At 32.2% G+C, this 71,917-nt stretch overlaps 8 protein-coding genes across 9 annotated transcripts; 4 read left to right on the plus strand and 4 right to left on the minus strand.

The window, feature by feature from the left end:
• The first annotated feature begins 10,155 nt into the window (after nt 1-10,155).
• On the plus strand, nt 10,156-12,255 carry LOC25484554 (60S ribosomal protein L6, mitochondrial). The gene is made up of 2 exons (XM_013613401.3): nt 10,156-10,293; nt 11,585-12,255. The coding sequence occupies exon 2, from the start codon at nt 11,608-11,610 to the stop codon at nt 11,914-11,916; it is 309 nt and encodes a 102-aa protein (XP_013468855.1). The 5' UTR covers nt 10,156-10,293; nt 11,585-11,607; the 3' UTR covers nt 11,917-12,255.
• Nucleotides 12,256-15,593: 3,338 nt separating this feature from the next.
• On the plus strand, nt 15,594-16,154 carry LOC25484555 (zinc finger protein ZAT5). Its single transcript, XM_013613402.3, has one exon. It carries the CDS (start codon nt 15,594-15,596, stop codon nt 16,152-16,154), a length of 561 nt encoding a protein of 186 aa, XP_013468856.1.
• A 3,111-nt stretch (nt 16,155-19,265) lies between these two features.
• LOC25484557 (zinc finger protein ZAT5) lies at nt 19,266-19,850 on the plus strand. The gene has a single exon (XM_013613404.1). It carries the CDS (start codon nt 19,266-19,268, stop codon nt 19,848-19,850), a length of 585 nt encoding a protein of 194 aa, XP_013468858.1.
• Nucleotides 19,851-27,538: 7,688 nt separating this feature from the next.
• LOC25484558 (plant UBX domain-containing protein 10) lies at nt 27,539-34,060 on the plus strand. Its single transcript, XM_013613405.3, has 4 exons — nt 27,539-28,644; nt 32,906-33,076; nt 33,244-33,447; nt 33,560-34,060. The coding sequence occupies exons 1-4, from the start codon at nt 27,847-27,849 to the stop codon at nt 33,788-33,790; spliced, it is 1,404 nt and encodes a 467-aa protein (XP_013468859.1). The 5' UTR covers nt 27,539-27,846; the 3' UTR covers nt 33,791-34,060.
• Nucleotides 34,061-35,511: 1,451 nt separating this feature from the next.
• Nucleotides 35,512-37,289, minus strand: LOC25484559 (protein yippee-like At4g27745). 2 transcript variants are annotated; one of them, XM_024781420.2, is made up of 3 exons: nt 37,013-37,289; nt 36,440-36,620; nt 35,512-35,815 (listed from the first exon to the last, which is right to left on the minus strand). In XM_024781420.2, exons 1-3 carry the CDS (start codon nt 37,103-37,105, stop codon nt 35,670-35,672), a joined length of 420 nt encoding a protein of 139 aa, XP_024637188.1. In that variant the 5' UTR covers nt 37,106-37,289; the 3' UTR covers nt 35,512-35,669. The 2 variants fall into 2 exon arrangements, with proteins under 2 accessions (XP_024637188.1, XP_024637191.1); XM_024781423.2 differs by lacking the exon at nt 35,512-35,815 and having other exon boundaries at nt 36,342-36,620; nt 37,013-37,286.
• A 13,826-nt stretch (nt 37,290-51,115) lies between these two features.
• Nucleotides 51,116-52,861, minus strand: LOC25484561 (probable WRKY transcription factor 3). Its single transcript, XM_013613408.3, has 3 exons — nt 52,736-52,861; nt 52,490-52,651; nt 51,116-51,511 (listed from the first exon to the last, which is right to left on the minus strand). Exons 1-3 carry the CDS (start codon nt 52,816-52,818, stop codon nt 51,316-51,318), a joined length of 441 nt encoding a protein of 146 aa, XP_013468862.1. The 5' UTR covers nt 52,819-52,861; the 3' UTR covers nt 51,116-51,315.
• Nucleotides 52,862-58,441: 5,580 nt separating this feature from the next.
• Nucleotides 58,442-59,623, minus strand: LOC25484562 (mavicyanin). The gene is made up of 2 exons (XM_013613409.3): nt 59,159-59,623; nt 58,442-59,035 (listed from the first exon to the last, which is right to left on the minus strand). The coding sequence occupies exons 1-2, from the start codon at nt 59,346-59,348 to the stop codon at nt 58,647-58,649; spliced, it is 579 nt and encodes a 192-aa protein (XP_013468863.1). The 5' UTR covers nt 59,349-59,623; the 3' UTR covers nt 58,442-58,646.
• A 1,346-nt stretch (nt 59,624-60,969) lies between these two features.
• Nucleotides 60,970-70,061, minus strand: LOC25484563 (serine/threonine-protein kinase BLUS1). Its single transcript, XM_013613411.3, has 18 exons — nt 69,308-70,061; nt 68,840-68,966; nt 68,645-68,713; nt 67,261-67,431; nt 67,111-67,176; nt 66,217-66,285; nt 66,062-66,133; nt 65,602-65,906; nt 63,556-63,692; nt 63,352-63,446; nt 63,245-63,283; nt 63,089-63,154; nt 62,826-62,927; nt 62,660-62,711; nt 62,516-62,571; nt 62,279-62,343; nt 62,136-62,187; nt 60,970-61,527 (listed from the first exon to the last, which is right to left on the minus strand). Exons 1-18 carry the CDS (start codon nt 69,850-69,852, stop codon nt 61,462-61,464), a joined length of 2,154 nt encoding a protein of 717 aa, XP_013468865.1. The 5' UTR covers nt 69,853-70,061; the 3' UTR covers nt 60,970-61,461.
• Nucleotides 70,062-71,917: the final 1,856 nt, after the last annotated feature.

Raw genomic sequence — 71,917 nt, forward strand, 5'->3', positions numbered from 1 at the left:
AATCATTAAACACACTTATATGAAGAGATTATCTTTAAAATATTTAAATATTTTTTATCAATTGTCTTTTTATTATTAAAAAAATATTTGTTTATGTGTGTCCAAACACTATTTGTTTGATCTTTTGACCATGTTAAAATTTCTCATCCTGATATAGTTCTACAGAACATTCATGAAGAAAAGAAGGAAAAGAGAAAAAGGCAAGTGATTGAATCACTGATATGTTAAAGAAAAAGTCATGAATTTAAGGTCTACAAACAAATAGTCTTTTGCTAAGATTGCTTTATTCCAAATAATATAAAAAATATCAGAATGAGTAGTCGTAAGTTTAAAAAACATACTTTTCAACCCAACTTTCTATACAAAAAAAAAAATATATATTTTGATTTCTTGACGTGTTTTCTCAAGGCATTTGCCTAACATTATTGCATAAATATTAGTCTCAAGGCTAAAATTGGTGTTAGGGAAGATAATTTCAAATGTTAATGTTTCGTAGACACCCCATAAGTTTATGCCTATTTGACAACCTTTAGAAAATAATTTAATAATTCTTCAAAAAAAAAAAAAAAATTTATATATTAAAAAAAAATCTCAAAAAAATTAAAATTAATTTTTATTATATTTTTAGTTATTATTCATTATTAATAATGGTGGCCGAGAACCAAAGCTCCACTACCGACCAATGTGGACCGCCAAAGCTATGCTGATGATTATCGTGGAGTTGCCAAAATATTAAAATTGGTTTTTTTTTGTTCACACTTTTTAATCAAATCATGTCTAACCTTCATATTTGTTGAATGAAACTTTTCATAAATATGTAAAATATTATGACAACCTCTTCCAAAAAAAATCAAGTTTGTATAAAACATAAATTAAATATGAATTTTGAACATCAAAAACATAATATGAAGTTTGTAATAAAAAAAGTGGCATTTTTGCGTCAATATAAAATTTTCTTGCACCTAGTTTTAGTCCCTCCTAATTTCAAATTTTAGTTACTCTTAAAATTTTGAATGGTTTCGGCAAGCATATTTAAGACATTATAAAAAATTTTTTTACAAAAAGTCTAAATGTTTTAATTAAATAGGAATTTTTTAAAATGCCAAAGTTCAAAATAAAAATGGTAAAAACCTAGGCCCAGAAATTAAATTTTGAACTTATATTTTGGGAGGAATTTTTTTATAATGTTCTATACATGTTTAAAAAAAATAAATTAAGAATGGCTAATAATTGAATTTAGCAACGACTAAAATTGCAGGCTAAATTTTTTTTATAGATGCAAGCATGTAACTTTTTTTTATGAAGACGAAAAACAAATTTTAGTAAAAACTTCATATATATATATATAAATGGAGATCTTGTCAAAAATATATATAGGGAGATAGATAATTGGATTTTTAATGGGGGTACTTTGTTTTTTCGTTTTTTTATGCTTAAAATAAAACCGCATTTTTTTATTTTAAAATATTATATACATGGATTGGACATATATAATGGTGGATTTTTTTTTTTATTTTTAAATAAAGGTGCTTATATCATATCATTAATAATCAAAGTTTCAATACAATGGGGTATATGAAAATAAACAACGAGACTAGCTAGAAACGTGGTCTCTCCTTCGAGAGTATGAGCAACCACATTTTCTTGTCTCCTAGCAAACTCCACCCGAGAGTTGTTGAACTTGGAAGAGAGAAGAATCCGGGAAGCCGTGATAATATTACATAATAAAGAGATGTCTTCCCTATTTTAGTAAAAATTGATTCATGAGTATAAGTGCATTTTGCAATGCATGCTATGTCAAAATTGCCTAAATTAATTAGTTAATAATGTACGAACAATGAATGAGCTCAGGTTGCAAGGGATTTAGACTCTTTAAGGATGTGATTAGAGATTCGAGTCTAAATTCTTGCATATGTGAAAAGTTCGATTGAAAGAGGAGAACCTTTTTATACGTGCCACATGTTTCTCGATAAAGATTAATCATCGTTAAACGATAATGAAAAATTCACACTAATAAAATGGTAAAAAAAATACTTCATCACTATAACAAGCATTACTCTTTTATACATATGACACTGAAATTCATAATGATACACTCAATACTCGATGAAAATTTTTCATTCAAAAGTACATTGCACACTCCAAGTTATTTCAAACTTACCTAATCAACTATTCCCTCCATCCCTATATCTAAGCATCCATTTGATTTTATTTTTGTTCCTAAATGTAAACCCCTTTTCAAATTACTAGATGTATTTATTATTTTTTTCCTAAACATGTCCCTAATTAATACTACTATTTTGTCTTGAAATAGGAAAAGTCAAATTTCATGCACATACAAACAAATGACAATTTCGTAATATTAACACACAAAACAGACATATTAATTACACTGACAACTTTTCTTAAAAAATGTGAAAAAGACAGTGGATCCCTACATTAAGGGACGGAGGGAGTAGTTAATATTAATGTAATCAAATTTAAATTGCAATTAGAGATCCTATGTGTACAATGACATTAAATTATTACGATCCATTAAAAAAAATTACATTAACTTATTATGACAAGATTAATATGGGAATACTACACGTGTAGTTTTGCATGAAGAAGATAGCAAATGTGTGTATATATTATTTGGACGTTTTGTTACACTTATAAAATTATCATTAGTTAAATTTGCTTATATTTCAAGTAATATACACATCCCCAAACCAAGTTGCTTGGACTTTGGTGGCAAGGAGCTCCTTCCAAAAACGTATTCGGGGAATACCAGGTTCGATTCTTAGGGGGAACAACACTTGGCTAGTGTGCATGCCTCTACGCATGAGCCGGATTAGTCGCCCACTTTTGATGGGTTGGAAACCGATGCGAAAGCCAAAAAAAATATATACACATCCCCATTCTTTCTATATAAATAGAAACTATACTTCTTTAGTTTGGGCAAATCTTCACGTTATAGTTATAGAGCATTTGGCAAGGGAGTACTATATAATAAAAATAATATGGCTCATGATGACAAAGGAGTGGTAAAAGAAGTAGAATGGAGCATCAAGGTAGAAGATGGTCCATGGAAGAGAGCTAGAATTTCTTGCAGCATGTGTGTATTTATTTCAAGTCTTTATTCCAAGTTGTGCAAATTTATGAAGAAAGCTTGGGAGATTGGTGTGAATGACCCAAGAAAATTCATCCATTGTTTGAAAGTAGGAATAGCACTTACTGCTGTGTCACTTTTCTACTACTTGAATCCTTTGTATGATGGAGTTGGAAGAAATGCTATGTGGGCAGTCATGACCGTTGTAGTAGTCTTTGAGTACACTGCTGGTAAGTAGTTCTAACGACATAGTTGACTTTAAACTTACTACAAAAAGTTATATTAATGACAAGGAAAATATGAAATCCGTCTATAATTTCATTACACTATAACTAGGAGTTATACACATCAAAATTAGAGACGAACTTCGAATTTCTAATTTTAGTTGTTAGTTAATGAATTCTTTTGAGTTAATATATTTAGATATCGTCTCCATGATCATAGCTCAGTTGACAGGGACATGCATTATTATATGTAGGGACCCGGGTTCGAACAGACGCCCGTATTAGGGAAAATTGGATGTCCAAACAACATTTCTGATATATATAAGCTATCAAATTGCAGGTTCTACTATATATAAAAGTGTAAATAGAATATGTGGAACTACCCTTGCTGGACTTCTAGCCTTTGGTGTACAATGGGTTGCTAGTAAAGCAGGAAAGCAACTGGAACCGGTAATTGTTGGAGTCCTACTCTTTCTACTAGGTATAATATTTATAACCAACAATAACAATCTATATACACACTATGGATCTTGGTAATTGACCATTTGATCATTACATTGTTTCATCTCTTTTTTTAGGTTCGGCAGCGACATTCTCAAGATTCATCCCAACCATAAAGGCTCGTTTTGATTATGGTGTTCTGATATTTATCCTAACTTTCAGCTTGGTTTCAATATCTGGTTATCGAATTGATGAATTGTTTGATATGGCACAACAAAGGATTTCTACTATTATTATTGGTACTTCATTGTGCATAATAGTTAGCATGATTATTCGACCTGTTTGGGCTGGTCTAGAACTCTATGTTTTAGTCACCGGAAACCTCGACAAACTTGCCAACTCTTTGGAAGGTTAGTTCAAAGACGGTAGACTTATCTTAAAAGTCTTGCTTACAAGTGTCCTTAGGGCACTTGTGCCCTAAAGACGCATGTTGCGTTCAAAAATAAAAAATTTACATTAAAAACAACAATTTTTATAGAAGGCCTCGTTTATTTCATATATATAATTATTGTGTACAAATGTGATTTAGGTTGTGTGGCTCAGTATTTTGAAGCTCAATCAACAAGTGAGGAGTCTAACAAAAAATTGATGGATTACAAGTGTGTGCTAAACTCCAAAGCAACAGAAGTATCAATGGTATAAACCACCTTCCTAGGGTTTCTAATAAATTCAATATATGTATATCCTCATATGAATTTTTTGAGTGTTCCTAAAATAATATCATTGATTAATTTCAGGCTAATTTAGCTAGATGGGAGCCTGCCCACGGTCGCTTCAATTTTCGTCACCCTTGGAAGCAATACCTTGAAATTGGAGCCACAATGCGTAGATGTGCTTCCTGTATTGATGCTCTTGTTGGATGTATAAATTCAGAAAACAAGGTAATAAGATAGCAAGCAATTATGCAAAATAAATTTGGATAGTGATATGAGGTGATCGAGCCTCAGCTCGACCGAACATTGCTCAACTTCGGTCATCCTTCTCGATCGATATAGACACTAACCCTAAGGTACATTTAATTATTTTTTGCAGTCTTCAGATGAAATCAAGAAGATTATGAGCACAACATCAATGAAAGTGGGAGCCAACTCTGCGAGTGTCTTAAGAGAGCTATCAATTACAATCAATAATATGACAAAGTCAAAGAAACTTGATAGTTTGGTCAAAGAGATGAATATTGCTACACAAGAGCTACAAAATTTATTAAAATCATATTCAAACACACACAATGTTAATGCAAAAGAAACATCATCCCTTGGTGATGCAAAAATGGAAATCCCAATAATGGAAGTAATTCAAGTGGTCACGGTAATTTCTTTGCTTATTGAAACTGTAGCACGTGTGGAAGACATTGTGAAAAGTGTTGAAGAACTATCAAAATTAGCTAAATTCAAACCAGAAATGTCAAAGTGTGACAAATCTAAACAACGTTCAACACAAAATAAGATCTTGCCAGACCAGCATGATGAGGAAGCAACAATCAAAACTCTCCAGATTGTGTGAATGGATTCACTCGTGTGTAGTTTACCATCTCACAAGAGGTTAAAGTGTGATCACAATTTACCATCTCATACGTGATAGATCACACTTAACTATCTAATGTGAAAACTATACATGAGTGGATTCAATTTTGAATAATTAATTATATTTATATATAATCTTTGATCAAGGACATATTACATATTTCATGTATAAGAGATCAATCTGTCCAAACAAACAAAATGTAAGAGATCAAAATTATATACACTCTCCGTATAAAAAATAAATGTCGTTTGGCATATATAAAAAAAGCTAATATAAGTGTTATTTTTTAAGCTAATTTTTTTTTTCTTTCAATTCTACCCCTAATTATATTGTCCTTCACTACTTTCAAGCCATTATATTTACTATATATTTATAAAATGACTAAGAATCAAAATAAATTCAACAAAGCTTTATCTTCTTCTCAAAGTCTTTCTTTTCTTTATTTTCTTAAAGTCCTCTCCTCTTCTACTAAACTCCCAAAATGACTCTTAAACAAGACCCACACATTAGATAAGTTTTAACTTCGATTTCATTAAGAAACTTTGAGACTTGGGACTTCTTTTCTTACGCTTGTTCAAAAGAAATACCCAAGTAGAGTCTTACGCTTGTGAATTGTAGTATCAACTATAGACTCTTAATCTTGTAAATCGTGTATTTAATTCTTTTTTTAATAAGGCAAAACAAAATATATTAACACGAATAATGAATTCTACTTGGTAAAATAAGTGACATGTGAGAACACATAAGTTTTAACTGTTAGATACCGTGACAAAACAAGTAAAACACAACCAACAAAATTAACAAACTAAGTAAGAAATCTCAAGCTCAATAAGAAATTAAGCCGCCAATTATGGATCTAAAAATAAAAGTAGCATTTTTTTTGCTTTCAACCTCCAAAAAGACAGAAGCTTAATTTTGCCTAACAAATGCTGCAACGATACCTCCTTATGCTGAAAAATATGGTTGTTTCTTTCTATCCAAATTACCCAAACACACCAAATCAAATCTAAAGAAGACCGTAGAGATTTAAAAGATCCTCCCAACTGACCAAATTAAAAGAGATGATCTGATAACCACGACGGATTAACTGAGAAGATGTGTAACCAATGCCGAACAAAATATCATATACTCCCAACGGACTAACAAACCAAAAAACTGGTGTTCAACGATTTCCTCCATATCACATCCACTTATACAATGTTGAGAATTAGACTAAAGGATGCCTCACCTTATTAAGTTATTTTTAGTAAGAATCCGACATCGAGGAAGACATTGAGCAAACAAATAGACTTTTGCTAAGATTGCTTTATTCCAAATAATATAAAAAATATCAGAATGAGTAGTCGTAAGTTTAAAAAACATACTTTTCGACCCAACTTTCTATACAAAAAAAAAAATAATAATTTCTTTACGTGTTTTCTTAAGGCATTTGCCTAACATTATTGCATAAATATTAGTCTCAAAGCTAAAATTGGTGTTAGGGAAGATAATTTCAAATGTTAATGTTTCGTAGACACCCCATAAGTTTATGCCTATTTGACAACCTTTAGAAAATAATTTAATAATTCTTCAAAAAAAAAAAAATCAAATTAATTTTATTTATATATTAAATTTTTTTTCTCAAAAAATTAAAATTAATTTTTATTATATTTTTAGTTATTATTCATTATTAATAATGGTGGCCGAGAACCAAAGCTCCACTGCCGACCAATGTGGACCGCCAAAGCTATGCTGACGATTATCGTGGAGTTGCCAAAATATTAAAATTGATTTTTTTGGTTCACACTTTTTAATCAAATCATGTCTAACCTTCATATTTGTTTAATGAAACTTTTCATAAATGTGTAAAATATTATGACAACCTCTTCCAAAAAAAATCAAGTTTGTAAAAAACATAGATTAAATATGAATTTTGAAGCATCAGAAACATAAAAATTCATATTTAATTCATATTTTTTTTTTAAAGATATTCTTATATTATTCAAAACATTGATGCAAAATTACATTAAAAAAATATGAACTCTACACATGAGTTAATTTAAAAGTATGGACCAAAATTGGAAATAAAAAACTTTTACGGAATTAAAAGTCAGAAAATTTCCTAAGTTGACTAAAACGAAAAGTTGATACATTTAAAGGGATCAAAAACATATTTAATCATTTTTTTAGGAAAACAAAATTAATTCATTTATTGTCTCCCTCTTCCCTCAATTTCAAATTAACTCAGGACTTTAAAATTGTACTCCATCTGGTCCTTATTATAGGAGAATTTTGAGGAAAACAACTGGTCATATTTATTAGAAAATATCTCAACTTTTAAGTTGTAGTTATTGCTTAAAAGACTTTTCAGCTCCTCAATTAATGTTGTTTTTTTTTTGTCAAGTAGTCTAGTGGCTAAAGAAATTCATCTTAAAGATGAATAAGTGAGGTGTCCGGGGTTCGAACCCCGGCCCCTGCACATATTGTGCATTATCCCTTACCAAATGAGCTAAGCTCATGGGGACTTAATGTTATTTTTTTAACGCTAGTAGATAGGTTTAATGTTTTACATTTTTTTATAAAAGTATATTTGTTAAAAAAAATAGTCTAAAAGTTTAAATAATTCATGATTGTATTGGTTTTGATGAGTTTTTTTTTTTTTTTTTTTTTTTTTTTTTTAATAATGAAGACCGAATGGAGTAAATAGAAGGTTATAGGTTTGAGAAGGAGACTAAAAGATGGATCCCCGTCCTATTCGAACTAGGAGTAGCAGCTAATGCTTGCTTGGTTTGCGCAAAATACATTAAAAGCCTATGTAGGAAAAGTCTCTGCACATTTTTATTCTTATTGAAGTTGGCAACTAAGATTACGAGGACTTTGTTGAGATCCTCTTCATTTACTAAATAAAATAAAAATATTATAGATTTGTGCAATACTTCATTTAGGGTTTTCTCCGTTCCTTTCATTTGAAAAAAAATAAAGACATAAAATTTTTAAAAAATTAATATTATATTTAATTATTGTGAAACCCATTTAATGGTAAGACCTCATCTATTTTTTGTGTCCATCTATTTCTAAATGCCATTTATTTTTAAAAATGATGAAAACAACTTAAAATAACAACTTATTTCCAAAGGCAAAACCACTTTTTATTGGAAACAATAATTTTTTATTAAAAAAATATATATTAATATAAAATGCATAAGTACCAATACAAACTATTTCAAACTTATTAAAATGTGTAAATTTGGACATGATAGAAAAGTTCATCTATTATTATAGTTTAGAAGTAAATAAATGATATAATGTAGATATTTTTTATAATTGGAGATATTAATTGAATATTTATTTTCAGAATTTTGATAATGAAACAAATGAAGAGAGTAAAAAATGAAAAAGATTTTAACTCTCTCGGTTCATCCTATCGGTGTTTTTTTTTAAGAAGTTAAAATGGAATATATAACGAAAAAAGATTCACTTTCCTAGCACAAGGCGTATGAAGAAAGAAACTGCAAAGTGTCAACAATGTTTACAAGGAAACATAGTAAAAAATAAACTAGAATGGAAATAACTATTAGCCTATGTCCAACATGGTGAACGAACTTAGCCACCAACCATGAAAGTTAAAGGGAAGAGTTGCATATTTCGCCTTCAACCACATAAAAGTGAGGGACTTAATCTTATCAACCACCTGAAGAACCGAGCATGTTCTATCTGTGAATAACATGTTATTTCTTTCTTTCCATATTTCCCAGACAGTAGCATACCAGATAACTTGTAAAATTGATCGACAAGTTCTCCATGATCCACGAAAATTACTAAATTGAATCAAATGATCCGGCAAGAACTGAGGTGCAGCCATAGAGATGCCCAACCACCCATAAATTAAATCCCAGACAGACCCAAAAAAGTTACAATGTAAAAACAAATGAGCGGATGATTCAGCTGAACCGTACCTCGCCACACACTCAAAGGAATTTTGATCAAGAACACTGCGCCGAAATAAATTAACCTTAGAAGGCAACCTATTCCGGAACAAACGCCAAGCAAATAAAACAACCTTTAAAGGAACATCTTTATGCCAAAGAGAAGAAACGGGCACCGGTGTAGCCGTAGGAAGCTGAGCTGTTAAAAGATTGTATACGCTACGAACAGAAAAAGCTTTAGAAGTTTCCAATGTCCATAATCATTTATCATCCTTGTTAACCTGCAAAGTAACAATTTGAAGCAGTAAAATGAGCTCCCCCACCAACTCCTCCTCCAAAGCTAACAACCTATGTCTCCACCTCCACGCCCCACCCTCCTCCCCCCAACCCAACTGACTCATATCAAAGACAGACTCCCCCTTAAACACCATCAAGTCATATAACCTACTAAATCTGACACTAAACAACACCTCACCAAGCCAAGCATCCGACCGGAAAAAAGTATGCTTCCCATCACCAACCGAGCTACTAACGTAAACCACTCCTTAACTTAAATTGGCAAAATTAAAATTCTCGTCCTTTAACTTAAATTTATGTATCGATTTTGCACTTTATCTTGTTTTACATTATTTTAGTTTGTTAAATCGATTTACATATGAATTTTCAAGTATCAAATCTAAAATTCATATGAAAACATGAATGAAGAACCATACATTTAAACATTAAAATCTCATCTCAAAATAAAACAATATATTAGAATTTTGAAAATCTATATCTAAATTGATCAAAATGACAAAAATAATGTGAAGAAAAAATAAAAGACAAAATTGTTATTTAAAATTAAGTTAAAAAACTATAAAAAAAATAAAATAAAAAAATAAGCACATTTTAATTTTTAAGAGTCAAAACCCCTTTTGTAAAAAAAGAAAAGTGTGAAAAGCCTTGTTTGTTTGGAGAGGGGAAATATTATCCCTTCCCTTCCCTCCTTGAACGTTGAAGATCGAGTGGGTGATTTGGCGCCGCCAGAAACAGTGATAAACACTTCCAGGTTTTTCTAGTTTTCCAATTTTTTATCGAATAAAGTATACATTTTCCATTCATTTTTTTGCTTCAATCAGCTCATACGTATACCTTCAACAAACTACTACTCAATGTTGTCATTATTTGTAAAAAAAGTTTTTTATTTTTTATTTTTTTATTTCTAAGTGATAGTTCAATGGTTTAGGGTCTAGAGTTTAGGAGTTATGGCGTTGTTTGATCCATATAACCGACCCCACTTAGTGAGATTGAGATTTAGGTGTTTTGGTAACATTCTTTATCATATTCACAACGACTGTGTTTGGAGAGAAAATGCTTGCTGCTGTGAGTGAAGTTACTAACAGGCTCAAAGCTAAAATGTTCATCACTGTTGTTTGTGTTTTATTGTTCTTTTTGTTTTTGTGATGGAACTTTGTTTTTTTTGGTGTCTTTTTAGAATTTTGAGGATTCGTTAATAATGATGGTGTCTTTTCAGAACCAATTTTGTGTTCGGCTTGTCATATTTCTTGGGTATCTCTATTAACTGCTTCTCGGTGTATTTGAACTTCGGAAAGTGATGTAGCTATGGTGAACTTCTTTTAAAGTCCAACATTACAATAGGAATTGAGAGAAGACGGTGTTGGCACTGTAATGCATTGTTATATCTTTTTGAAGTATGTTAGAGTTTGAGGGTACTGTGAAGTTCTGGTTTTTCCATAAGATTAACATATGATTTAATATTAATGAATCAATGCATTGTCAACTAATTAGTCTATTTGTAATGTGGTATTAGCTTATTCAATTGATTTCGATGCTCGATACTGAGCTTTCTCTACAGCGAGTGTAACTTTTATGATGCAGTTGTTATCTTGTAATGCAATTTCTATGTCACTATTTGGACAGTAATAACCGGGTTTGAGAGAATAAACGAATTTTAACCGGGTTTGTAAAAATAACTTGTTATTTAACCGTAACCGGTTTTGAGCAAAAAGTGGATTTGGTTAGAAATCCTACTTCATGTAAGTGGTTTATTAACTGATATGGTTTGGTTAACCATGTACAGCCCCAATTCTGGTATAGCTATAATATACAACATTTTTCTTACTGTAATTATAAACACCTTTGGATATGCAATTCGAGATAATATGTATGCTAGATATTGTGTGGTATTAGCTTATTCAATTGATTTCGATGCGCAATACTGATCTTTCTCCACAGCGAGTGTAACTTTTATGATGCCATTGTTCTCTTTCTTGCATCCAATTTGATTCACTTATCTAAGCATTTTTTTTCCATATTTGTTTATTCCGTGGCAATGTTAGGAAACTGATTTGCTTTGGAATTAATGGAGGCCAAATATTTTCGCTTTCTTAAGATTGTGGGCGTCGGGTACAAAGCTAGAGCTGAATCTGCAGGGCGTCTATTGTATCTCAAGTTGGGGTATAGTCATGAGGTGGAATTATCTGCGCCTCCTGCTGTCCGTGTTTTCTGCTTCAAAAACAATGTAATTTGTTGTACCGGAATAGACAAGCAAAGGGTGCATCAGTTTGCAGCTACTGTTCGCAATTGTAAGCCACCTGAAGTTTACAAAGGCAAGGGCATAATGTATACAGATGAAGTTATCAAGAAAAAACAAGGAAAGAAGTCTAAATGATCATATAGTCTTGGTCCATTTTGTGAAGTCTACGACTCAGGTGCACATTTGCTAGACCCTGCAGATTTTTTTTACCTGTAGCCTTTGGACAATTTCAGTGTTAAAATTCTTAAACAGAGCCTCATGGATAATCAAGTTTCAAATAACAACATTTTTTTCCTTCAATATGATTGATATGTATCGTTTAAAGTTATGACTCGTTTTTTCGGCTACTTTAGAATGTCCCATGTGCAATGGGGATGGGGTGTTTCTGACCTTTCTCCTCTTGTTCCCTTCTACTGACAGTTGAAATATTATTACATGGTTCATTTTGAATTTTACCTCGCATCTTTATTTTCATTCTCTCCATAAGATCTAATTTACTTGATCTAGTTGGGTTTTGCTGATGAATGTTTGTCCTGAGACTATACGTTGAACATTTGTCAATGTAATAAACACACAATTTTCCTATATAAACTTGCCTCTCTTGATCTCGTGATACTTAACTAAAGCATTTGTGTACATCTCTAAAATTTGGAAATTATAACTTGTGCTTCTAAAAGATTCGTACATTTTGATGTTATTGGTCTCTCATTATGCTTTTGTAGTGTTGGACATACATATATGCACTTCTACCACATAAACATATTTTTTAATGAATGTGATTGTATGTTTTATCTAACTCAGAAGTCAACCAAAAATTTGCCGCTAATTTAAGTGCAAAAATCTTATTCCAATTACACATTTAAGTTCAATGAACAAGTAATTTGTTATTGTACTATGATATATGACTTGAGAATTATCTGCTTGTTTAGTAATTTTTGCTTGGTTTTCTTAGTTTAGATAGTGCATTTTTTAGTGTCTAAGAAGTCACTAAAGAATTTTCCAATTGACGACTTGCTGAAGTACAAACAGTGTAATAACAATACTAATATGAAGTATTTGTAAACCAACTACATTAACTGGAGTAGTGCAAACCATTTTCTTCCATTTCAGCTTTGTTTCTCTTTCTCTGGATGTTGGGTTCAAATTGCATTCACTGCGTTTGTTTTGCTGAGATTTTGTGATGTTGAACTTGCCTTCACTGCGTTTGTTTTGCTTCGTTTGTTGTTTTTGTGATGCTGTACTAGCTTTTTTTCACTGCGTTTGTGTTGCTTCGTTTTTGTGATGTTGAACTATGTTGTTTCGCTGTGTTATTATGATGTTGAACTTGTCTTCATTGCATTTGTTACTTTACCATATTGTTGTCATTTTATTTTTACCCATGATCGGTATCTGTGATATGGTATAAGATTGTGGGTGCCTTGGTTTAAGGATTTTTCCAGAAAAGTCTATTTTTTCATTAAAAAAAAATCACTTTTTATCATTTTCAAGTGTTTGTTTTTTTTGGCGGTGGTCTGGATTTGAACCCCTGACCTTACATATTTTATGCATTGTCCTTACCAACTGAGTTATGCTCACGGGGTCATTTTGAAGTGTTTGTTTAGGATTTTTAAACAAACAAATTACTTTTGCCAAAAAAAATCATTGACTCTAAAATGGAAAGCTATAGGATTAGCTTTTCCCAAAATCTATTTTTTAACACATGAACTAGTTTAAAATCTCTAAAAAAAAAATTAACACAAAATCTATCTTTTTTAAAGCTAAAACAACACACCATGTGTCAATTTATTTCTAGAACTGATGTAGTAACTAGTAATGATCATTTGTGTTTTTAACTTGCCTGGTTTCTTAACTTATTTGTGTTTTTATGCATCTTCATGAAATGGTTAAACTTGCTGCAGTCCCCAGAATCATGTATTTTGTGTTTCTTGTTGTTCAGTATTAACTATTAAGAACTCATTTTGCTGTGTGTATATTTTAAAGAATTTTATATAAGGGTATGATGCCAAATCATCCAACAAAACAAGTGCTAGGTACTCTTCAATCGAACATGGAAATGTGATTGACAAGAATAGAAACGACTAAACAACTAAGCAGAAGTTATTTGGAATACATATAAGTCCTTACATTTGTTTGGAAATCAATTATCAATTTGGAATTTTATGCAACAGAAGTTATTTTGAACTTTATTTCTGTTTAATATCATTCAGTTACTTAAAAAAATAAAAAAATAAATAAAAATCATTCAGTTACTTGAAATGTAAAACATTTGAATATGCATTGGTCTATTTAGAACTAGTAACTATGCATTCTATGAGTTGTTGTAGTTGTTTAACAAATTGTGGTTGTTAAGTAATACTCAGGTTGATACCATATTAGGTTTTGGTTCCCTACAAAACCGGGTTGTGAAGTAATAACTCTCTAGGTTTTTTTAGAATAATGTTACACTTTGTTTAGACTAATGTTAGATTAAATGCTAAATTGTAAATAGGTGTTGCACTAACTTCCAATCATATTTCATTATCTTGCATAGTTTTAAAGTTTCAGTTGATTGTTAAAACTGAACATATATTAGAGTTTGAATTAAAATCATACTTCATTATCTTGCATAGCTTTAAATTTTCATTATCTACCAAGAGGTTTTATTTCCTGCATGTGCGAGTAGTCATAGGCTAAAGAATCAGATTGCTTCAAACATTAAAATAGATATTTGCAAATTAATGAATGCAATGTCAAAAAGGTTCTTATCTAAATATGTTCTTCGTTGCATCTTAAAAGCTTCAATTGTTTGCTGTTCGGAAGGTTGGATTTGGATTTATGTTTGGATCCTATCTTATTTTTAAGTCTTATCTCTAGCCAATGTTAACTTTTTTATTTCTGAAAATTAAAATACTAGAGTAAGGCTACAAAGTCTTTTTTTTCAGCTTATTTGACTCCTCTGTGTCTGAGTTCTATGGACTGAACGTAACAACAGGTGTTTCAATAATTCTTTTACTCCTTTGCCTAGGTTGCTCGACAAAGTAAAATATTTGTCTTTAGGTTGGCTGGAAACTAGAAAAGCTACTTTTTTGTTTGGCACTGATAGGTGGTTGTCAAGCCCTTTACAATGTCTGGGCATTGACTAAGTTGGTTTTGTTGTCGTACAGACAATTGGACACTGTTGTTTCCTGAGGAGTCTTTGTGGCACGTCTTGTGCTATTGAGACTCTTGTGTGCTGTTAATATAATTCCATTTTTGATTGTTCAAAAAAAATATTAAATTTTCTATACTTTACGGTTCATTTATTTGTTATATATTGCATTTCAAAACGATATCAATTTTAATAAATTTGTAAATGAGATTGTATATGACTCTTACAATTTTTTTTAAGATTATGCAAATCTTATAATAGTCATATCTTTAATTAGAACATTTATCGTTTTGAGAGTAACTTTCTAACAGTGTATCAGGAATTACGATTGAAAGCCATCCACCACGTGATCCACCTCTAGCATGTGTAGTTTCGTGTTCACCACACATTGTCATCACGAAAAACATTTGAGAATAACTTTCTAACAATGTGTCGGAAATCACGATTAAAACTCATACACCACGTGATCCACCTCTGGCAAGCGGAGTTTTTGTGTTTATCACGCACTATAATCACGAAAAAAACAGACTTTTTGAACGCAGAGTAAAATGAACATCATGCTTTACAACCATCTTAAGTTATATGAAACTGTATGGGAATAAATTTCATATGAAAAAAATTATTAATTAGTTTATTCTTATCTCTATAAATTGCAACTCCTCTCTTAATCCAAATCCAAATCAACATGGAAGCATCTCATGAACAACAACTCTCTTTAGGCTATAGAGAACACATCAATATCACCGAAGGGAATATAACTCAAAAGGTTATAAACCCATCGCAATCTCCTAACCCTTCCTCCACAAGTGCTTATTCTTCTACTAGAGAAGGAGAAACAAGAGAAAGTGCACGTTACAATGTGTATGCATGCAAAACATGCAACAAAACATTCACTTCATCTCAAGCACTTGGAGGCCATAGAAAAGGTTGTCAGAAAAAGCCTAGAGATGGATTCAAAATCAACAATAAATCAATTTCCCTTAAATTGAATAGTATAAATGGCATGGGAAATATATATGCTAGCAGCAGCAGCAGCAACAAATCCAAGGTTTATGGGTGCTCCATTTGTGGTTCTAAATTCACATCTGGCCAGGCACTTGGTGGCCATATGACCTTCCACCATGCACCGGTGGAGGAAACCTCATCGACACCAATGGCTTCGGAACCAGACGAAGAAGATGAAGAACCACCTGCAAAGAAAATGAATGTCCCTTTGGATTTGGATCTCAACCTTCCTGCAGCTTAAGAAGATCAAAGAGAATCCTAGTTTGTCTTATCATCCAAGCATCAACAAACAAGTCTTGTTTTCTGTGCACCTGCTTGGGTGGATTGTCATTACTGACAAGTGACAAAGTTTTAGTTTGGGATTCACCAAACTGGGTTTACATCATTTCTTAAATATATTTGTTGTAGGGTAGTGTTAACTTGTGTCCTTAGGGTACATGTTAAGAATCCTAAAAGAAGAAGTATTTTATAAAATTGTGTGCATTCAACTCATTAAAAAGCTAAAGATTAAATGTAATACACACATTTCAATGAGCTATTTCTATATTTGTTTCATTAACTTGTGTCATAAGGGCACAAGTTAACATTTTCCTTTGTTGTATGATCTTGTATTTTTATCCTTTATCAACTTAAATAAGCATATGTTTATTTAAAAAAAAACTTGAATAAGAACCTGATAATTTTTTGTGATGTCAATTGTTTATTGAACAAAATATTAAAGAATTTTTAATTGAAAAAGGTCTTCTCAACAACTCTTGTATTAGTTTTTTTTTTATTGTCATTGATTTTTTGTTGTTACTATTTTTTCTGTGGCAGAGAATGTGATGAAATATTATGACTACGGAGAGAAAGAGAGGCGTAAGTTTCATTGTTGATATTAAAAAATGATGAAGAAAACCGATTTTGTGAATATTAACATCCAATTTTTTTTTTTACCAACAAAAACTCATTATTTTATTCATCACGATAGAAGAAATACAAGATCGAATTAAATCAAAGATTTGGTGACGAGAATGACACCCTCGCTAGGCTATGGGGCATGGGCGACACAATTTGCCTGTCTTTGGACAAAACTTATGTTTGGAACATGACACAATAGTGATCTACATCGAGACATAATATTACTAAATTCCGACTGATTATTGGACCTATCAACCATTACCTTACAATCTAGCTTCCCATTTGATTCAGCCATAAGATGGCATCACGCAAGCCCATTGCATCTGCTTCTGAAGGAGAAGGAAGGGTGTCATACCATTTCGTTAAAGCTTTTATAAAATGGCCATGATAATCGCTAATACACATACAATACCGAAGCATCGTTGATCACCAAACAAAGCTGCATCCACATTACATTTAACGTAGTCTTCCGATGGTGGTTGCCAAACTGGTACCGGCTGTTGCACTTGCTGGACAGCGACGTTAACTTAACTTCGTTCAGTTCTCCACTCCACACTTTGTCATTTCGTCGTCTCCACATGCATGCACAATATCATCACAATGTCATGGCAAACATTATTAGGCAACCTGCATACTAAAGAGAAAATAGAAGCATCAAAATTTGTAGCTGAAGCAAAAGGCAACCAGAAGCAAAAGGCAACCTGCATAATCTCTGACTACGTCCCACAAACCTGCTGCCCTCCACACTTTCTTCCCCTCTTCGCAGCCAAAAAAGGCATACCAATCATTTTCATAATTTGTTTCACATTGGGGACAACTATCAGTTCATTGCACCCCTCGATCTTGGAGTTGCATACATGTGGGCAGCACACCGCTTAAAGCTCCCCAGAGAAAAACTATGCATCTGTTCGGCACTTTTAGCTTCCACATTCATAACCATCTATGAAGCACGGACACTCCTTGAATTAGACGTGTCCCAGTGTAGGACACGTGTCCGACACGACACTGACACATATAATTACACTAAATTATGTTATTTTCTCAAATTATTAGCAGTGACGGTGTGTTAATGTCCGTGTCTTCCACCTTAACTTTTCAAACGGCAATTCTATTTTTTTTTCCTTTCCTTCTTCCACCCACATTCCTTCCACCTACCTTTTCATTTTAATTTAAATCGCTGTCATGAGATGATGGCAAAATGTTCTATACAAATTGTACCCAAGAGGAAATGTAGTTAAAACAATTTAGATCAAAACGAAAAGGAAGGTGGAAGAAGGAAAGGAAAGGGAAAAAAATAAAAAATTAGAACTGTCGTTAGAAAAGTGAAGCAGGAAGACTACGGTTTATTTTGAGTGGATCAACCGTTTTGTGTAATTAAGTATGAGAGGTTTGTGTATGGTTAAAAAATAGAGGTTGGTGTTAGTGGTATTTTAACAAATCTCAAGGGGAAATCAATGCAATTTACACTTAAATGATTGAATCTTAAGTTTGCTAAGTTCTGGGGTGATGTTTTAGGCACACAAAAGTTCGTGGGGTTTTGCAAGGCGTCTGGTTGGCTTCTACTCGAGGTTGTTGTTTAGATGGTCCAAGAAAAAAAAAATCAAGTGATTGATTTCAATTAGTTAACGATCATAAGAAAAAATTAAACAAGGAAAGAAATCTAAATGATCGTATAATCTTGGTCGATTTCATGAAAGTAGTTAATGATCATAAGAAAAAACAAGGAAATAATTCCTAAACAGAGAACCATGGATAATCAAGTTTCAAATAATTACATTTTTATGCTTCAATATGATTGATGTATATCATTTAAGTATTCTATATAAGAAAGGTATAACCTCAAACCATCCAACAATGAGATTGATAAGAATATAAGGTGTGTGCATCCAATAATGAGATTGATAAGAAAGGTATAACCTCAAACCATCCAATAATTAAATTTTCTATATTTTACTGCTCATTTATTTGTTAAATGTGTGTGCATGACTCTTGCAATCTTTTTAAGTTCATGTGAATCTTATAACAAACACGTCTTTGATTAGAACATTTATCGTTTTGAGAGTAACTTTATAATAATGTATCGGGAATCACAATTGAAAGCCATCCATCACGCGACCCACCTCTGGCAGACGTGGTTTCGTGTACACCACGTACTCTCATCATGAAAAACATTTGAGAGTAACTTTCTAACATTGTGTCGGGAATCACGATTAAAAGTCATACACCATGCGATCCACCTCAGGCAAACAGAGTTTTTTGTGTTCATCACGCACTATAATCACGAAAAAATAAACTTTTCGAACGCAAAGTAAAGTGGACATCATGCTTTACAACCATCTTAAAAGTTATATGGAATTGTATGAGAATAAATTTCATATGAAAAATATTATTAATTAGTTTATTCTCATCTCTATAAATTGCAACTCCTCTCTTAATCCAAATCCAAAACAACATGGAAGCATCTCATGAACAACAACTCTCATTAGGCTCTAGAGAACAACAATCTCCTATCCCTTTCTCCATCAATATTGCTTATTCTTCTACAGAAGGAGGAACAAGAGAAAGTGCACGTTACAATGTGTATGCATGCAAAACATGCAAAAAAACTTTCACTTCATTTCAAGCACTTGGAGGCCATAGAAAAGTTCACAAGAAGCCTAGATATGATCGTCAGGTTCAAGAGTTTCAATTCAAAACCAATAATAAATCAATTTCCCTTAAATTGAATAGTATAAATGGTATGGGAAATATATATGCTAGCAGCAGCAGCAGCAGCAATAACACCAGCACCACCACCACTACCAACAACAACAGCAACACCAACAACAACAAAACCAAGGTTTATGGGTGCTCCATTTGTGGTTCTAAATTCACATCTGGCCAGGCACTTGGTGGCCATATGACCTTCCACCATGCACCTGTGGAGACAACCTCATCGACACCAATGGCTTTGCAACCAGACGAAGAAGATGAAGAACCACCTAGAAAGAAAATGAATGTCTCTTTGGATTTGGATCTCAACCTTCCTGCAGCTTAAGAAGATCAAAGAGAGTTCAAGTTTGCCTTGTCATTCAAGCAACAACAAACAAGTCTTGTTTTCTCTACACCGTCTTTGATGGATTGGCATTAATGATAGGTGACAAGGTTTTAGTTTGGGATTCACAAAACTGGATTTACATTCAGTTCTCAAATATATTTGTTGTACTATCTTGTTCTTGAGGGGTAACCTTGGCGCAACTGGTAAAGTTGTTGTCATGTGATTGAAAGGTCACGGGTTCAAGTCATGGAAACAGTCTGCGTATGCGGGAGCTTTAAGTACACCGGATTGCCTTGTTTTTTTTTTTTTTTATTATCTCGTTCTTTTGATCCTTTATCAACTTGTATAAGCCCTTGTTTATAAAAATAAAACTTGTATAAGCACCTGATAATTATTAATAATTCAATTGTTAATTGAACAAAATATTTAAGAATTTTTAATTGAAAAAGACCTTCTCAACAACTTAAGTATTGTATATATTCCATTTTTTATTGTCATTGGTTTTTTGTTGTTGCTATTTTTTCCTGTGCCAGACAATGTGATGGAATATTATGACCATCGAGAGAAAGAGAGGCGTAAGGGGGTTATTGATATTAGGGGTGGGCAAAAATAACCAAAAACTAATTCGAACTGATTAACCGAACCGTATCAAAATTAACCTCCTTACGCCTATCTTTCTAAACAAAAAATGTTGCTATCTAAGATGTGATTCACGACGGAACAAATTATCCTTTTATGGTAAACTATTGTTAGAAATCAGGAATTAAAGAGGGCAAACTAATTCCTTAAAAAAATTCTTGCATTGAGAATGTTCATGCGGATCTTAAATGATAGGGTAAATACATTGACAACACAAACAATCCCTCTGGCTTTTTAAAATTGTTACCTACATCAAATTAACACCGTTGGTGTAAATAACACGTTTTTCACTTCTAAAATTTTAAAAACTATGTCATGGTTTTGCATTTTTTTCCATCAAATCTTTGAAAGAGATTCTATTGTTTGTCGTTGAGTTCTTTGAATTGTTCTACCTCTAAATCAGCACAAACTAAACCTTTCAGCACAGTCCCCTTACTCACTTTGCAAATAAGTTTTCTTTATTGCTAGTTTGTATAACTGAGTCCACAACATTTTCTATGGCCAAACAAAACAAGATAAAAATAGAGGTTCATCATCTCTATGATTTCCTCCGTGATTTTTAATTCTCTTCTAGTGCCATCAAAACTCTATTCTTCTTCACTGCTTCTTTGTCACAGATCTTCTTATTTCGGTGGCATCAATCAAAAATTGAAAAGTTAGAGACCTATTTTCTGTTATGTCATTATGTTTTAAAAATTTGCTATCAATGTGCTCCTTATATTTATCCATTTACAACCAAATTAGTCCTTAATATTTGCTTAGAACGATTAATGAGTAAAATTTGACACAGTCAATGATCTTTTTGAAATATCATAAAGTTAGAGATATATTCAAAGTGTCTTCTAAAGTCATTGACTAATTTGATAGTTTATTCGATTCTAAAATCCTCTCACTAATTATAATGCATTTTTTACATTTACATTCCTTAGCTTAAGAATTTTTTTGACATGCACTAATCTAAACTACTCTTGTATTAACATGATAATCCAATAATTTACGGTTATTATTTTTTAAATGTCATTATAAAGTTGACTTACATCACATATTATGAGTTCTTTTATTTGACATAGATGTTAAAAATTATTTGGGATTAAATGGGACATTATACCGATATCAAATTAAAATACATTATTCTATCGGATCACTCTACTCTTGTAAATGTACTTCTTTTGTCATATCACATAGTTTGTAAGAATCAAATAGTTTGATGATGAGAATCACACATCTTAAGTGTAGAGAAGTGAACAATCATGACTTCAAATTAGTGCCCTCTCAGATAAAATGTCGCTACATGAACAACTAGTTGTACACCAACTATATATGTCCATTAAGCTCAAACTATTTTACACCAATAGTTCCCTCTAGGTGGGGTTTAGCATGGGAATGGAGAGTTGTTTCCCATCATGGAAAAGCTTTTTTCAAGGATCAGATTAAAGAGGAACACGGTTTTTATGATAGTCTATCCACACCATATCATCCATCAACATTCTCTCTACTCCACTCCCGCACTCATAATGCAGTCACCCACCACCACCACATTGTTTTCCCTTCTGATTTAGTCTAATTATTCAAATCTAGTTAATATGTTTTGACTTTATGATTGAAAAAAACACTAATAGCAGGCATAATTTTTCTTTACTCTTATGAACCCTATTTAATATTGGTAGTAATAATTTATACAAAAGCAAATAATTGATGGAGCTCAATCTCGTCTCCTCTGTCAAACCTTCTCTTGTCAAGACACAAAAATGCCAAACCCTCTTATACTTTATTGTGTTCGATTGGCCTGTTGCACAAGAACCCAACAATATATCTACTTCAGTCACATAAGCTGCTTCAGATCTAGATCTAGTCCACGCAAGCTCACAATGATTCAAGAGTCAAATTTTTTGATTAAAACTTTGTATTAACCTTCATCACACAATGGAGATTCGATTGGCATTTTAGCAATACTTCTTAAATTCAATAACCTTCATCCTTTTTTTTTGTACGGAAGGTTCAACTTTTTCTTGTTGCATCTGGGTTTTAGACAAATGGGTTTTTGTGTGACAAATCTCATCGTCTCTTACATTTTGGCTCAACATCATGAGCAGACAAATGGAAAATCCCATTCTTTCGAATTTCAATACCGGTTGAAAGTTTGAAACAACAATTCTCCATTTTCTGTTTGTGGATTACGTTTGAATGTCAAACCCAGAGCCGATTAAAAAAAAAAGAATGTCAAACCCATAATATGATGAATTCTATTTTAATCATTAATCAATTGAGTTTTTTTATTTTAAATTAAAAATATAATTTATCAGAATATTAAAATTCATGTAAGTTCTCATATAAATGTCACAGCGATGTAGCAGCGGTGCCGCGCCGGAAAGAGGTGGTGGGGCAAGAAGGCAGATGGGTTTGTAGAGAGCGGGTGTTAGATTTGATACTGAAGGACTATGATAAAAATATGTTCTTTAGTTGATCTAATGGTTCAAATCTACTTTCCCATAGTGAGAAACAACTCTCCACTCCCATGATAAATGCCACCTTCTCGTATGTGGCGTTTAGCCTGGGATCGGACAGTTCTTTCCCACCATGGGAAACTGCCCTTTTCCAGGCCAGGTGGCTGTTTGTAACCGGTTGGGAAAAAAAGAAAAAGAAAAAATAAAACAGTTTTTTAATGTTGTTTGTTTTTCCTATTACACCTCCTCTTTTTACTACTACTTCACTTCAGATTAATTTCACATAACAAAACAGACAGCTATACACTTGGTTCCTCCTTCTCTCCAAAATCAAAAAACGAAACACAACAAATCCTATGAAAAAATAGGAAAACTCCATTTCATTTTTAAACAGTGAAATCTTCAAACATCGGTCTATATTATTCCTTCTCCCTCTACACTGATATGATTTGTTGAAGTAGTTTATTTATTCACTAATTGCAAATTTTTGTTGTAGTTTTTTACCAATTACTTGTAGTAATTTTTTTCACTATTTTGCAAATCTCTCTCGACACAGATATGATTTGTTGAAGTTGTTTGTTTTTTCATTGTTTACAAATTTTGGTTGTAGTCACTTACCATTTATCTGTAGTTATTTGTAAGTTAAAACATGAATTTCTCAGATTATCAACTTATAAACAATGTTTAGAATTATAAATAAGAATGTAGATATATGGGAGAAGGAGAGTAGTAGAAGAGTATTAAGAGATGGGGAAAGGAGATCAAAATGGTAAAAATGGGATTGAAGCTTCTGGGAAATGACAGAGAGGGGCACATGATATAAGTAACAGAGATTATTTAGAGATTTTTGGTTGATTATTTAGAGATTTTTTTTTTTTTACTATTTACTATTAGTTAAAATTTATTTATACAATCAAAACTTATTTTGGTAATTAGACATCCAAAGTAATTTTAATTCAAAGTATCCAAACAACTATAATTCATAAGAATCACTTTTGTACAAGTGTATTCAAACATAAATCAATTTATATCAAACTCACTTTTAACCAAAATTAATTATCTCAAACTCAATTCTATCAAAATCAATTTTTTCCACCGTCAAACCAAACACACACTTAGACTTAGAAAAATAAGAACAGAGTTTAAATAATTAATCAAACTCCAAACAATCTTAGACCTAGAAGAACAAGAACGAAGTTTAAATGATTAATCAAACTCCAAAAATCTTAATCAGCGTAATTTTTTTTCAAAGAATTGTACAAATTTGATGTTATTTCAATCTATTATTCAACATAAAAAATTATTTTTCTTTATATTAATTTACTTTAATATTGGATTTAATTGTTACCAAAAAAATATAACTAATAATAAAGGATTGCAAATAATACTCCCTCCGGTCCTATTTACAAGAGACAATTTAATTTTTAGATACATTAAATAATTTATGTATTTGGTTTAGATTTTTGACTAGATACGTACATTATATCTAAAAAGTTAACTTTCTTTTGTAAATAGGACCGGAGGGAGTAATTAATGTTGACAATTTAAACTTAGAAGTCAAGCGCAAGTACAATTGCCATAGGCCGCCCATAAACAATTTCAAAAGGACCAAAAATTCAAACAAAATGAAATAATCTTAATTAATAAGTAGGTGGGGCCGCTGTAAAAGGTGTACATGTGCCAGCAAAAAGTTTTAGCAAGTTACAGGTAAAGGATATCATCCATCAGAATAAAAAACTATTATATCAATGATCAAGGTTCAACTTTTCCATCAAGGGAACAACTTTCCATTCTCATTCCCATACTAAACCCCACCTCTCTCTGTTAAGTACTCCATGTGTTAAGGAAATTGTCTCTCATTTACTCCCTCTGCATCAAATATAAACAAAAGTTCATTTTTCAGATTCATTGAATAATTTATATATTTGGTTTATATACCAAATAAATCAGTTATTCAATGAATCTGAAGAAAAAATAAAATTGTTTGCTTATATTTGAGACGTGAGAGAGTATACTTTATTGTCTCAAATCAATTGCCACTTTAGAACATCAATTAAGCATTAATGAATTTTTCCTCTAATATATCCTTATTTATTGTATCTTAATCCACTTAATTATAAAATTATTTTATCATTAGAATTAACACAATTTTTTTTAAAATAACCGTGCACAATTTAATTGTATTGAATGAAGAGAACAAAAGAAAAATGGATTTAACCAAGTTGTGTTGGCTCTAATGGCAAGGAGCTCCTTCCAAGGACGTACCTGGGGAATACTGGGTTCGATTCCCACTGGGAATAACGCTTGACCAGTGCGCATGCCTCTACGCACGAGTCAGATTAGTCGCTCACCTTTGGTGGGTCGGAAACTGGTGCGAAAGCCAAAAAAAAAAAAAGGATTTGCTAAGTGTGTTACATTACTGAGCTTATTTTGTGCCAAAATTTCTATTTTATGGTTTTCTAGCGACGGGACAGGACTATACCTACGGACATAGTGTAGCTAAAAATGGTTTTTCAGTTTCTCTTGCATTTTTTTTGGTCTTTGAGTATCATAATTCTAACCATTAACTTCAAGACTTTAATTCTAGGAGTGCAATCAAGTTATGTTGGAAGTTGTCTGTTTGGTTTCTACTAGAGGTTGAAAAACTCTTGAAATCTTGGTTGATTATGAGGTTGTAGCTCAAATGGTGCAAGAAAAGAATGTGGTTTAGGAGGGTTGGTTTCACTTTGATATGTTGGCCAATTTAGGTTTCAGCTAGGCCCTCACCCGATGTTTATGACCATATTTTCTATCTTTTTGTCAAGCTTTGCTTGATGATTAATATAATAATGGAAGAGTTGGTACTTCGATAAGTTTCTTTGTATTTTTTTTTTCTCTTTCGGGTTTCGACCCTTTGTTTCTAAGAAAGTTATGATTTTATTTTATAGATTATTATAATTTGTGGATTTTAGTTAACTACATTTTTTTCAAAATTAATTACATATTTATTATTTATACATACATGGTTATATAATGTTAATAGGTTTATTAAATACTAAATAGATTATTTTGATTTATAAAAAAATAGACTATTTAAAATATTAAAGAAAAGCTTCTTCAAAAAAAAAAATTTATTAAGAAAAGCGTGTAAAAGAATTATGTTAAAATTAGATAAACAAGTCAAGTCTTAGAAATCCCCTACTAATTATAATGTGTTTTTACATTTAAAACTATTCGGAATTAAATGATGTCATCAATAAATTATATAATGAAAAATGCATTGTTGTTTAAATTTTTTTGAGGGATAACAACTGTACCTTTTCACTTTTCCCTTCAAAAAAAAAAAAAAAAACTGTACCTAACACTCTATTGGAGTAGTTAAATAATCCACAATTGAGAATCAAAATTTATTCATCAGCGTCAATCGTTTAAAGAAATGGAATCATGGCTGACGAATGTCGGTCGATAACTCGATCGATTACCAACTTAACTTGTTTGTATATTTTTAATTTTTACTCTATTATACTTGGATTTCAGATAACATTTTGAAGAAGTGTATTTTAGATTTAGTTGATGATTTTTTTTATATTTTTCCTACAAGTTGTTGACGAAAATTTTATTAATCTATATCGTTATATCAAAAAAATATGCAAAATTTTATCCTTACTTCATATTGTTAAAATCAATTTGGATAAGTTGCAGGGTGTTGCAAGTAGGAGTGTTCACAATCAAATCAATCAAATAGAAAATTAGAAATTAAACTAATTCAAACCGAAACTGTAAAAAACTACATTTAGTTTGGATGTATTTGGATCACTTTTTTATTCAACTGCATGGTTTAGTTCAGTTTGCGGTTTTTATTTTACCAGCCAAACTAATCTGCAACATAAGAAAAACATTAACTAAATTTATGTCACCTAAACCAACACTCATAGAAACATAAGGGAGACTTTTATACAATGACATAAATGTTCACACATAATTGCTTCAATGGCTTTATGCCTATTCGATTAAAAAAAACATTATCCACCTTCAACTCAGATACACAATTTTCATCGTAACAACCTATCACTCTTTACTCTCATTCTAACTTGAGCACCATATTACTTATAAGTACCTCCAACTTACATCAGCATTGTCGTTGCAAGAATGCTCGCCACCATTGTTCTAAACAACTCAAATCAAATCAAATGGCAATAATATCGATTGAACTATGACCAATAATAGTGTTTTACACATGTCCCTATTAAGCGTGTGTTTGATTGTATGGTAGAGATAATTGATTTTGATATAATTGAAATTGATTTTGGTTAAAAGTAATTGAAACCAAAAGTGATTTGTATTTGAATACATTGATGTAAAAGTAAGTCGAACTATAAATTTGTGTGTGAAAATCAATTATAGAATAAAAAACAACAAATCCTAACTTCAAGAATCAATTCTAAAGGCAAAATCAATTATATTTAACAACAATCAAACATGTGAATCAATTATACACATTCATAATCCAATTTTATTCCCCAAGGTGGAACCAAACATACATAAAATAGAATGAAATTAGAGTGAGTTTGTTTCTTTTTATAGGGAAATTAGAGTGAGTTTCCTTAACTAAAATTCTAAGATATTGGGCCAGCAATTACAATTAACCCTTACGTGTACACACACAACAATAGACGTGAAGAACGATAAAGGAAGACAAACCAGTGAGTGGATGTGGTCGATAAACAAACCAATTCACAATTCACAATTCAATTCAATTCCACGAATTCATTCACACAAACCCATCTTCTTCTTCTTCTTCTTCTTCTTCTTCATCCTCCAAATTTCAATTCAATTCAATCACTGTTTGTTACTATCATCTTCTTCTGAATTCTGAATCCTGAATTGTCGGTGCTAAGGGTTTTCACTTCAGATTTCACCTAATCGAACCAAAAATGTCTGATATAGCAGATAAACTCGCATACTTTCAAGCAATCACCGGTTTACAAGATCCCGACCTCTGTAACGAGATCCTCGCCGCTCATAATTGGGACCTCGAACTCGCCATCTCATCTTTCACCACAACCGACACTCCTCACGGCGGCGATAACGACAACGCCGATCAAAACACTCATCTTCTATCACAATCACAATCATCATCCCAATCAGAACCACCACTCCCTCCACCACCACCCGGATTAGCCTGGAAGCTTATCAAATTACCCGTCTCCGTAATTTCCGGTAGTCTAGGGTTAATCTCAGGAGCAATCGGTTTCGGATTATGGGCTGCTGGTGGTGTACTTTCCTATTCCCTCGGCTTCGTAGGTCTGGGCCCGGGATCATCCTCAGCCGCGGCTTCCTCTGCTGGCACGCCGTTGGTTTCTGTATCTGCTGCGACAACTGAAGCCATGCAATTTGTTGCGGCTTTTGAGAGGGATTACGGTGGTGGCGCCTTTAAGCCGAATTTTGTGAGTGAGGGTTTCATGGATGCGTTACAGAGGTCGAGGAATTCGTTTAAGCTGTTGTTTGTTTACTTGCATTCTCCTGATCATCCTGATACGCCAGAGTTTTGTAGAAGGACGCTTTGTTCCGAGGTTTTTGTTGAGTTTGTGAATCAGAATTTTGTGTGTTGGGGTGGGAGTATTCGTGCTAGTGAAGGGTTTAAGATGAGTAATAGTTTGAAGGCTTCGAGGTTTCCATTTTGTGCTCTTGTTATGGCTGCGACTAATCAGAGAATCGCGCTACTTCAACAGGTATGGCTTTTTAGGTTTTGTTGATTTTGGATTTTTTTTTCTCTTTGAAATGGATGCAAATGGGTTAATGGGGTGTTATGTTTGTGTTGAATAATTATGCTTGTGGTGATTTAAGTGGCTAAAGTTGTTTTTTTATGTCTATGTATTTCGTGTTGTAAAGAAACACACATCCAAAATGCAATTTGGGTTAACTAGTTAACACACTTTTGGTTGGATTCATGAACACACCAGGATGCAATAAGTGTTGTTCAGTTAAGATGATAACGATTGCAAGTGATAGATGATAATATCTTGAAATCCTAACTATAACAAGTTTTAGTTGTTAATTTATGTTGTACTGACACTTCAAATTGAAAGAGTGTCATGTCCTACACAGAACACATCTGGTTACATTAAAACACCTCCATTTTCTTAAATTATCACTATGTCTATGTGTTGGTGTTGTGTTGTTTCTGGTGTACATGTCCCTTTAGTGTTTCACATGTATCAATTTCTTTTGCATTATATGTTTGCTGTGGATTACACAAAGGAAATTAATCTGCTGGGTTTAATTCTTATGAATTTCTCTCTTTGGCATATTGGAGACACCTGGCCAATTTATCAATACGTGTAAAGATAATTAAGATTCAAATTTGTTCCAGCAAAATATCAAAAAAGATTTTGACTCAATGCCGATCTCAGTATTTGGATAAGTTAATATTTTGTCTATTTTCATTCTCCCCTGTATTTATTTACTGTGCCCCTCGTGATTTAGAAATTGACCGTTTCTCCCTTACGAGTTTTAATATGTTAACTTTGAAATTACCTTCACGTTATACAGAAAGCTGCTGCAGCCTCCTTCTCCACTTCTGTAATTTGATTATTATGGAAATATCAGTCTCCCCTTCCAGCCTCCTAACCACAATTGCCCAGCTTTCTTCTGTCTCTGTTTTGAAGTTTAAATTTTCTGATTGATCGTCCCACTTTAGGCAAATTAGTTCATTCACATGCTGTCCATCATTTGCTTCTCTTCATTGACTCCCTATGTACACCTTCAACTCTCTTTGCCATTTTTTCCTACCTACCTTCACTCTTGTTTGCACTATTCATGTCTCACCAACCGGATCTCTGATACCAAGTTGATTAGTCATTGGTATTAGAGACAACGAATGGAGAAAACTCTTGACTAGTAGGGAATTTTACCTCCTCACATCAAGATCCTAGGCACAAGAGGAATGATTTTCCCTAACTTTCTGTATCTTCTATGCCTCCCCCTCTCACACACCTTTCTCTCTGACCAAGTCATACTTCCCCGGTTCTCCTCAGTCCTCATGCAAACTGAATTCATTATATCTGCCCATTTGTTACGAACAGATAGAAAGTGAAGGAAAGTCAGAGAAACTAAAATCCGTGAATTGTAGTATTAATCTGAATACTGAGCAAAGTTGAACTGAAGTAGCCTGTATCTACATGTTGACCATCTTCAACTGATACAGTTATACATTAATTAGAAATGTCAATTTATCTTCACAAATATTTAACATATATCTATTTATGTATAATACACACACCCATGTATATATATTTTTTAAAATTTTGTTAGTAAGTTTAGGCCATGCCATATCTTTAGTTTTTAAGAAATTCTTGTATTCTCGTAGCCGGGTCATATCATACATCAAGCATTTTGGTTTCACACACGCACAAGTGGGAATCTATTTACTCCACAGGGATGTCTTATTAACTAATTTTGTTGGTGATCTTTTGTAGAACACATTTAACAAATCTGAATATTGAATAATAAAGTATTAACATGTAAATTTTGCACACTTAAGTTTTAGATGAATTGCATTCACAATATGCAGTCTATTGTTGATATGTAGTTAGAGTTCAAAAATGTATTATAAAAGGGCAACCCGGTGCACTAGAGCTCCCGCATATGCAGGGTCCGGGAAGGGGTCCCACCATTTAGTGTATTGTACGCAGCCTTACCCTGTTTTACACAAGAGGCTGTTTCCAGGACTTGAACCCGTGACCTTTCAGTCACATGACAACAACTTTACCAGTTGCGCCAAGGTTACCCCTCAGTTCAAAAATGTATTATACATTAAAATAAAAATTGTGAGGTAAGTATCAGAGAAATTTGAATTCAACCGGTGCATTATTCAGAGCAAGTTATTATTAAGCTGAAAAATTTAAACACGTCTTACTCTTGAAGTAAGGGTACCCCCAATATGTGTGTTTGCATATGCGAGTGTGTTGATCTTTGTCATTATGATTGATCAAGACTGTATGTTGGTTGTCGGCTGCCGAACATATGCACGTCTGTATTTCCCTTCTTAGCTCAGACATGCCAGAAGCTTGTTGATGCAGTTGAATGCTAATAGTTGAGTGGTTGAAGTAGCCCTCGTTGTCAAAAAGTTGTGTATTTGTTGTATGTAAGATAGATATACATGGTTTATTACACATAATATGGTTACGGTTTATAAGTCATGAGAGATCAAATTCAAACAGATATAGTTTTAGCCTTATAGTCTCATGGCACTTGTAGGCTATGAAGCACGGACTCCGACACAGACACAATGACACCGCTAATTTAAAAAATGCAGGACACCGACACCACTAGATATATTTATTATTTTAATATAATTATAATTAAATAAAACAAAATATATCAAAATACTATTAATTAGCTATTAAAAAAAACTACTAATCACTAGAATCCAAACTCCACCTCTTGAAGTTGCTTTCTTGTACTATCTCTACCCACCAAGTTTGAATATTATAATGCTAGTAGCTTACTACTAGTAAGTAGTCACATGCCGTGAGAAATTAGGAATACATATAATAATATTATCATAAAAACAATAGTACAACAACAAAACAAATAAAGCTGTATACATTACTTAGCCTATTATATTGTGAGAGATGAGAGATGATATTATGAAGGAAAACAAAACAATGAAAAGTCAAAATAGAAAGGTTACAGAAGGTTGATTCATATCAAACCGGGCAAAGAGAGAATTTCAGACGTGATTTAGTGACTGAATGTTGCTGTCCAGATCCACATGACGGGAAAGAAAGAAGCTCTATGTAGGGCAGAATGCAAATGATCAATTGCTGTTCTTTAGGGTTTTCTTAAGTTTTAGATCCTACATAGCAATCATTTTGAAAGAAGCCCACAGTTCTACTTTTTTTTGGGTATAAGGGTTTGGTTCCTCCAGCCGTGTCTCTCCAAACCCGTGTCTTGCAGTGTTGCTGCCGTGTCATTCTATTTTATTTTATATTTTTTTTCAGGACACTGCTACCAGCATCTGACATGTGTCATATCGGTGTCTGACGCGTGTCCGATACTAACACGTGTCCGACACCGGGACACGGTCACCACAAGCAGTGTCCGTGCTTCAGAGCTTGTGGGACAGTTATATTCAGATTCTGTTAAAAAAATGTGGATGGTAAAAGCCACAGGAACTAGGTAGGCTTGATGTATTAAAGAAAGAAAAAAAAAATAGCAAGGTTAACTGCTTATAATAAAGCCCAATGCGTTAAGTGTCTCTCTCTAATGACGGGTAAATGATTGCAGGGAAAGAAACATCATTTGCAAAATTTTATTAGTTTTGTTGTTTGGACTTTTCGACATTAGGGCTGGTAAGAAGTCCATCTCCATAGCTTTGAGGTTGTAGTGAAGCTGAATAAAATGATCTGTATGATTTCCTTGATTTCCATTTTTCATCTAGAACCTGCTTTCTAGGGATAGAACAATAATCAAATTAATCACCATGAGAAAACTCTCTTGAGAGCAAGTATTTCTCCCTATCATATAGCAGCAACTGGTGTTTCCTACTTACCACATGGAGATTTACTTGATGTATGGAATAAGTTCTTTCCATTCAGTAGCCTGAAATGACCAGTTTGATTCATGTGGTCAATCTCATGTAGCAAGATAAAGCTCCAACATTGTTGTTATCTTTTTCGTTGATCAGCATGGTCCTTTATCACTTTAAAATATTTTCCTCCCTCTAGGTTATGAAATATTGTGGATTATGAATATTTTAATTGATTTTTCCAAATGATTGTGCCACAAATAACTTCATGGTAACCATGTATAGGTTCAATAACAACAGTACTTTAAACCGAGATTCGAGACTGTACTATTTTCATATTGTATTGATATTATGTCATATTTTTAATTGTCTTAATAAATTGATGTGCCAATTATTAAGTATTGTAGTTTATAAAGCATTCTGATTGTGATGTTTTTTAACATTCATTTTACTCAATCCAGGTTGAAGGTCCAAAATCCCCCGAGGAGATGTTAGTGACACTTCAGAGAGTGCTTGAAGAAAGTTCCCCTGTTCTTGTTGCAGCAAGGCTTGATGCAGAAGAAAGACGAACTAATGCACGCTTAAGGGAAGAGCAAGATGCTGCATACAGGGCTGCACTAGAAGCTGATCAAGTATGTTTTTTTTTGTATTGTATGGTTATTTGTATATCATTTTTCTGTGGTCTCTGCTCCATGATTTGTGTTTTTCCCTGTTCTCAACTTGTTCCCTTGCTTAGACTTTTATTTGGGAAATCTTGGCACTGTTATTGTTGTGGTGTATTAATGCTGTGTATGTTCAGGCTAGGGAACGACAGAGAAGAGAAGAGGAAGAACGTCTTGCAAGGGAAGCTGTTGAAGCTGAGAGAAAGCTCAAGGAAGAAGAGGAGGCTCGTGAAAGAGCAGCGCAGGAAGCTGCAGAGAAACAAGCAGCATTAGCTAAATTACGTGAAGAGAAAGCTCAATCTCTCGGTGAAGAACCTGAAAAAGGACCTAATGTTACACAGGTAAAGTATATGATGATTTGTCTAAGATTAAATTTTCTCCTGCAGTGCCTTTACTCTATATTAACTTGGATGACATCTGTTTTATTTTTTCCACTTCCAATCAAAATTGTAGGTGTTGGTACGGTTTCCAAATGGTGTGCGAAAAGAAAGGAGGTTCAACAGCACAGTGACAATTCAATCTTTGTATGACTATGTTGATTCATTGGGTTGTTTAGAAGTTGAGAATTACAGCCTAGTCTCTAACTTCCCTCGGGTTGTTTATGGACAAGAAAAATTGGCACTCTCACTAAAGGAAGCTGGATTGCATCCTCAGGCCAGTCTATTTGTGGAGCTCGGTTCATGAGGATAGAACTTGCCAAATAATCTTATGAATACATAAAGATGTGACCTGCAGATAGGGGGGACAACGGTGTTTCACTTCTCTGTTTTAAAAATATTGACTTGATGAACTTATATCGTTAGATATTATAGATAATAGTTTGCTGTGGTTATTGTAGTTTTTTTATTTCTTTTATTTTCCATTGAATCAAGCATATAGCTTTACATGGAGATGATTTAGTATAATGATATATATTATACTCTGTTTCCGGTTAAAAATGTTTCCAGATCTTTAGAGCATGGTTTTGGTTATTGGGGACGATATCGACGTGGGTGTTGATGGTTGGGGTGGTGGACAGGCAAAATTTTGTCGAACATTGTCCAGTGCTGTATTTGTATTTTTCACCCACCCTGCGTTTTTATTGTGAGGATGGTGGCTTTTGTCTTGGTGTTGAAACTCCTAGTAAGGTGGAGGTTCCGGTCCGCTAGAATGGCCAGCTGATTATTGCAGATGCCTCAGAGCCGTTGGATCTTAGAGATAGAAAAGTTTGAGATTTCTCTCTATCTTAAATCTAATAGCTCTACGACGTGCTATAAGGTGAAGCTGATGATTCAGATCTTAATTTATACACATAGAGAGCTATAAGCCTATAACCATACTACAATTAACATTTTAATCTAATTATGAGTTCAAAAAGAACAAATGGGTGTTATGATTACTACACATTAATAACGCAAGGGTTTCATAATTTTCACATCCAAAAGCAGGTAGCTATGAGGCCTGTTCATGGTTTAGTTCAGCAAGAAAACTGAACTGTTAGCGGTTCCGAACCGAGCTTGTGTGATGGTTTGGTTAACCAATTCTTTATTTTAAACCGAGCAGAAATCAAACATAACTCATCTTCCTCTTGCTCTAAAATCCATAATTTCTCTGCAAATTACCTTCATTAGATCAAGGAGTTATGGTTTGAACTCCTCGCACAATAGCCTAGAAGAACCTCTCATGGAACACCGCCGTTGAATGGCATACTACTGTTGCTGGAGAGAACGAAGTCGAAGGTTTTTCTCGGAACGAAATGTGGTGAGCTTCAATTCATTGTATTTCATGAATGACTTCGACATCTTTTTTGAGATATGATGGATGACGACACGTTTAGAGTTAGAAACAGATTGAGATTGAGGATGAATTGCCAATTGATGAGAAGAGGAACGAGATTGAGGATTACTGAAATCAATTATGCAATTTCGGGTTCTTCAATTTGCATTTCGGGTGAGGTTGATTTTTGGTAATGAATGACTTTTTTTTTTTAATAAAGGGTAATGATTCAGTCTTTTTTTTTTTCTTTTTTGAATAGTAATGAATGAGACTTGAAAATGAACTTGAGTTCGGTTCATTTATTTGCATTTCAGTTCTGTTAGTAGCCAATACATGTCACAGATGGTTGCATTGTATGATTAATTTTTGCTACTGTAAAAACTATTTGATATTGTTTTATTTATAAAGTGATTCAAAATTCAATCAGATATATGGACTAGTCTACTATGATATTCTTGTAGTTAGAAATCTTTCTTTGCTAAAAGAAAAAAGTTAGAAATCTTTCATGCTAAAAATAACCAAATTGCATAATATATAAGTGAGCAATAGAGTTATATAGCATGTATTTTAATATTGCAGGAAGCAATGTAGTTTCTACGCATCAGGACATGCAGCAATGTCAGGTTTTGATTCTTCCACTAATAGTGAATCAATACAACAACTGAAATTTGATACAAACCACTAAATAAATAATGTTTGTATAAGTCAGTTGAAATCGATATAAACAACAGGAATTGATATTGTTCCACTTACTATCTTAATATATTAAAGTAGTTTCTCATAGTTTGATTTAGATGAGGGTATTAAATCAAAGTAGTTGTTTCTCATGTTGTGATTCATATGAGGAATAAACAAGCGCTTTGGAAGGACAAAGCAGCCGTGGCGATGAGACTGAGGGTGAGGTGATGTGGAGCAAAAGGGGGAGCAGCTGTCGATGTATGGACGGATAGGCAGCTGCAATGATGATGGAGAATGAGTGATAAGTTGTCATAAAATGGTTGTTCAGATATCATTTTTCACTAAGATTAAAAAGATTTCTTCCAAATTTATAAGGTTCTTTCTTGGCCCTAGTGGGTCGTATCAAGTGGCCCCAAAGACAGAGAATTCATGGTAATTAGCTGAAATGAAAAATCATTGTTCAACAATCCGACATGGTAACCACTGTCCACTAACCAGTCCAATTCCACCATGACATTACTTCTAGTTCTACTCATTCGAATATTCCAAAACTTTCATTTTCTTCTAATTGGATTTTCCAGAGTGCTGTCTAACTTAAGCGAGGTTCCATTTTTGCTGATTTAGAAATGTAGAGTATTTTTTTACATGTTTGGTTACAATAGAGTAAAGTCGAGAAGCTAGAAATTAAAGTTTTTAATTTTTTACAGTCAAACATAAAACACTTTAAATTTAATACAAATTGAAGGATAATTAATTTTAAATAATCAATTCATTCAAAATCAATATTTATGACCGAAGAATAAAAACAAATATCACACAAAAGTTGATAAGAGAATACACAGAAAGAACAATATTACAAACTTTCCCTAACAATTTTAGAGTTCTCAAGTATGTATTTACCTTCCTTGTACTTTTGAGTTTCCTCATAAACTCTTTCAAACTTCCAACCTAGCACTTGATTGCAGTCACAACAGTAAACATCAGCAATTGTATGGAGACCTGTCATGAATTCCATGTCTACTTTTGGCCCTATTGTAACATTCATTGCATGTGAAAACAGAAAACCTCTTCCATTTCTTCCCTGAAATTATAAATCAACTTTGAATCACTAATTTGTTGCCTAAACATGTTATTATAAATTGATCAAGTTCAAATCCAAAATATCTAACATTCTTACAAAAGTAAGTGTCTATGTGTTAGAAAATAAGAGTAACGATATTTATTCAACCATTTTTAAATAATTTTGTGATAATCTTTTTTCCCTCTTTTTATTGAATAAAAATAATAGAAAGACAATGCAAATATGAAACTAAGTTGTCCTAAAATTATTTAAAATAGTAATACAAATATCATTTCTTAAAAATAATGATAAAAAATACAAATCAAATGTAGGTGAACCACATGTTTATACTGTATTCATCGAACATTTTTCCAAATCTTAATCTTAATAGATAAAGGTGAGAGAGTGTTCACCTGAAAGGTTTTTGAAATAACATCATCATGAACGGCAACATGGTTTCTACAATTAAAGCAAAAATACAATCTTGTTCCAATCAAATTCTCCATTTCAATGCTTTTATTAGCTCAACCCTTCATGAAAGTAGCTATAAAATGGCAAGAACAACACACACACCAAACGCAGATAAAAGAGATCTCAAACTTGTTTTGAGGATAAATGAGATTTTTTTTTCCTCACTTTTCTCTCACTTTACAAGTTAAAAGAGATTATTCCTTGTCAGAAAATCTGATTAGTGAAGTTACTAGTACTATTTAAATTGCAAGATTAATAAATTAAAAAATGATGATTTGAAAAATAAATTATCTTAAGAGTTTTCCACGCATGTATGGCGTTTCTGTTTTACAATTCACATTAGCTGTAGTGTTTATTTTATTTATTTTCTTAAATCGTGGGTTTTCTTTATACTTAATTTTTCTTAAGTCGTGGGTATGATCTATGAATCGCTCTTAATTTTTTTTTTATTTTAAAAATTGATAAATTTTTAGCAAGTGTACTAAAAATGAACCGAAGTAATAAAATTTATAAGTTTATATCCATATTTATAAGTTTGTATCCACAGAGACTGTGTTAATCTCAATTTAACAATAAGGCTAATATATAGGATGTGTAAATTATTTTAGTGCTCGAAACACTAGTTTTGATTGAATAAAATTAAATAAGAAGAAAATAAAGATAGTTTTGGAAAAGATAAGGAGAGATATGAGATCAGTTCTTTCGAATCCTCTGAGTTCCCCTAATTGGTATACTGCAATTATTTCTTACGAATGATTCTCTAGTTTCACGATGGTTAACAAAATAGCCCTATCAATCCCTTGACTTAGGACCCTCTTCTCAAAGTACATCCCCTAATTTGTTAGGTGGTCTAATACTCTTTGAAGGTTTTAAGAACGTTAACTTAATATCACAAATAAACGATTATTCATTCCTAGACTAACTATGTTTATTTGAACAATTCAATTAGGTTTAAGTTGAAAGTTATGGTCAGTAGTCATTCATTCTCAGGAAATCATGTTTATATCGTGTCAATAAATAAAAAAATTAAGAACAATTGAATTGAATAAAAACTAGATTATCATTCACAATAGATAGAGTTTCACAGCAACATATTTCAATAGGGTTACACAGAATCATCTCAGGCCTAATCTCTAATAGATTTAGCTACTCATAATCGAGTTTACAAATAACATAATCAATATAGGAATTAAAACATACATGAACTGATAGAAGGTTGAAGAAATCGCCCTACTATCCGTCTTTAGGTCTCAAAATTGCACTTTGCTCTCTCCAATTCGTCCCCCTTGTTTAAAACAATACAGCTTAAATAGGCAACAACTGCTCCTAAAATCGTGGCACGATTTGATGAAATCGTGACCCGATTCTGTCTTGAGTAACAAACTTTCCAAATTATGTTTCCTAAAATCATGTCACGAAATAGCCATCGTGACACATTTTACCAATGTCGAATGAACCTCATCCTGTGCTCCAAATCCTGACATGTTTTCAACAATCGTGTCACGATTTTACTTTCTTCAAAATCTTCAACTTTTCATGATTTCCTTACTGTTTAATCTTGCTTGTGAACTCAAAAGATCATAAATTTACAATAAAAATAATGTAATGACTACTGTCATCAAAAGCTAAAGTCATGAATGTGTTGGACCCAAAACTAAAAGTCACGCATGTCAATTTTTTTTTAATATTTTGGGATAAATATATTTGTATTTCCTAGAAAACTTGCATCTTTTAAGTTTTTTTAAAAGGTAAAAACTCGTGAGCTTAGCTCAGTTGGTAAGGACAATGCATAATATATGCAAGCCTGGGGTTTCCAAAAAAAAAAGGTAAAAACTAAAAATTAAGCAAATTTTCTTTAAAAAAAATTGAGAAAATTTCCGTCAAGAAAATATGTGAAATTTTAAATGGGCTAAAATAAAAATATATATTTTATACAGACTAGAAATGTCACTAATATTTTTTGTAAGTCTAATTTTAGGATGAATTCTTTGATGGAACATCTTCATAGGACATTCCAATGTAAATCAATACTTAAATTTCAACGACAATCGATAATATTACTCATAAATAAAATTCATGATCCTTCTCATATTCACAACTAAGAGTGACTTAATTGATGTCAATTCAATACGAGTTTTTTCCCACTTTTTTAGTCAAACTGATATAATTTAAATCACTATTTCAATTTAAAAAATGATCGGTATCGTTAACATCTACTATCAATAGACGATGTTTGTCGTCTTTGAAGCTTTAAACATATTTTAATTGCAAGTCCATGGTGAATTATTTATGAATGTGTTCCCATATTACAATATCTCCTAATTTTATAGTCTCGCATGATGAAACATGAAACCCAAAATTAGTTTCCAAAATATTTCAACTTTCAATCTCTCATGAAAATAAACCAGATTAAGGTGAATGTTAATGGACCCTAAGATTTTAAATTCGATTCTCTCTAGTACCAAATTTAAGGGTGTTAGTTTAGCTTTTGTTGCTAGCAAATCCACAATCCTATCGTCCACTGTCAAGTATGATTGAAAAGACATGTCAATTCAAATCTATAAGCTTTTGGATCCGCCACACTAAGATGGATGAACTATATCATTCATTTTAACACTCCATGCCACCATACCAATTAAAGTTTTGGAATCACTTGCCATCGAAATTATATGGAGACCACCTCATCCAACAAGATTCAAAGACAAGTTCCATCATAGTTCGGCTTAGTCCACCCCTCTCGAGATATTTTCCAGCTAATGAAAATGATGTCACAAAGTCCACAAAAAATAAAATGGGGGTGAGTATTAAGGTCCAAACCTTTAGACACCTTGAGAATAATAAAAGTTGGATCGATGCGACGGTGAAAATGTTCATAAAAAATAGTTGTATTCCTCATGTTCATAAGTTGTTTAATAACGTTGAACAAAATATTGTCATTATTAAGACTTTGACATATTGTATGTTTTTATATTTGGTAACTTTTTATAATTAGTTTTATTATTTAGATTGTAATAATAACTTTCAAAAAAAAAAATTAGGGGCACAAAGTTTCTAACTTGGTTGATTATATTGATTGAATTTGTTGTAAAGAACATTATTGCATGTTTGATATTATAATAAGTTTGGTAAACATAATGGAATTTCAACAAAATCATGATGTTATTGTGATTTTAAACACGAAACATTCAAATATAAGATTCAAACATAAAAGAATTCCGCAATGACTAGTGGTTTAGCATGAAAATGTTGCAATAATTCATCATAATTTTATTTTATTTTACGACTCAAAGATGAGCTATTTCAATTCAGCAAAGTCAATTCTAAGGGACACATAATTATGTCTGAGGATGCACCACATGCATTTGTGCAAAATAAGTTACAGTTCTTCAAACCATAAACTAGCTAGTAGCTTAGATTATTTGTTCTTCACTACAGGTTGTTGCTGTTAAATATTGTCGCTAGGAAATGGTGTTGGAAATAGTGTCTATTAGTCATATCATAGGTGTTGGCACGTCATGATTGTGTCTTCCTTCATACATTGTTATGACATCTTTAGGATCCACCCAAGCTCTCTCTACACACTTTTGAATGCTACAATCCGGTGTCGTACATTTGTAGTAGCTCCTAAACATACATGCAAGCATCAATGTTTGAACATCAACCTTTTGTTAGAAGAAAACAATTATGAAAAACTAATTAAAACAAATAATACATGAAATTCGGGGGTAGGAGAATTCATAGGTATGGGTCAACCCACGGACCTGGTGACTCAAACCAACCAAATCCATTAATTACATGAACTTATCATTTACGGGCCTAACCCAATCCAACTCACTTTCGTCAGTATTGATTTATTATATTATTATATCATTTTAAGTCAAAAAATTTAAGAAAAATATATGTCAATTTTTTATCTGAGCTCAATTCATACGAAAAACAATTGAGTTCAACCTAACTCTAATTTCATTTACAATAGATTCTCATTTCAAACTACGTATTTACTTATAATTTCAAAACTAATAATTTTTTCTATCAAAATTATAGATTTGTGACTTTTGCCAATTTGAGTCTCATTCACCATTGAAGCTGCGAGAAATATCTGAAAATGTAACAAGCTTTGAAAGAAATGATAGAGTAGGGAGAGGAATATGTGTTATTAAATGAGGCATTTTAATCTCAGCCAATCAATTTTAATTTAAGGGTTGATAATCATTCTCACCATTCTCACATAAAAAGGGCATTCTCAACATTTATGTTTCATTAATAATTGGTAACAAGAAATTATTTTAATGTTTCATCAAATGTTTTTTTTTTAACAAATTTCAAATATTAAACTATGATTTGTCAAAAAAAAAATATTAAACTATGATTAACGTTCTTAAAAAAAAAAAAAAAACTCATGCTGGTAAAAAAACATCACGCATATTTTTTTTTTGGACAAAACATTACACTTATATTTATATACAAATTTTTTTAATACACCAATAGAATAAAAATTAAAAAAAATATATATACTTTTTTTAAAGAAAAAAGTATAGATATATTTGTATTAATTATTTGTTTATCAATTTATATCTTTACAAATATATATATATATATATATATATATACACACACACACACACACACTTCAAAACAATTTATTTAATATATAAGGGTGGACCGAAGCCCTGTTCTAAATAAATATTAGATATAATGTAAGAATATTCTTTTTTATCTTTTCACCAATAACTGATCGTCTCAATAAAACATTTTGACCAAAAAAAATTGTGTTAATAAAACATAAATGTTGATTGAGTATGAAAAAGGAATTTTTTTATTTTTTTTTACAAGATGAAAAAGGAAAATTAAATATTGTTAGAATGATCAAGTAATGCACATGATTATTAATATGACATAAATGTAGTCCATTAGATTAAGATAAAACTAATGGTGGGGATGTGGAGCAACTCTTTAGAATTACTCTTGGAGTCAAAATATCTCTCCCTATATATATATATATATATATATTAGAAGCACAATCTACGAACCCAACCCATTCATAATTAAGTTGATATGGTTCGGGTTTGATATTGAAAATGTGGGTTTGCTGATGAACCAACCCATTGAAAGTTAAACGGGTTGCGTAATTAGTTTGGTCAAGCCTGATCCAACCCAACCTGTGTACACCCTTATTTAAGGGAATTCGATTTCGATTCTTGGATGAATCAATTCTTGACCATGCGATACTTCCCTCACGGCCGACTCAAATTATCGGGTCCCCTTCCCTTGGAATCTAGAGGGTTAACACCCAAAAAAAAAATACATGAAATTTGATCCCAAAGTTTAACAAAGTATAAAGCATATGCAATACCTTTTATATATGTTCAGCTTAAGGTTACAAATTACTACTAGTGTTTAAATATTACATGTCAATTTAAAAAATTATCCAAGAATTTTACTATAGGGGAAAACCCCCCTGCACCCCCTTGTCAACTTACGAGACATGTTCACTTATTAATAAACTATATGGATCTAGTAAAACATATTTCTTACAATAGTATAATCCTACTAATGAATGTGAATTTAGTGGCGGAGCTGGAAATAATTTTAAGGATGGGCCGATTTTTTTAACAGGTGTAAATTTATATTTTTTGTAGAGAAAGTGTTAATTTATATATTAATTAATTCGAGGGACTATTAATTTTTTTCTTCTATAGAACATAATTTAAACCTATATTTTAAGAATATTTTAACATAAATATCATATAATTTTTACTTTATTACACATATACTTTTAATTGAAAAATAATTATGCTTTATTTATTGTTGAGCGATATAGCATTGTATATATAATAATTAAAATCAAATTATCTTACCACGAGGAATTTGTTGTCCAAATGGTAAACTTATTGTTTCAAGGTGCATGTGCACCAGTTCAAACCCCAGCACATGAATCAAACTGTGAACAACAGATTATATTTATAATTGGCCTATAGGCAGCTCCGCCTCTATGAATAATTGAATCCATTTTTTGGTAACAAATCTTAGACAGTAAAGACAACCATAACATTCATGGATAATTCAATAGATAAAATTAAAGTGTGAAGGTGAAGAAATATCACCTAGGATTAGGGTTTCCTCTAGCAACTCGTTGCCCGTATTTTCTCCAATTATATCCATCGTCTAAGACATCAATCTCAATGGTTGTTATTATGATATTCCTAGGCTCTCTGGAAGACCTGTATGAAGAAGCTATTCGATATAAGACCACGATTTCTATATTTCTGCAAAATCACAACAATAGCAAGATTACATAAAAGAAAATGATTATCCACTATAAACATATATGCGTTTACAATAAAAAAAAACCTACCTCTTTAGGGGCTAGGTTCAACTCCAATTTCATCACCACCTAGTTCTGCATTGTCGCACTATGTTTGTAGTTATCCTTTGATATGACAAACCACCACCCCCTTTATATATTTGAATTGTCATTTGAGGTTATGGTACGTAACTGATCCAAAACAATTGACTACCGAGGTCAAAATTATATATTATAAATTAATATTTATATAAAAAATAGCATAAATGATAAAATGTCACTACTAAAAAGGGTAATTAGTGAGAGAAATTTATAGGACATTGGATGGTAAGGGTTTTGGAGGTTCATTTTTCTTCATAATACAAAATCCTCTTCATTTAAGGGAACTCATAAGTTTGATTGGAGGAGGATTTTAGGGAGCTTTGGAGGATTTATATGAATTCTTTAAATTTAATCTATGTTGTTGTGATCTTCTTAAATTAAAAATATATTAATCATAACTATTAATTTATAATTCTCTAACAAAATACTTTTTCTAAAAATTTGAAAGAATTCTTGATTTTCCCCTATATTTTCCATCGATCAAAGCTCTCTCTTCTCCTTCCTTCCAAACTCTCAAATAAAGCCTAAATGTTTTATTAAATTTATTGATGAGGGGATTACAGAGGATATTTGTTTTCGTCAATAACAATATTTTTTTAAAGACCATCAATAACCCTATATTTCCCCCTTCTTTTAATAAAATCATTTTTGAGTTTGGCCACATCAATTAATGTTTTTAATTTACGTGACAATTCTAAATGTTTGATTGATTGTATGTGCAAAATTGTTTTGGACCGTCAACCCACCACCATTAAACTCTATTTTACATAATATAATATTATAGTCTACATATTTTCTTATGATAGTTTATAATATTGTTTTATCATTTATTAAGTTTAATTAATTAATAAAATACAATATAATAAAAGCTAAAATATCGCACATAAATCGATAAGAGAAACACATCAAAATAGCGTAGCATTAACGAAATTTAATACAAGAGACTACAAATTTTCCTTGACAATTGTACGCTCTTCAATAAAGTATTTGCGTTCCTTGTATTTCTGAGTTTCCTCATAGGCTCTTTCATACTTGAAACCAAGCACTTCATTGCACTCACAACAGTAGACATCAGCAACTGTATAAAGACCTGTCATGAGTTGCCTGTCCTCTTTTTGCCCTACTTTAACATTCATTGCATTTGAAAACAGAAAAGCTCTTCCTTTTCTTGCCTGAAATTATTAACAAACTTAGTATCACCGATTTGTTGCTTTAGAACCTTAACAATATCACAGTGTCATTGTGATTTTGTCAAACTCATCCTAATTCTAAAGATATGCTAACGTGCTTATAAAAGTAATTTGCACACGTTCATGTGAAAATAGTCTAGTCTTAATGTAAACAAGTAAATTAAGTGTGTGTTAGGTTCTACCGTAGGGCAAAATTGATTTTGTGATGATATGCTAGAAACACTCTATTTTCAAAATTTACTCTTTTATTGGAAGAAATTTATGTGAATCTTCCACCACTCTATATGACACATATTTCTTAAATGTGAGACGGGTATTTGTTGGAATATTTTATTATTTATTATATTCCAATATCATTATGTGGGCAAATATCGTAACAATAATTATATTAGCTATTTATTAATTGCGGGCCTTAGTTGATTAGTGATCAAATTAAGTAATAAGGCTATTAGATTTCTAATTGGATAAATAATTAAATATTTAATTAGTTGATATGGACTCAATGAGTGGATGTCCGGATGGCCCATTAACGGAATAATGGGAAACCCTAATGGCCATCCAATATAAAAGAGGCTGTGGTCCCCAATATACCGTACACGACAAACTCTCTCTTCTCCCAATCTGAAGAGAACTTGAGGCATAAAGGTACCGGTTGAGGAAGAACCAAATCAGCCGCCGCTAACTCTATTGTGTGTTTCAGATCATTTTCTCTCTTTGGTTATCGTTGTTGATGAGAGGGCTGCCTTGAAAGGTTTATTCAGGTATTCCTAATACCCTAATTCTTAATATCCTTGATAAATCAAACATGTCGTAGATCCGATCATAATCATGTTCAATGTTTTGTTTGCTTCCGCTATTGATTCATAATTGTTGAACATGTTTTATGAAATCTGTTTATATTAAGACCTAAATTTCCTACAGTATTGATTTAATATAACAAGAGAGTGAGTGTTAAAAAAAAGCGTGTTTGTGGCACTCCTTTTATTTCATATTTGGAAATGTTCAGGTGAAAATAAGTTGAATAATGAATGTGATTGAATAATAAAATGTATGCTGGGAGACAAAAGCTATGAAACCTAAGTTAAATGTAAAATAATTCATGTTTGTATAGGTTTAATAAAAATGAGTTAAAACAATATATTTAACTCTAAAAATTAACTCTAAAGACAAAAACTTAAAATTAAAATCAATTTAACTTAAAAATATCCCAACATATCACAAAATTCAACACCAAATCAATTTTGCCTCCTCAAAAGAAAATCCAAAAATGCACTAAAATTCTTCCAAATCTAGTAATCATATGATAGTATATTATGTTTATATAATTTGATCTATATGTAAGGGTAGTCTCAAATCTGAATAGATAAAAGTAAGAGGCACTCACATGAAAGAATTTCGAAATCAAATCATCATGAGTGGCAACATAGTTTCTACAATTAAAGCAAGTGTACAATATGGGCTCAACCAAATTCTGCATTTCAAAGCTTTTCTCAACTCAACCCTTCAGAAAAGTGATTATGTGGCTATAAAACCTGCCAACAACAACACCAAACAAGAATTATAGATTACTTATGTGAAATCTGATTAGAGAAGTTATTATTGTAACTAAATTGCAAGATTTACTCTTTTAAAAGTGGATTAAACACTAACAAACATAGCTACAAAGAGGGAAATATCTTAATAGACTAAATCAAACTAACAGCAAGTCAGCAGTGGTTCCTAGTTTATAGGATAACAAAACAACCTTACTTCCTATTTAATTAAGTTGGATTGTTAAACAAAATGATAAAACAAATTAAAACAGCCACTAACTTCAACCAAGATTAGAAGATTTTACACCACAAAAATAGAAAAGTGAGAAATTATATACCAGATGAATAGAAAGATGATTTGGAAAAAGAAATTAATTAAGAAAAAATAATTAGGCCAATTATAACTTACAAGCTATTCTCTCTTTTTTTTTTTTTTTTTTTTTTCCTTTTCTTTTTGGTGATATCCCAAAAAGACCGTGCGAATGTAGAGGTGGCATAGGTCGCGATACGGTGAAAAATTATTACATTGATAATATTGTGAAATATTTAGACACAATTATTAGTAGTTTGAGTCTCCACAAGTGTTTTATGTTTATGCTCCATTATTTTCCTATAATAATGAACAGATAAATATGATATTCGATACAATGTATATTTAGTGTCAGTCTAGAAAAAGTTTCACCAACACAGTTACAACATAGACCAACTAAGAGATTAGAAGGCTGATCACATAAGTAAGACTAAAAATAAGAAATAAATAGAAAATAGAACTTTTGTTCATTCAAAACTTGCAGCAAAAATTGCAAAGAATATTGCTTTATTCATGTATCGTTTGATCTATATGATTGTTGCAATAAAAAGAATGGTGACTTCAATTTGATATTTTTTGTGACTCAAAAAAAAAAATTAGGGCTAGATACAAATCAAATTCATAATGCCTCTGATTTGATTGCTTCTCGATGCCACAATCCACATGTAGATAATTCTCATAGCAATCAAATTCCCTTACTTGGTTCAATGAAGCACGGATACATACACAGGACACGAACACCGATACAGCTAATAATTTAAAAAAAATGACATAATTAAGTGTAATTATAAGTGTTGTGTTGGTGTCGTGGTGTTGGTGTCTGACACGACAACGTGTCCGACACGGGACACGCCTAATCCGAAGAGTGTCCGTGCTTCATAGGGTTCAACTCTAAGAATAAAACCACATTTTAGCCCTAGTTGGCAATTAAATAAAGTATTGTACAACAATTATTACAGAGGAAAACAGTGGTCTGTTACTAATTGGAAATTGTAATAGTTTTGTCTACCATAGAGATAAAAAACTATGATGCATGGAAATCACAATCCAAAATAGCCAAATATAAGCACAACGAAACATGAAATTGATGAATATAATAGATATTGAGAACATGGTCATATAGAAACAAAGTATATAAGAATTGAAGAAATTGATGAATCTAACAGTGTAGCAAGAAAAGATGGATGAATTTAATAGAAACAAAGAATTAACTAATAAAATCACCAAAAATATTGATATTTATCTATGGAAATCAATAGAAAAAAGGGGAAAAAGGATATAAACGAGAAAGAACCTTCTGTTCTTCGGATTGTTGGAAACTTTGCAGAATTGCAGTTGAAGTTGTGAAAACAAACCTTTCTATTGTGAAACCGTGCGTTTGTCAAGTGGAAAATAGAGAGAATGTGACCGTGATTGAGGAAACTTCCACCTATTTAGTTAATTACAATAAAGGGCACTAATGAAATATTTAGGCAAGGAGATTAACTTTAAAAAAGGATAGATTAGTAACTTTAAGCAAACATTCACTTATTCAGAGTTCATTTTGCTCATTACCATGCAAACAAGCTTCAGAACCGCATTTTCTTCAATATGACACGGAGTGTAATTTTTTGACAAATTTATTGTTTCACCAAAAATCTTAGGACCGACCCTGATAAAGTGACAAGGGAAGAGTGCTTCACACAGTGGTATTAATGTTCTACTTTACTTAAATATAGGATATTGTTAGACTATTAGTAATTGAGTTCTTCATTTCTTTTCTTCTTTCTACTTGGCAAGAGATCAAAAGTTGTAGAATTTGGTCTTGAATAGCTTTATGCTCATCACTAATGGTGGAGGTCTACCATCATAAGCTAATTGTTGCACTAAGCTTTTTTTTCTTTCTAAATTCCGATTAGTTTTGAAGTACATTTAACTTAGGCATGATTGTAGTTTTGGTGCTCTATTTTTACTATTTTGTAGAAGTGATTCGCCAATTTGATAATCTGACAATTTGGTCCCTCCATCAACATTATATGTACAATTCTTATTCCTGTGATATTTTTCCAATTGATCCACCATCAATTGTATGCTTAATCTCAACCTTTTTTATGTAAGAAAGGTTTTCTTTTCTTATATTTCATCGATAAGTACCATGAGAGTAAAAAAAAAGTTGTGTTCTATCTATTCAATTTTACAGACAATAATGTATTTTGAACCGATTAATGAGTGCACATGTATTGGATTTGCTTAATCTAACATGTATGCAAGGTGGAATTGAGAGTTTTTTTTTTTCATTTTACTTGACTTTTTTGTCTTTGTAAGTAGTAAAAGTGGCACTACAAAAACCAAGACTACTAAATTCATTATAACATCATTACAATAATGGCTTGATGGTATTGACTTAGAATTTTAAATCATAAAAATGAGGAGGATCATTAACATCGGATTATTAACGTCAACTACCGAGACAAAGGGTATGTCGCAAGAGCAAGACATATTTGTAAATTTGAGATCTATTCTGGAAATTTTTCTAGTCACTTATAGCAAATTTGTTCATGGTCAAGCGATTATCATTAGATCAGACATATATAATGGAAATGGACCCCTAATTTTTTTTTTTGGTTGGGTCCCAAATTTCATACTTTTTTAGGCTTAGAATGATCACCCTCTTCATCCTACCTCAAATATGGCCATGTGGCAAGCCAATCCACACTCCCATTTTCCATTGTCAAGTATGATTAAAAAGGACATGTCCATTCAAAACTATAAGCTTTTGGATGCGCCACGCTAAGATGGATGAGCTATCATTCATTTTAACACCTTGCTACCATGCCAATTAAAGTTTTGGAATCATTTGTTCTCAGAATTCTATGAAGACCACCTCATCCATCATATTTTAGCTTAGTCCACCTCTCTCGAGATCTATTCCACCTAGTGAAAATGGTGTCACAAAGCTCCCGAAAAATAAAATGGGGGCGAGTATTTGATAAGTTCTAAAATATTGTTATTTTCCATAGCACTTATTGACTTGTTTTGCAAGAAATCAATCATAAAAATCCCCAATTTGATATAATTCGTTTATATTAGTATAGTATGCCAGAAAGCTATTACGTCCAGTTTTTATAAGTTTAGGACAATGACTGCACGATGCGGAATAATCGAAAGCAAGCACACACGTCAGAGTTATGCTAGAGCATCATAAAGACATCAAGAGATAACCATGATTAGCTAAACATGCATGGGGAAGTTAAAGCGACCTTAATCAGAGGATTCTAGAAGATCTGAGCCAAAGTCGATTCGCTAAGCATGCAAATCTTGCTTAGCGAGCAAAGGCAGTTGAAGATTCTGGAAGGTGAAGCAGAGGCAGTTCGTTAAACACAAAAGTATTTCTTAGCGAGCAAGGTTGGTTTAAATAAAAATATCTGAAGAACAATTGGTTTTTCCTCTCTTGAAGAAAACTCGATTCGCTAAGCAAGCATTATGCGCTCAGTGAATTTACAGCTTCAGAAACTCTATAAATAGAAGTGCAAGTCATTTGTATATGTAATCAATTGTAAACCGACATACTTACTCTATATTTGTTTTATATATTGCATGTTTTTCTATTTGGTATAACTTTTTATAATTAGTTTTATTATTTAGATTTGTTTTTGCAAAGCTCATGAGGAAACTAAAGACCAGTTGTTCTTTGGCTGCGTTGTAACAGCTAAACTATGGCAGTGGCTTAGCAATGGCACATGCCAACATATTCAGGCGGACAGTTGGTCCAATCTGGTTAGGAGCTGTACCGGTAGGTGGAGTCATATGACTCGGGAGATTATGCTATCTGCAGTCATTCATATTGTTTGGTGTATTTGGATTGAGAGGAACAATCGGTGTTTTCAAGACAACATGCTATTGCTGAAGTGAAATGTAGCTATTCTTTCTCCACTAGTGCTAGTCATTCCTCCGTCACTGACTATCAGGTTTCACATCTGTTCCTTTTACCTATGAGAGTCCCTAGGCCGATTATCACGTCTGAAGTTCGTTGGATTCCCCCCAGGGAGGTGACTATATATAAAAATTAATGTTGATGGTTCTGCAATTGGAAATATTGGGAATGCCTCTTCTGTGTCACTGCTGAATTGTGTGCTGCTATATATGTTTGCTATTGAAAAGGCGGTGTCGAAACATTGGTATAGCATTTGGATAGAAACGGATTCTAGTTTAGTGACAAAGGCCTTCCAAGATAACATGTTGGTCCCTTGGGGACTTAGAAATCGGTGGAATAACTGTATGATTATAGCTAGCTCCATTTCTTGTAAGTGTACCCATATCCACAGAGAAGGGAACCAGGTAGCTCATGCTTTGGCCAAAAAATGGACAAAGTTTTGCTTTATCCAAAAAAAAAAACTTTCAAAAAAGAATTCGGGGCACAATGTTCCTAACTTGGTAGATTATATTGATTGAACTTGTTGTAAAGAACATTATGGCATGTTTGAAATTATGGTAAGTTTGGCAAAAAAAAATCGGAATTTCAACAAAATCATGATGCTATTGTGATTTTGTCTAACTCGTCGTGATTTTGAAACACGAAACATTAAAAGAATTCCAAAATGAGTACCATTTTAGCATGAAAATATTGCAATAATTCATCATAAGATTCTTTATTATTTTGTTTTCAACTCAAAAGATGAGCTATTTCAGTTCAGCAATGTCGATTATAAGGGCCACATTATTATGGATGAGGATGCACCACATACATTTCTGCAAAATAAGTTACAGTTCTTCAAACCTTAAACTAGGAGCGCTTAGATTATTTGTTCTTCACTACAGGTTGTTGTTGTTAAATAGTGTCGCCACCATTACCAATACCGTCAAAACTAGGCTCCTCGGAAATGGTGTGGCTATTAGCCATAGATGTTGGAACGTCATGATTATGTCTTCCTACATACGTTGTTATGACATCTTTAGGATCCACCCAAGCTCTCTCTACACACTTTCGAATGCTACAACCTGGTGCCGTACATTTGTAGTAGCTCCTAAACATTCATTATACAGGCAAGCATCAATGTTTGAACATCAACTTTTTTTAGAAGAAAACAAAGATGAAAAATAATTAAAACAAATAATACATGAAATTCGGGGGGTCGGAGTGTTCATGGGTGTGGGTTGACCCACAAACCTTGTGACTGAAACCGACCAAGTCCACTAATTACATGGGCATACCGTTTACAGGTCTAACCCGACTCAGTCCACAAAGTTTTGTTTCAGGTACATGTGTCAAACCTAACCCTAATTTCATTTACAGTAGATTCTTATTTCAAACCACATATTTTTTATAATTTCAAAAAAAAAAATATATTATCGAAATTATATTTTTTATTTTAGACGCAAAATCCGCGAACCCAACCCGTTCACAAATGGGTTGATTAGGTTCGTGTTTGATACTGAAGATGTGAGTTGGGTAATGAACCCAACCCGTTAAAAGTTGAACGGGTTAGGTAACTAGTTTGATCAAACCTGATCCAACCCAATTCGTGTACACCCCTGTTCAAGGGAACCCGATTTTGATTTTTGTGTGGATCAATTCTTTGACATGCTATACTTCCCACACAACCGACTCAAATTATCGGGTCCCCTTCCGTTGAAATCTAGAGGGTTAACACCCAAAAAAAAAAAAAAAAACACAAAATTTGATCACAAAATTCAACACGTTAAAAAGCACATGCAGTACCTTTTACATATTTTCAACTTAGAGTTACAAATTACTACTGGTGTTTCAATATTACAAAGGATCCCCCCCTCCGTCATCTTAAGAGACATGTCCATTGGTAAACTATATGGATCTCATGTCACTGCGTTAGTAATATATATTGCTTACAATAGTATAATCGTACCTGTGAATATGAATAATTGAACTCATTTTTTTGTAACAAATCTTATACGATAAACACAACCATAACATTCATGGATAACTCAATAGATAAAACTAAAGTATGAAGGAGAAGCAATATCACCTAGGATTAGGGTTTCCTATGCAAACTTGTTCCCCGTATTTTCTCCAATTATACCCATCTTCTAAGAGATCAATCTTGCTGGTTGTTATTATATTTATTCTAGGCTCTCTGGGAGACCTATATGAAGAACCTATTTGATTTAAGATCGCGATCTCTGGATTTCTGCAAAATCACAACAATATCAAGATTACATAAAAGAAAATGATTACCCACGACAAACATATTTGCATTTACAATAAAACCTACCTCCTTCTGGGGCTAGGTTCAACTAATTTTCCATCAACTTCAATTTCATCACCACCTAGTTCTTCATTTTTGCTTGGTTCCATCTACACAATAAATTTGTAGTTATCCTTTGATAAGATAAATCACCATTCCCTTTATTTATTTGAATTGTCATTTGAGGTTATGATAAGTAACCGATCAAAAAGGTTGACTTTCGAGGTCAAATTATGTATTATAAATTAATATTTATATTTATACTATATATAAAGAAAACAACTCATTTCAAATCTTTTGGGCTTGATTTTTCTCTTTGTAAAAATGTCCTTAATTTTCAATAGAAATAACACATGTAACAAATGTATAAGAATATATTTAAATATTAAAAAAATGTAACAAACACGATATGAATATATACACACACACACACACACTAGTGTATTTATCCGGCATTGCTCGGGTTAGACATATTCAAGAAGATAAAAAAATTATGTGTATGATATCCGCAAATAAAATTTATCACGGATTGGTATAGGATGAATATCTTAATAAATACACACAAATATAATAAAATATACCATATTATAAATACTCGTAAATTTATAGATGCACATACAGATAAAATTAATTGGATTTAGTAAAAATATTAACAGATATAGAATAAAATTAACTTTAGGAAATTGTGTTATTTCTGTTAAGATATTTATGTTACATAAAATATTAAGAATTCCAATGAAAAAGTTAAGTAAAATATTTAAGGGTTTAATATGTCTTTACTCCCTGTAATATAGGTCATTTCCGATTTTCCCCCCTGTAATTTTTTTATTTATTTACCTCCTTGTAAAAAAAATTGTTTTGATTTACCCCCTAATAGGCCAAACATAAACGAAAATTTCTTGAAAAATAAAATAAAATTGGTTTTTGTTTGACCTATTAGAGGGGGATAAATCAAAACAAAAACTTTTGTTGAGGGGGTGAATAAAAAAAAATATTTTACAGGGGGAAAACTGAAGATGACCTATATTACAGGAGGGTAAAGATCTATTAACCCAATATTTAATAGATAAGATCAAAAATTAGTTAAGATATTTATGTTAATTCAAATATTAGTTTTAAATAATAGAAAAATAATAAAAATATTGCAAATGAACGTGAAAGTGATACGTGGCATAAAAAACCTTACTTTATATATATATTATTGATTGATTGATTTATAGTCGAAGGGTATCGTATGTAATCTCTTGAGATATTTCTGTTACATAAAATATTAGGAATTCAATGGAAAAGTTAAGTAAAATATTTAATAGATAAGATCAAAAGTTTGTTGAGATATTTATGCCAATTCAAATATTGGTTTTAAATAATAGAAAAATAATAAAAATATTGTGAATAAACGTGAAAGTGGCACATGTTATAAAAAACTTTACTTTATATATATATATATATATATATATGGTTTTTTTTCCTTTATCATTTAAAAAGTGTAACAAACTAGATGACTATATTTATACATACTTTTTCATTATCGTAATTATACTCTTAAACAACTTTTTCTTTAACAAGGATTGTTGTTGGTGTCATTAAAAAAAAGAATTTAGATTATATTTTTTTGTTATATTGTCGGTGTCATTGAAATAGATAATCATGGTTAGTTTCATTTATTATAACTAGAAAGAAACCAATATTTATACTTTTAGTTTTAATCAAAATTTCATTAAAAAAAATTAATTATTGTTCATTAATTTTCAAACGTTAGCGCAATAAAAAGAGTGGAAAGACGGGCATGTGAGTGCCGTCTTTTCACTAGTAAAAATAGAATAAACGATAAAATACAACTACTAAAACAATTAAGGGTAAATACATCTTTTCATCCCTGTAATATTAGCGAATTCTGATTTTAGTCCCTATAAAAAAAAGATTTAGATTTTGTCCCCGTAATTTCATATTCTTCCACTTTTGGTCCCTCATTCCACCACGTAAGCAGAATTTGCATACATGGCATGTAAAATGAGGGACCAAAAGTGGAGGAATCTGAAATTACAGGGATGTAATTTATGCAGATTCTGCTGACGTGATTAAAGGAGGTACCAAAAGTGGAAGAATCTGAAATTACAGGGATAAAATCTAAATCTTTTTTTTTACAAGGACTAAAATCGGAATTCGATAATATTACAGAGACAAAAAGAGGTATTTACCCAAAAATTAATTAGCGAGAGAAATTTAGAGAGTGGAATTATAAAACCTCTCTCTAAGGTTTTGTTTGTGAGTTTGGAGAAAAAGGGATAGTAGCGCTTTGAAATAAAGGAAGTGGTAAGTGGAAGAAATAGAAGACATTAGAAGGTGAGAACTTTGAGGTTTTCATTTTTCTTCATAATACAAAAACGTCCTCATTTGGGAAACTAAAAAATATGATTGGATGAGGGTTTTGGAGGGTTCATTCTCTAATAAAATACTTTTTCAAAATTTTTGAAAGATTTCTCCATTTTCCCCTATATTTTTCACGTGTCAAAGCTCTCTCTTCTTCTCCCTTCCAAACTCTCAAACAAAGGCTTTGTTCGAGAGTTTGCAAGGGATGAGAAGAGGGAGCTTTGGATGGTTTGAAATATACGGGGAAATGGTAAAATCTTTCACATTTTTTGAAAGAGTGATTTTTTAGAGAATGATAAATTAAAACTTTTGATTGATTTATTTTTAATTTTAAAAATATTATAACTACATAAATTAAATTTGAAGAATAAATATAAATCCTTCAAAATCCTCCACCAATACAATTTTTGAGTTCCCCCAAATAAGGATAGTTTTATATTATAGAGAAAAATAAACTTCCAAAGCATTCTCCTCTTAATATATCTATTTCTTCCACTTGCTTTTTTTTTTCAAACACCTCCTATCTCTCTCTTCTACTTCAAACTCATAAAAAAAATGTTTAGCTAAATTTAGTGATGAGGGGGTTAGAGAGGATTTTTTTTTTTTTCGTCAATAACTATATTTTTTTTTAAGACCGTCAATACTCAATAACTTTCATTGTTAGTTTTTTTTTTTTTTTTTTTTTATCTAGGAGTCAAGTGGCTAGAGCTCACATATTTAAATGTGAGAAGTGGGGTGTCCAGGGTTCAAACATCGGCCCTGCATAAATTATGCAATATCCCTACCAATTGAGTTATGCTCACGGAAACTTTTATTTTAGCTGTATATGATGACTTTATTATCATTATTATTAAGTTAAAATTTATATATTGAAAATTATACCATTTATATATTCTAAAAAATTGAAGATTATGAAAATATTTTTTATCGTCATTTTCTAAAATTTGTATTAGCTTTATTTTTTTTAGTTACATGTATTAGCTTTATTTGTTAACAAGAAAAAGAAGGAAAAAAACTCCTCAAATGAACAATTATTTTTCATACTTAAGCAATAAAAATGTCGAGAGTTATTTTTATCATTTCTTGAAATGCATTATATAGAGGGGTGTTCATGTCCAATACAAACGACAATAACTGAACCGAAAAACCAAAAATCGAATAAAACCAAAATCTAAATAGACCGCAATTTTAAATGGATTGGATTAGTTTTCGGTTCTCTTAAGTCTCTCACCAGTGATCATTTAAAAATTAAATAGTTTAGATCTGTTGAAAACATCAATACATTTACACACATAGTCCTCTCTTCCTCGTCATTTTTTTGTTTGAGTGATTCCCATCAAGGTTTTACAACTCGAGAGTTTACCTCAACTCGTTTTAGCAATGTAAACTCGAATCGTAAACTCGTACGAATTTACCTAAAATTAAAATTATATAAAATTTATTTTATATATAGCATATGTAAGCTAATATTTAAACAAAACATAACCAATTAACCACGTTTAAATACTAAATTCTAACAATAAAAAACAAAATTTATAAGTAAATTTAAACTCTTTTTCATCTTCAGTTGTAACTTTAACTTCAATTGTTCAATTTTCTCATTTAAATACTTGAGCAAGTAATATATTTGAATGATTTCAAATCAATCAATAATAACAAGCTCCTGAATACATTTCATAAAATTCAATGTATGTCATTGTCACGCATTGACGTAGCTTCTGTACGTACCAAGCATGGAAAAACCGAGTTATGTTAACCGTAAAGGCAACATTTCAGCACCTTGGGATTGAAAAAAGAATTGGATTTTGAAAGAAAATGAGACAAAAAAATAACCAAAAAATAAAATAAAAAAATTCAAAGGTAAACTTGTAAACTCGGACGAGTTTACTCCGAGTTTACACGAGTTTACCGAGTTTAACACGTGTTAACTCGGTCAAACTTGGCAAACTTTCCGATTTCACCAAAAACCGAGTTTACCTCCGAGTTAACACGTTTTTGCCATTTAAAAACGTAAACTCGGTCGAATTTACGAGTTAACCCTCAATTTGTGGAACAATGATTCCCATTTTTGTTTTCAAGAAGCATATCTCTTCCCCCATCCCCTTATCATACCGATATTTTGCAGAAGATACTTATAGCAAATGAAAAACTTGTCACAAAATAATATTTTTGTTCTCTCAATTGATGTTAATTAGGGTAAATAATTAAATAATATTGACCACACCATCTTTGTTCTCTGCAATTGGTTCTTTTTGTTTTAGACTAGATGTTTGAATTGAATCAATTGCTTAAATTAAATTTCCATTACCACTCAAACACAAACAAAACTAAAAGGGTCAAATGAAATGGATTTCACTTGTTCGGCCTCTTCTCAAGTCAACAGTTTGCAAACATCTTCAGAAAACATTTACATATTTTTGGTGGGGTGGAGAAGATGGAAGAAATAGAGGTAGAATTGTGTGTGCAAATGTATTCATGTTCTCATTTTAATTATCAACAAATCTAAACAGTTGATTAAATCTAACAGAGTTTTTAAATGGTCACTAATGAAGGACTTAATTAAACCCTCACTCTAAAATTCACTATTATATGAATTTTTTTATAAATATTTCCTTAATTTACAATTTTTAATTTATTTTCTAGACTTCTTCAATAACGTTGACTTTAACTAGGTTACCCATGAAAGAATGATGGGTAATTTACTCCAACCAATACACATTAGCCACATAAGCACATATTCATGAACTATCTTAAGCCCACAAATAAATTGCTCATTTTATTTGGTTGGTGGGTAAATTACCCACCATTCTTCAAAGGTAATTTAGAAAAAACTTTTTCCTTTCTTTTAAGAAATATTATTAATTTATGATTATGTAACTATTTTCTTTAACCTACTAATTTATTTGCTTTATGTTAGCTTTTATTTTCTACTTATTCATCTTTTTCGTAATCTTACCTTTTTATGAAATGTCATAAAATAATATATTTTCTTAAAAGAAAATGAAAAAATATACAACAATGAAAACCGAAAATCAATACAATTCAAATAAAAAAAATTGGATCGAATTGGATTGAATTTAATTTTAAAGTCAAACCAATTTGATGAACAAATAACAAAACTGAAGAAATTTGATCGGATGATTTTTCCTTTCAAAACCGAACCAAATCAATTGGTGAACACCCTAATTATATATAACTAACATTTATCTTTTCTTCATCACAATGACTCATTTTAAAAGTGTATTTTCTTCTTCCTTAAAAAAAAATATATTTTCTTCTTGTTAAGAAGTAAAATTAACACCTATTTAAAAAAAAATATGGAAAATATTTTCACTAATTAAACAGGCGTCTAAGATATGCATATCCAAAATTCTCCAATACAAAGTAGTATTTCATATTCAATTCTTATATAAAAACAAAGTATTACATAATCAAGGAACAAGTAACTTTTAAAAAATGAAACCTCATAAAGAATTACAGATTGAGATCATTGACAAAAAGAATCTAAATTAAAGAAAAATAATATATATTACAATATATTTATGACTCTCAACTTACTCTTTTGCTTTTACATTAAAGCCAAAAATAGTGCATATAGAGATCCAATAATAAACACATGAAAAGTTGAAGTTGGGTGAGGTGAATTTGATGAAGAAGGAGCTACTGGAATGCTTCCAAACACTGTTTGTGAAGAGGGTGCAGATGCAGGCAATGAAGAACTTGGACTATTAGCTTCAGCATCAACATTTCCAGTTCCTCCAACAGATATATGAATCTTTTGATTCTTTTGGCAATGACCATTTTCTCCACTTGTGAAGTAAAAATCACCATGTGATGTTATGTTAAACAAAGAGTTACCATTGTTCATATACAATATTGGATCTTTAGTGTTGCAGCTCTTGTAAGATTCTTGTGTTACTTGAATCAATGAATCTTGACTTGGTGGATATAGAAACACTACATATACGAATACACAAAAATATAATAAACTTAGAAATTAATAATGCACACCCTTTATGAGTTTTTGTTACAATAAAATGAAATTAAGGAAATTGGAATATATTGTATGCATGGACTTACAAAGTGAGTCTCCGAGGGTGAAGTTGTGAAATTTGGACCATTTGGCATAGACTTGTGGATTTGCTGAGGTGGGTATACCCCAAGCATTTAGATCTCCAACTTTGAATTGGTAGCAAAACACTTTGGTTTGGATTTGGAGCAATGTAAGCAAGAGAGAAGAAACCAAGAACCAGTTGTTATGACTGGCCATTTTGGTTTCTATTATTTTCTTAGATTTAGGACACCCCGCAACGAGGACTTTTTATTGGCTTGCAAATCTGGCGATTGGTTGAAATTGGAACAATGATATAGTACTAATAATAATGTATGAAATTGAAAGGGGTACTATTGTCAATTTACTTGACTATACGATCTATCTTTTTGTCATATAATAATGTAAAGAGGGAACATTTTGATCCTAGTGTTGTTGTTGTTGTTAAGTGTAATGTTTAATCTAACTTTAGATTTTGTTGTAAATTTTATGATTGTACATGTTGATAAATTTCACATTTGTTTTTTAATAGAATGTTATGTTGAGACACAAAGGTAAGACATATCAAATAAAAAATTATAAGATAGGAAAAAGAGGTAAAGGAGACAAGTTGATGCATATGATTAATAATTTGCACATGGCCAGTTGGCAGTTTATATAATACTAGTTTGGAATATGAAGTGGGAATGGTCTGTTCTTGTCATCTCATGTGCGGTGCCGCTGCACAGCGAAGGCACATCACATGGTTAACAAAAATGGAATCACGTGATTTATTTACAATTGTGGAACAAGAACTCAATCTCACTGATGACATTGACATACATGCTACCTATAACAAACGAGTTAGGATCCTCAATGGAGAGAATCTCAACTCATAGCAAACAACAACCTTGTATTTAGATGCTCAAATTACATTCCAATAGTACTCACAATCACAAGGAACGGTTTACACCAGTCTTCTAGAATTGTGTTGGTTACAGACTTGGTCAAGGTACTGTCAATACCTCATTGGATTAGTTTAACTGTTGAGTATGATAAATACCGAGTAAATCACCGCCATTTTTGGCCTTAAAATCTGGGACCACAAATATATGAAATCAAATTGTAACATTATGCATCTCTATCTCGATTGTGGGTAAGCAGTGTTTTTGTTGGCAAAAAGAGTTTCACAGGAACGAGTTTTCGTGACTTCGGTAGAGGGGAGAAAGAGGGATGGACACAGATACAACTCATTTTGAATATTCATGTTAGCAAAAACATATCTATAAACACTACCTTGTCAATTGTCATAATGAATACTCCCTCCGTTTCAAAATATAAACAAAATTCACTTTTTAGGTTCATTCATTTAATGATGTATGTGATTCCACATACATCATTAAATCCTAAAAAGTAAATGTTGCTTATATTTTGAAACGGAGGGAGTAGGCCACATCATAAAAAATACTCAAAAATGAGTTGAGACCAAAATTTCAAAAACAAAAGTAAAATAGATGAATAAAAAAAGTCTATTTTTAAAATAGGGGACAAAAAACCATTTAAAAAAATAAATAAAGGGACCAGACGTGCATTATGCATTTTATTTATTGATGCTGGAAAACAATAATTAAATTATTTTATTTTGTAAAAAAAAGTTAATTTGACTGGCTGACTGATTTACAGTGGTATATTTTTGCTCTAAACTTTTTGATCCAACACAAGATATTCAAACCGATATTGGAAAGCAAAATCAGTTTTCGCATAACAAAAAATCACGTTTAAATCAATTCTAATACAAATCAACATGAAACCAAACGCACTAAACTTGAATAGTTGAAAAACATTTAATTATGTTGATTCATTTGGTACAAAATTCTATTCTTATTCAGCAGGTAGAATACAATAAACCTATACATGCTCAAATCCGATATAGGAATAATAATTTATGATTATAAACAACATAATATGTAGGGATATTACTATCCCAACGGGGTTTTGTCCCCATAACTTAAACTCCTAATTAATCTGCAAGCATAGCAGATTGCAGTATGATACAACAGAAAAGTTTATGTACATCTGAATCTTGAATGAAATAAATAATGAGATCATTTTGCTCATTTTCACTTGCCTGGCTTTCAGATCGTTACAAAGGTTTGTCGAAAACAAGGCAAGCTGAACGGGAGAAGATACATGACTCTTATCGACCATCAACATGCAAAAAGCAGAACCTCTTTGGCAGAGAGATAGGGAGAGAGAGAGAGGAGGGGGGGAGAGAATGGAGTGAAACTTATAATTTATCATCATTAGCTGGGTGTACGCTTACTTCACTAAACACTATAGTTATTATCCGCATTCATGCACCTTCCTCTCTTTCCCCGTTTTGTTGCTGACTGTAGAAAGCTGCTACCTGTTGTTGCAACTGTTAAAAGGGATAACCAAATTATTCATTAGTTTGGCTGAAACTTTTAGGCCCTTTCATGGCCTTGAACATGATAAGACAGTTATAGATTGGACAAGTGAGTGATAAGAGTATATACGATGAATAACATGATAACTTTTTTAATATCTTCCTATCCTATTTGTTAGTTTTTAACTCAGCCTTAGGCTTGAGGAAAAGTTTAAGCTAATAAGGTAATGGAATTGACTTGTAATATTAGAATACAAAATAATGGTTTATAATATTGTATACAATAATAGTTAATCCTATCATATCTTCTTTATGCTATCTTCAAGATGAGCCCTTAGAGAGTGTTTGGATGGGGGAATGTTTTGAGGGAATGTAATGTTTTGAGGGAATTCAACTACTTTGAGGTGAATTCTATTGTTTGAATCCACCTCAAAATAATTGAATTCCCTCAAAACATTATATTACCTCAAAATATTTCCCCATCCAAACACACTATTAAGGTTTCAACCTAAATTCTCCAAGTTGGACATCGCATATATGTAGTGCAAGCAAAAACAAAAAAGAAGCTAAAGAGCAACCAAGCATGACGATGAAATATAAAAACTTGTAGAGTAACTTACATGCATGTGTTTTAACTTCTCAGAAGTAAGTTCATCTGTCAAACTGACCATCCTGTTAACATAAGATAGAAGGACCAGGTGAGATTTTTGAAGTCAAAGAGAAAGGGCTACTCAAAGTATTTTACAAACTTATAGTAACTAACCGAGACTGAAGTTCTGAAATTTTGGCCAGTAGAAGTTGTTCTCTTTCTGAAGTTGCTGTATCAACCTATAAAGCGTTCGAGAAAAAAACCAAGCTCATGAAAAATCATGTTTTACAATGTGTGGATTATGTCACCACAACAGAGTTGACAAGTGCTTAGCCAGATATTGACATACGCAATAGTTACAAATAATTAAGCATTCAAGTGACGGGATATATGGAGTGAAAATTTGCTTACACTGCCATTATTCTCTGAACTGCGAGGCATTGGTGGCAATTTTCCATTCTGAGAAGCTGAAAATATTAAATGCAATTGTCATGTAACCAATGCTATACAGGAAAAAGAATGTCCTCAAACATAATTGGAAAATCTTTCACTCACCATCATTTGGCTCAGCAGTTTGCAAGCTACTCAACAGACTCATTATAAGATCCTGGAATGAAACAGAACTCTCCAATAAGATTATAAGTTGCTAAAGTTACATTATCAGTTTTCCAACGGAAACACAAGCAAATTAAATGTCATTTCTAAAACTTCAGTTTCTCACCTGTTGAATAGACATCTGCTGGTAAAGATTGTGAAGGTGAGGCACGATAACTGATGCGGGAACATTCAAATTGGCAGAATCATTGGAAGACTGTCCAGTTGGCTAAAGAGAAATACATCCAAGACAGACAAGCATTATATATCAAACGATTGCAATAATCAATGAAACATCATAGATACTCTTTAACCAACCAAAGATGCCAATATCACAAAAACTATGATAAATAAGAAAGCTGGCTTTAGAATAAATGGCAAGTTACAAACCATTTGTTGTTTGAAATCCAACATCCAATCACCAACACTGGCAGATTTCCTCAGTGGTGAAGAATCCTATACGTAAATGTAACAGGGAGAGAATATCAAATAAGACAGGTAAAGAACATAAATAATTGGCAATAATCAATTAGACCATCAACCAACCTGTGAAGATCGACGTGAAACTGAACTTGCAGGAATATCCTGAGCAACAAATGAAGTCAGTAAAAGTTGTAGACAGGAACAAATCAATTTTTGGAATAAATATATACCTTCACTAGATCTAAATTTTCTGATGTCACTGAGAACCGCCCTTTAATTTGCACTAGATTAGCCTTTGATTTATCATCTGGGGAATCTCTGAATCCTAAGAAGAGTTAATGGAACAAAAATCAAAACCAAGTGCTTAACAGGATTGGTTCAAAAAATACCAGAACTTGCAAAATAGCTTACAATGCAAATGATAATTGAAATACCTCCAGAGGATTTTATTGGGGCTGATAAACTATTTGCCGAAGCTCGATTAGGAAGCATCAATGGACCACTAAAGCTTGGAGCTCGTCGCATATCACGATTAATTTTCTCACCAGGTAACTGATTTTCATTCTCAAACCTACACGCAGCAAAGGATTGCAAATTAAATTGGAAAAGGACACCTAAATCATCTATAAGCATAAAGTGACAAATTGGAAAGCTGCGTACAGTAAACGTTGGCTTTATTTATTTTAAATTTAAATTAAACTAGTTACATAGTACAGTTATAATCCCCTCAATAAAGATAAAAGTGAATAAAAGGATTCTACCGAAAACACATCCTCTAGAAAGATAGACTGAAAACTTTTCTAGAATTCCATACAAAATAAAGTAAGAAATTGATTGCCTATGGTTTATTAAATGTATTTTCTAACTTCATGTCAGCAATAATCATCATTAAAATAAATTATACAATAACTTAAAACTTAATTATTTTCCGGTTCCACATTGTCAGCTGCAAGTCCAAAAGGAGAATGTAGCAAATGTGGAGGCAAGGGCTGGCTTCTCCACAATCAAATGCATAGCACATAGAAAACATGGATGGAGTAGCAAGATAATAGGGGGAGTACAGGTCGAGGTATCGTTCAGATGTGTTAGAATTGACCAAACAAGGCAAAGGCTTTGTTGTAAGGGGAAACCCCTTGGAGGAGAATCTTTTTCCCTATTCTAAAACATTTGAAGAAAAATGTTCCTTATCTTTGCTTGTTTTGATAATTTTTCACTTCTCAACTCTGGGTTCCTAAACCAATAGTACAACCTGTAGGATAGGATTTCTTGTCAGGGAAGAAATGAAGAAGTAAATGGTGCAAAATTGGCGGCAAGGGCTGGGTCCTCCACAATCAAACATTTAGCACATGGAAAACATGGATGGAGTAGTTTAGAATTTTGAAATCTCGGATCTCATTCTCGGGAAATGATGTCAACAGTTCCTAGTTTAATGATAGTAACTCATTTGGTTGGATATGAGGAAAGAGAACGCAAAACCAGAACAAGCTTGGTCATTGGAGACGAAACAGGAAAATCAAGAAACAAAACCTGAACCTGATAAGGTAATAGAAACAAATGATGAACCAGTGGCTGATGTGGTCAAGACAAAAGTTAAAGGAGGAGATACCGATATGGCTAAAGTGTTTATAGCACACACTAACGGATTTCATAGAGATGATGACGGACGAAATCCATCGTAAGTTTGTTACGATGAAAAGGAAATCACCAGTCACAGTTGTGTCTTAGTGTAAACATAAGGGTCAAGAAAGAGATAGGTCTGTTTACTGCGGTAAAGCACGGGCGGAAGTACCGCTTGCCTCGTGGGAAAAAAAAATTAGGAGTTCGGCTATGCCCCCACTGGCCAGCACAACTGAAGCTGACAGACGTCAGGTGTGTGCACCTAAGAGATCCATCACGCTGGTGCAAAGAAGTGGGCTCTGGAGGAGGAGGAAAAGAAACAGGGAGGAAAAGAAAGGAGTAGGGACAGAATTGACATTCTGCAAAGAGGGTTTGATTCTTGACCAAGTCCAAATTGGTTTTAGTAATGAAACTTGTTAAGGTGAGCTAATGCATCTGCCAACCACACTGATATTTGGACATTATGGCAAGGGCCATGCGCAAGCTGATAGAATAAAATAGTCTCTTACTGTTCCTGGACCAGTGTAGATCAAAATGGACAGACAAGAATGGGTATAGTTTCCTAGATTTCCAGTTTCCAAATTGCAACTTCGTGGGCAAGGTTGAATTTTAAGGGGTAGCATTGTTAGGACATAACATAATGGAAAATCAGTTAGAGACAGTTAGTGCAGTTAGCAACGAGTTCGATAAATAAATGGAAGGAAGGTACAAGGGTTCAGGTATCAGTATCATTCAGATTTGGTCGCTATGAGTCCTTCCATTTTATTCTGTCCCTTTTCTTTTCATTCCAATCTCTAAAGCTTCTAATTATAACCCAAAATAAGAGCAAAAAACAAAGATATAATCTGAAATATGCAACATACCTTTCAAATAGACGCCCTTTTTCGGGTAAATAATGACCAAGCACTGTTCCAGGCACCAGTGGCCCACTTTGGGTTTTGCCAACTTTCACTGCCTGAGTTTTAATCTTTCCTGTTCCCATGTCCTTCTCTGAAGTAGATGTTGTTGCCTCAGCAATTGATCCATTTCTTTTATCACTCTGAAGTATGTCATTACCACCAACATGTAACGCGGGCACATTACTACCACCAACTTGTAATGCGAACTCATTTTCCTGTGAGTTATCTGAATTCCTCTTGTCCACACCAAACTGGGAATCACTTGTATCCTGTCATTTCAATTAACAGAAAATTTCATCGATTATTTTTACAGTGAGAAATCACTAGACATGATTTGTTATAAGATACTGTGGCCCCTATGTAGCTAACTAGGGGCCTCCACCTAGTGGGAAAAGGCGTGATAGTTCAGAACAGTTGAACTAACCTTATTAGAGTTGAAGAACTTGTTTTCATCTTCTTCCTTTATCTCTGCAATATCATCATCCTCCTCTTGTACCTGGTAAGATCATAAAATATTAGTTCTGACCAAACAGAGAAAAACACCGGCCAGGTATAATCTGAAAACACAATAATTCATACCAATGAAGCTTGAGCTTTCAAATCATCAACGTCGAAATTCCATGCACTAACTCCTCGCTTATATTCACTCTAGAAAGGGAAATATATAAATGGATTAGACTTCAATGGTTATAAAATCAACGATGTTGGTTTCTCTTTTCTGGAAGAAAACATACGCTTCAATAGATGTTAACTGAACCTTTAAAATGTCAAGCTTTCAAAAGATAGGTTATCTCACTTGAAAACCAAAAACATTCTTAGAATTGGGACCAATAACCGAAAAACCTCCCCTTTGTATATATAGACTATAGACTATGGAAAGTACTTCATTTATTTGTTTGTTAATTCTTTTTGTGGCGTTTGGCCAAACCATTATAGGGCTTTTAAGTGCCAGTAGAAAGAAAAAAGAGAGAGAAAAAAAACTTGTATTCAAGATAAGCAAAAACAAGGACATTCTCCAAGGAAACAAAGAAGCAAGAAAAATAAGTTTTTCACATATCTTTTTCTTTATAATAGAGCATTTTGTAGAAATGCTCTTTGCGAAAGCATTTACCAAACTAGCAAACTTTCATAGCAAGGTCAAATAAGTGTGCAATCTTGGTTATTACTATGATTTATAAATTAGAAAAAGAAGTCCAGAAATTGCCAGTTCTTTCCTTTTACAATTAATTCTACGAAAATCAACCAAAGGTCTACCATTCCAAGTAATGCACTGTATCTAACAACCAGACTGGAATAAACTATACAATAAAGTTTTCAAGTAATGAAAGAAACTAGTATCAAGAGAAAAGAAAAGTAAAATGACAAACCTATATATGTATCAACCCATATATAAAAATGCTAGCAGGATCCACTGGATCCTGAAAACAATGCACCACAGTTTATGACAAATAAAAATTGAATATCAGTTTTTACCTGAGATATTGCTTCTTGTTCTGCAGAAGGCATTCTCTTCAGTGCTAGTTGAGCTGCATCTTTAAGCTGCAAGATTGTACTGAAGTCATGCAAATGTAACATAACAAGAGAAATTACAGAACAGGCACTGAAGAAGGCATGAAATCAAACCTGGAGGGCTTTTACACGAGTCCAAAGAGGCGGTAAATCAGCAAATAATTTCTTCACAGAAAGCTCCGGAGGCTTAGCTTGTTTGAAGAATGAGTGTTTCAGTAACTTGTCCACAGACGGCCTCTTCGTTTGATCTTTTACCAGGCACATAGCAACCATTTCCTTAAAAGACTGATCACAACTGGAAGTACGTTAATTAGACTACCACTATTAAAGTACTCCTTTTGTTTTTGAGGAATACTACTAAAGTACTAATACTATTAATTTACTATATTTATTAATTCAGCACATTGTAACTTCAATATCGAAACAATATTCAACATTTTAAATTGATGTTGCAGTAGAGTTGCATCATTATTGTTAATATTGCAGATAATCACAAATCAAATATGAATTGTAAGCCCCCAATCGTGGTTGCAGTAGAGACTACATCATTATCGTTAGTATTGCATATAATCACAATCAAATATGAGCCCCAATCGCGGTTGCAGTAGAGATTGCATCGTTGTCCTTAGTATTGTAGATAATCACAATCAAATATGACAGATGCAACCCCAACTGCGGCCGCAATAGAGATTGCATTTTTATCCTTAATTAATATTGCAGTTGGTCACAGTCAAATATGACCGATGCAGGCAAAATTGTGTGCATTGTTATCCTTGATAATGCAGATAATCACAATCAAATATGACGGACGCGTTCAAATATGACTGATGCGTCCCTAATCGCAGTCGTATGAGAGATTGTACATTATACTTAATACTGTATATACTGCAGATAATCAGAATCAAATATGACTGATGCGTCCCAAATCGCAGTCGTATTAGAGATTGCATCATTATCCTTATTGGTAGATGATCACAAATCAGATATGAATGATAAGCCCCTAACCGCGGTCACAGTAGAGATTGCATTGTTATCGTTACTATCGCTAAATAATATCAGTGTAAGCAACCCCAATTGCAGTCTCAATAGAGATTGCACTATTATCCCATTATCCTTAATAGTGCAGATAATCACGATCAAATATGATTGATGAAGCCTCAATCGTGGTCGAAGCAGAGATTGCATCGTTTTCCTTAATATTGCAGATAATCACAATCAAATATGACTGATGCAGCCCCAAACGCGATTGCAATAGAGTTTGCATCATTATCCTTAATATTGCGAGAAAAACGCAATCGAATATGACTGATGCATCCGCCAACCGTGGCCACACAATATTTTACAAAACTTCATCGATATCGAAATACTTTTTCACTCCCATCATTTATTAGCCATAATGAACGAAAAACAAAATAAAACCACATGTATACTATTAAAGAAGTATCTCAGGTAAGTAACAACTAACAACGCAACGTGTATGCAGAAAGAAAAGGCATACCTTCGAGAACTTTCTATCACGATCGTAATCAAGGCCAGGAGGTGCATTCTGTATGGTCATGAGTAAAACCTATATATATACACAAAACAAACAATTTATAGTAGCAAATCACTATCTCCCTCACCTCACCATCATAACGACAAAAAGTCGAATAGAACAACAACCACATGTATCCCTTCATAGATAGACAAATACCTTCATTGGAGGATACTTCGAAAAAGGCGCATGACCATGAGCCAACTCAAGCGCCGTAATTCCGAAAGACCAAATATCAGCCTTGAAATTATAACCAGTACCAGGTTGCAACACCTCCGGCGCCATCCTTCAAAACCACAAAAACAACATTCAAATCATTGAGTCTGATAACGACACAACACTGAATACTTACATGCAATCATTCCAGTTTCTCAAACTATTACAGTATCAATGTATCAGTGTCTGTGTCAGTGCTTCATTTCACTTCATATACACTATCCATCACTGAAAATACATATTAAAGGCTGGTGTCTGACACTAACATAACACCGAATATTTACATTCAATCATTCGATTATCTCAAATTATAACACTACTTACTTATTCGTGTTTGTGTCAGTGGTTCATAAAACATGCATAAGGAATAAATAATTAAGCACGAAAACGAAGTATAAAACTAAAAATTACCAGCAAGGAGTACCGACGAAAGTATTTCTAGAACGCTGACGATCACCAGTATCAAACATAGAAGCAGAAACACCAAAATCCGAAAGTTTGACTTCACCATTAGAATCAAGCAAAATATTACCAGCTTTAACATCACGATGAATGTGTCCATGTTGATGAAGATAATCCAAAGCTTTCAACGTCTCTTTCAAAATGGATCCAATAGCATCTTCTTCAAATCCATCAGGATAAGCTGATTTCATCAAATGCAAACATGAACCTTGCGCCATAAAAGGCATAATCACCCAAAGTTTACGATCCACAACGAACGAACAATACGATTTGACAACGTTTCGATGATCGATTAAGCTCATGATCTGTGCTTCTTTACGAATATCATCGAAATTTGAATTGCATCGATCTAGATCGAGAGATTTCACCGCTACTTCTTCGTTGTATGGAAGATAAACTGCATGATAAACCGTTGCGCTTGCACCGTAACCAACTTCTTCTAGAAGCTTGTAATCTTGAGGATTCGCTGAGTAGCTTCTGCTTCCTGAACCCATTTAGTGATGTGTTTGGTTTCTGTTTGTTGACTCAAGTCAATTTTATATATAACAAGCACAAAACTCAAATTTTCAAAAATCGATTATTCGAACAACTAAAGAAAAAGCACTTAATGATGAGTACTAAGCTTCTTCTTTGTGTTTACCCATTTTCTTCGCAGTCTTCGAGTTTCAATCTATCTTCTACTAACATCTACAATAAATAAAAGATTATAGTTTGTAATAAGAAGATAATAAGCCGTGTTAATTGTTGCAATTTTATTTTACTTTATTAAATTAATTTGGTAATTTATTATTGTTATTTTTGGTATTATTGTGATTTTGACTGAAATTTATTATTAATTATGATTATGATATTTTGGATTTTTTATAAGCTTATGGGTCTTGGGCTTTGTCATCTTTTTTTGGCAAAAACTATTTAGGTGTAGGCAAAAGCTATTTAGATGTAGGTTTAAGTTTCTATTAGGGAGGGAGAAGCTTTTTGAGACTTTGACATGTTATTCCTTATATTCTAAAGTTTGATTAATCTCATAATTTTTGGGTTAGATTCCAAAGGTGTGGTTGACAACTTCAATCTACTACATTTGGTTGATTCATAATTTAAGACCATTTTTATTCAAGTTTGTATATGTTTTAGTCTATGCCACAAAATCATCTTGGGTAGGTTGAAGGTGGTGGGTGTTTTCTCTTATGGTGGTTATTTGATAGGAGTACATGTAAAGCTGCTCTGATGTCAAAGTCGGTATAAGTATAATATAGTTAAGGAGTGAAGAGTACAAGAGCTACTTGAATCATGGCAAGTTATACACTTCTTATTGATAGTGAAAGAGTTATCGTTGTGGTTTTTATGTCTTTTGATCATATGGTGACGTGATTAGATGTTCGTTCGGTTGGTCCAATATCCTAAATATTTTTTTTAAACAATCCTAAATATAGTTGGTTCTCTTGTTTATACACATTAACATATCAATACGTAGTATCAACCCAGTGTTATAGACCAAAATATTTGATAATGAATGATATAGGTTGAACATTTCAGATAAATTATCTCATTTCAATCAATTTTTTCTATATACAAAAGTCAAAAATTGAGACCGAATATTTAACAATCGAACCGATACATTTTATTTTTTTTTTGAAAGAAACCGATACATTGTTGATAGTCATTAATTGATATTTCTACATGTATCGACTAAATTATTCCTTTTAAAATGCTATAGCTATCTTTTAGCATTAAAAAAGTAACAAATGTTTTGGATTATAACTTTTTGAAATGATTTTTTTTTACTTTGGAGGAAAGAACTCGTGTAAAGGTATCCTTGTGTATGGCTTGACTTTGCACACCCGTCCTTTTACGCCCTACGTCTTTCTTCTTTCCTCGTTAGCTTCACGGGACCCGTTTCTCTTTTTTACTTTCAACATACTTAACAATTGTTCTCATTTGGTAAGTTAACAATTCAATAGTTTCAACATGTTTAACTAAATTGATAAGAAGAGTGTATAATATATATATATATATATAAAGTCTGGGGTTGGAACCTCCGATACCACAAAAAAAGTTAAGAATTCAATACATGAAATAATTTTTTTAGGGAAACACAAGAGAAAATCAATAACTTTTATATTAAATTAATTATTTTTTAAGTTTCAATGTGTTGAATATATCAATCATAAAATAATTTTTTTTTTGACGTTTTAACAAGCGTCTCTAGAACATTTGTTAGCATTTTTTTAGTATCATTGTACAACATTTTTATACATGCATTCAATTAAACCACTTCATTGTATCAAAAATTATTTTATCATTCGTGAATAAAAAGTTAATCTCTTTTTAAATAACTTAAATATTGATAGATTAATATAAAACAAATAGTAAGATTGGAAATATATAGTTAATTTCAATAAATATATAATTAATTTAAATAAATTTATAATGATTGATTATTAAAGTAAGTTTAAAATTTTAGTTTTATTTTAAAGAGTCTAACAATAAAACTCACAAACTCAAAAGTGAGATATCGTGGCTTCAAATTTGCACCGCTGCATATCAAACATTTTATAGCTT

The sequence above is a fragment of the Medicago truncatula genome, chromosome 1 (assembly GCF_003473485.1).
Source record: "Medicago truncatula cultivar Jemalong A17 chromosome 1, MtrunA17r5.0-ANR, whole genome shotgun sequence".
Classification (NCBI taxonomy): Eukaryota; Viridiplantae; Streptophyta; class Magnoliopsida; order Fabales; family Fabaceae; genus Medicago; species Medicago truncatula.

Bases quoted from the DNA above. Each gene is read 5' to 3' on its own strand.
- LOC25484558 (XM_013613405.3), top strand. From the start codon at position 27,847: ATGTCTGATATAGCAGATAAACTCGCATACTTTCAAGCAATCACCGGT. The intron at 33,077-33,243 runs GTATGTTTTTTT...GTGTATGTTCAG, and splicing joins CTGCACTAGAAGCTGATCAA to GCTAGGGAACGACAGAGAAG. The intron at 33,448-33,559 runs GTAAAGTATATG...TCAAAATTGTAG, and splicing joins AAGGACCTAATGTTACACAG to GTGTTGGTACGGTTTCCAAA.
- LOC25484563 (XM_013613411.3), bottom strand. From the start codon at position 69,852: ATGGGTTCAGGAAGCAGAAGCTACTCAGCGAATCCTCAAGATTACAAG. The intron at 67,177-67,260 runs GTTTGATTTCAT...ACAATCTTGCAG, and splicing joins CTCGTGTAAAAGCCCTCCAG to CTTAAAGATGCAGCTCAACT. The intron at 62,572-62,659 runs GTGAGTGAAAGA...TAATATTTTCAG, and splicing joins AACTGCTGAGCCAAATGATG to CTTCTCAGAATGGAAAATTG.
- LOC25484554 (XM_013613401.3), top strand. From the start codon at position 11,608: ATGGAGGCCAAATATTTTCGCTTTCTTAAGATTGTGGGCGTCGGGTAC.
- LOC25484559 (XM_024781420.2), bottom strand. From the start codon at position 37,105: ATGGAGAATTTGATTGGAACAAGATTGTATTTTTGCTTTAATTGTAGA. The intron at 36,621-37,012 runs GTGAACACTCTC...TTATAATTTCAG, and splicing joins TTATTTCAAAAACCTTTCAG to GGAAGAAATGGAAGAGGTTT. The intron at 35,816-36,439 runs GTAAATACATAC...TCATCATTGCAG, and splicing joins AACTCAAAAGTACAAGGAAG to CTGCCTATCCGTCCATACAT.
- LOC25484562 (XM_013613409.3), bottom strand. From the start codon at position 59,348: ATGGCCAGTCATAACAACTGGTTCTTGGTTTCTTCTCTCTTGCTTACA. The intron at 59,036-59,158 runs GTAAGTCCATGC...TCGTATATGTAG, and splicing joins CACCCTCGGAGACTCACTTT to TGTTTCTATATCCACCAAGT.
- LOC25484557 (XM_013613404.1), top strand. From the start codon at position 19,266: ATGGAAGCATCTCATGAACAACAACTCTCATTAGGCTCTAGAGAACAA.
- LOC25484555 (XM_013613402.3), top strand. From the start codon at position 15,594: ATGGAAGCATCTCATGAACAACAACTCTCTTTAGGCTATAGAGAACAC.
- LOC25484561 (XM_013613408.3), bottom strand. From the start codon at position 52,818: ATGGAACCAAGCAAAAATGAAGAACTAGGTGGTGATGAAATTGAAGTT. The intron at 52,652-52,735 runs GTAGGTTTTATT...GTGATTTTGCAG, and splicing joins GAACCTAGCCCCAGAAGGAG to AAATCCAGAGATCGCGATCT. The intron at 51,512-52,489 runs GTGATATTGCTT...ATGAATGTTTAG, and splicing joins ATAGGAAACCCTAATCCTAG to GAGCTACTACAAATGTACGG.